Source organism: Hermetia illucens, chromosome 5 (assembly GCF_905115235.1).
Source record: "Hermetia illucens chromosome 5, iHerIll2.2.curated.20191125, whole genome shotgun sequence".
In the NCBI taxonomy this organism is placed as follows: Eukaryota; Metazoa; Arthropoda; class Insecta; order Diptera; family Stratiomyidae; genus Hermetia; species Hermetia illucens.
The window spans coordinates 112106549-112178637 of record NC_051853.1 but is presented as its reverse complement, the minus strand read 5'-3'; the positions used below and the strand labels follow the sequence as shown (position 1 = coordinate 112178637).

The 72089-nt window shown below is 43.9% G+C and overlaps 1 protein-coding gene across 1 annotated transcript; it reads left to right on the top strand.

Annotated features, from left to right (window-relative positions):
• The first annotated feature begins 47668 nt into the window (after positions 1–47668).
• Positions 47669–66928, top strand: LOC119658380. The gene is made up of 4 exons (XM_038065746.1): positions 47669–47910; positions 48108–48257; positions 66469–66636; positions 66736–66928. Exons 1-4 carry the CDS (start codon positions 47839–47841, stop codon positions 66889–66891), a joined length of 546 nt encoding a protein of 181 aa, XP_037921674.1. The 5' UTR covers positions 47669–47838; the 3' UTR covers positions 66892–66928.
• Positions 66929–72089: the final 5161 nt, after the last annotated feature.

The following is a 72089-nucleotide window of genomic DNA, read 5'->3' as shown; positions in this document are numbered from 1 at the left end:
AAAAAAAGCCAGACAGACAGACATTGAACCGATTTTAATAAGGTTTTGTTTTACAAACAAAACTTTAAAAACGTTGACAATTTTACAATGAAACTATACACTTAATTCACATCTTACAACTTGAGCATAGAATATTTGAGTGTATTTCGCAAAGGTTTTTTTCCCACACATTGTATTACACTTTGCGTTATTGGTACTGGACATAGATAGCACCGCTTATGCTTCCTCGCCCTATTGTCATTTTAAGGTTCTTGGAAATCTATTACGACAACTCCATGATCATCTAAATGCAAAGACGCCCGAACGGCGGTACTACAGCGGGCGCGTGTGCGATTCACACCCACTAAAAACCACCCCCGGTCTCTCCAGCCCCAGCCCCGCGGGGCCACCATTCAGGTATTACTTCGCGGGGTAGGTTTGCTCTTAGGCACTCATCCTTCTCCTATTTGCAGCTTTTCTCCTTCTTTGTTCCTTCTGCAACTCCTCCTGCATTTGGATGATTGCGGAGCCAACCGCAAGCCACTTCTCCTCGGACTCCAGCATCTCAGTAACCAAGCTCTCCGGGGTCCCGCTCCTGCCCAGTACCTGGTTTAAGCTCCTTCTCTCCATCGCAAATCGTGGGCAGTGAAACATCACATGTTCTGGATCCTCCGGTATGCCATCGCATCTGGGACAGTTCGAAGAATCATCCAACCCAAAGCGGTGCAGATACTGCCAGTAGCAACCACCGTGTCCCGTGAGGAACTGAGTAATGTGGTAGTTGGTCTCCCCATGTTTTCGCTCAAGCCACACCCTAATGTTGGGAATGAACCTGTACGTCCACCGACCTTTCGCAGACTCGTCCCATCTGCGTTGCCAGAGATCAAGTGACTCTGACCTTGCCGCATTTCTACGCTGTGCATGCCCCTCCATATGTCTTGCATTGTACAGGACACTCGCCTCTGCCCACACAGCCGACGAGTAGAGCAGGATAGAGCGCACCACTCCGGCTAGCACCAAAATCCGGCAATGTTTCGGCCCACCAATATTTGGCAACATTTTTGGCAAGTACCGTGGTAGCACTGGCTGCCTTTTGGCATGCATACTCTAGGTGTTCCCTAAAACTCAATTTGGTGTCAATTTTTACCCCCAGGTATTTGATAGCTGGCTTTGATACGACCGTATGTCCACCAACCTCCACTTTTACAATGTTATTTTTCCTACGTTTCGTTATTAAGACCGCTTCCGTTTTCGCGTCTGCCAAGGTCAGCCCGGCCTTTTCTAGCCAGGACTTTGCCGCTCTCACTGTTTCCGTCGCGTAAACCTCCTCGTCTTCTGGGTGTTTTGCTGCAACAACCACAGCTAGGTCATCAGCAAAGCCGACAATCGTAGTCCCCTCTGGGATTTTCGTGGACAGGGAACAGAGTGATAACAATCTGTTTCAGGAGGCGCGGACAGGTCACCTGGGGTGATTTCCGCAGGCTTTTTCATCACCACTCTGTAAGCCTCGCCCCAAGGGTTTATGTCGGCATGGTCGCAGAGCTGTTTGAAGCAGTTCTTTTTGCTCCTCCGAATGGCTTCCTTTAGGCGGCCACGCAATTGCTTGTGTGCCTCCTCTCGACCGTCGCCACCGGGTTTTCCCTGAGCCTCTGGCAAAGCCTCCTTGCCCGAAACCATGCGGCTCGCAAACTTGCGATTTCGTTGTTCCACCAGTAGTTGGGTTGCCTACTGGGGAGCAATCGCCTTCTGGGCATAGTAGCATCGCATGCTTCCGTCACCCATCGAGTGATCTGGGTGGCTTTCTCTCCAGCCGTACCATTCAGGGATATGTCGGATTTGAGCACCGCGGAAAACGTGTCCCCCTCGAAAGCTTTCACTGTCCAGCCAAGCATACCACCCGGCATTCTGCGAAAACTCTTTTTCGAGCTCGATCCGCCCTTGATCTCTATGCAGATTACCTGGTGGTCGCTGTGAGTATAGTCCTCACTGACATGCCAAACGATTCTACTGGCTAAAATGGCACTCACGTATGTCAGGTCCACTATAGACCCTAGGCCCCTTCCCCGGAAAGTGTACGAAGACCCAACATTCGCCAGTACCACGTCCAGCTCCGCGAATGCTTCGAGGAGAACACGTCCCCTCACATTAGTTATCCGGCTGCCCCATTCAAGAGCCCACGCATTGAAATCGCCTCCTATTATGATCGGCCAACGTCCTCTTGCATCCAAAACAAGAACAGCAAACATCCGCTCATACTCGACGAGTGTAGCGCTGGGTGGAGCATAGTAGCTGTAGATGTGGATGCCCTTCACCTTCGCTCTGATAAAGCCCTCCTCCGGGTGCTCCATTATTTCCTGGAAGGCTTGTTCTCCACAAGTCCACAGCGCTGCTTGGCCCGTTTGGTCTTTGACCCAAACGCTACCACCGCGGTTTCGGTATGGTTCACTTAGTATGGCCACATCAATGTTTTTCTGGCGGATGGTTTGCGCGAGTAGTTCCTGCGCCGCCTCGCAGTGGTTGAGGTTGATTTGTATCAACCTCATCTGCGATTTGTGTTAAGGGCTCTCCTGTATTCCGGGCACCTGCTGCTGCCCGCAATGTGCCGATGGTCCACACCCTCCTTTCCTTTGCACAGTTCCGCAGTCTTTGCTGATATGGCCACTCCGCATCTCCTGCATTGCTTTGACCTGTCATTTGGGTTAGTGCATGACTTCGCAATGTGACCAAAGCCAAGGGGTCTTCACTTTCCTGAGAATGTCGGCGTATGACCCTTCGCCCCGTTTGGAAATGAAAATCACCTCCGGTCTAATCTTCCTCCGATAATTTCTTTTCCGCGGTTCTACCTTCCTCCAAGCTTCCGCATCCGCCTTTGAAGGTTCGATCCCTTTTCTCGAGGTAGCCACTGCAGTATTTTCACTGGTAGCTTCAGACGTACTTTTCATGAACTCCGCCTTTTTGGGAGTTGAGTCCTTTTTTCTTTTCGGGGTTTGCTGGCCTGTTGAGTCATTCAGCTTCTAGCGCAGCCTCTTCCCCGGTTTGTGTGTTTTGAACCGGCGTTACTTGAGTTGCCTGGTTCACTTTTCCAATCGGCGACTTCCCTACTCGTTCATCCTGGGCCTTGCCGTACGTCAAACGGATGCCTCTTATCATGGCCCTTATATTTTGATGAATGTTCCTGCGCTCCTTTATAAACTCACACAGCTCCATGATCTTTTTACCGAGGGCAGTAAAGGCAGCTCCAGACTGATCATTGCCCAAAGCATCGCTCGGGTGAATCGGCGTCAGTGATTCTTCCTCATCGAAGACTCCCGCTATACGCTTCCCACTGGGGGTAGCGATCGTGGGGGCTTGTGCCCGTGTGTGAGGGGACCTGCGAAAAATCGAGCTCCTTCTTAACGGATCCATCACTGGAGCCAGTTCAAGTTCCTCCCGTACGCTTGTTACATTAGATGCCACAGTAGCCAAGGTTCCCACTACTGAGGCACTGCGGTCGTTGGATATCGAAGCCCTGCACCGTAACTTCATTCTTCTTTTGCTACTCCATGTTTGGTTTTATTTCTGGGTATCCTTCCCATAGCCAATTTTTATCCACGGGTGGGCGTTTACTTCCCACTTACCCGGCCTGCGCATAAACATGCCCATACACGCACATCTCCGGATGCGTGCATGTGTATGGCCATGACACATTCGCCGAACATTCCCTTATCCGCACGAAGGGATGCGCCTGATGGGAGATTTGGCAACTCCACACAGGCCACAGATGCTTCTTCTTTTTCTTCAGCCTTTGTCCCGTTCACAAGCGGGGTCGGCTCGTCGTGATCGGCTTCGCCATTTGGCTCTAACGAATGCCTGATCTGGGTGCAATCTCGAGGCTTTCAAATCCCCATCCAGCGTATCAAGCCACCGTTGCTTAGGTCTGTCTTTTGGTCGTTTACCATCGACTTCGATGTTCAGACCAATCTTTGCAAGTGAATTCTCGTTTGCACGAATTGCGTGACCATACCATCGAAGACGCCTCTCTCGCAACTTTTCCACGATCGGTGGAACCCCATAACGATCGCGGATATCCTCATTTCGGATGTGATCTAAACGTGTGACGCCACTAGTCCAACGTAGCATCTTCGTCTCCATTACCGCGAGACGCCGTTCATTGTCTTTTATGGTCGGCCAACACTCAGAACCATAGAGAGCGACTGGACGGACGACATTGCGCTAAATTTTAGATTTGAGACGTTCGTTGATACGTCGATCACAAAGGACACCAGTTGTGGAACGCCACTTCATCCAGGTTGCGTTAATGCGTGAAGCAATTTCATAACGCAGCTCTCCATTGGCTGATAGTCACAGATGCTAAAATCTAGATATGCGTATACATACCTACATATGACAGACATCATAATAATAATCCTAAATAAACTAACGTTACCCATCCAAATTGGTCTAAGGTATCTTCACAGAGAACAGAGGTTTCGGTTGCGGTAGTGACAAGTGCGGCAATGATAGCCCTGAAGAGGAAAGACTGGGTGAGCTTTTACTTTATATATCAAAAAAAAGAATGACAACTGATGAAAACAATAACACAAGTAGAAAATTTAAAAAATGGTCCGACCGGGGCCACAAGTAGCACCTGAAATAAAGAATTACTTAATGGGAGCGCGGGGCTCTCGAATTTTTCTATCAAAAGACGAGGGGCGATACAGTCCAAATCAAATGTAAAACAAGTCAGGAAAGAGGAAGCTGGACTCTTTAGGTATGAAAGGTTTTGTGTATTTCTTTTACAAGGCGATTTGAAGGTACATTTGTCCCATTAGAACCTAGCATGTAATGTATGCATATATTATGTGAAAATATCCACTTTTACGTGATGTTCACACTCAAGGTCTTAAATTTACATAGAAACGGCAACTTTGACCTCCATGAACTTAAAGGGGTTTCTGCAGCCAATAACTAACAATTATAGTAATATTATATACTATTATTAACTTCATTTGAACAGATATCGGTATGGAGGGTATTTCAGAGCCTAGGCACCATACAGAGGCAACCTCCTTATTTTTTCAGATTTTTCGGTTTGGTAGTTTCTGAGAATGGGTCCGTTAAAAAAATGATTACTTTCGATCCCCCGCACTCGCCACTTTTCCCACAACAGCTTCGGAAAGTATTAATCGAGACCTTTCATTTGATACTCCATATGACAATATTTGATGAAAAAAAAATTTATCGCTGTCAACTGCGGAAGCGAAGGGCATCTGGCTTCGTACCGTGGATGTCCTGGATACCGTAATGTTAAGGTTACAAGGCAGCAGGCGTCAAGATCGGCCCAAAGAACGAAGGTGTCAGCGACTGTGGACGGTATCGTCCCTTCGACACCAATTATCCCGGGGATGCTGTTTGCAGAACTAGTCCGACAAGCTAAGAGGCTCCAACAAGGTGCAAGTGGCAGAGTGAACACCATCCTCAATAAAATATTAACCATGTGTGAAAATATGCAGCTTACGGTAGACGTACACAATACAAAAACAAACAGTATAACAGAATGCTTACACAAACAGCATGCCCGCCGCTAGGTCTGTAGCGGAATACTTGTGGGTCGCTATTATCGTTTCAGGCCTACTAAAAGCCTAAATTTGAAACCTTTGAATGTATGGAAGTCTCTTGTATTCTCTTGTTCTCTACCTTGAGGTGGGAATATATACATCCTGCCAGTCATTCCATTCTCAATATACGATACTCGAACTGAGCAGACTGCATAATTATTATATTATAGCCGGCGATCTTGGATAGAGCAATACCAGATAGAGTATAAATGCGGATTATAGGGGTCAGATTGTCAAACCTGGCCCAGGAAAAATTCCTATCTGGATTTGTGCATTGCTGACGCGCGCCTGAACTTTAATTTTAGGAATCCGCAACGGAAACTACAAACTGATCCTTAAAATACCGACCGTAACGCTATTCTTATTGAGGTTCTGTTTGATGGACGAAGACTTCGCCTTCTGCCAATGGACAGCGGCGTCCACAGTCTGAACTATAAACAAACAGATTGGAAGAAATTCCAACAGAGGTTTATTCGAGGATATCGAGAGCAATATCCACCTTTTGATGGCAAAAACGATAGTACAATTGCGCCAGGTCCAAGGAATTTGAGTAACCAGGAAATACTTCAGTATCTTCTCAAGCTGGAGAACTTGACGCTGGATACATTTACTAATTAAAGTACTAATTGAGTCCTTTTATTTTCACACCCCCTTTTGCATGTATGGGGAGCCCCTCTCAAACTCAAGAGCGATTTATAATTCGACATCTTCTCACCAAATTTCGCGAAAATTGTTTCAGTCGTTTCCAAGTAAATCGATTGTGACCGGCTTACAGACAGACAAACATTGAATCGATTTTAATAAGGTTTCGTTTAACACAAAACCTTAAAAAATGGCTACCGGCCACCTTTTTGTCTTGCGACCAACGTTATAATTCGCTCAAAGTTACAAAATGTTATAAGTTCGCGTTTTTTTACTCCCAGTTGATGTGTCAATGTCTGCAGTATACTGAAAGGTGAATAACAAGATGAGAGCCTCATTTTTTTAGGGACATATGACACCATTGTGATATCTTTGGTGAATCCAATTAGACGGTACGATTTTCGTGGGGTAAAAATTCCGCCGGTCATTTCAGTTTTGTTTTTTGTTAGGTTAGTTTTTAGTTTTAGCATTGCTATCAGTACACTAGTGTACCATTTGTCAGTGGTAACGTTTCTCCCACTATTTTTTATTGGTGCTACCAGTTGATGAACAGTTTCGTTAGGATTATTAGGAACCTTGAACAAGCCTTCAGGTCGCGTTCCACAGTAGATTTCAAAGTTTGCCAAATTAAAGTTTTAACTACCAACCGTAACGAATAATGTCATGCCATATCTTTTGGATTTATTAAGTAAGTATTGCCCAAAGGGGTACCTCCCGTATCGTTTTGATGGCGCTATCTTCTAATTCGCTAAGGTTGAATTGTTCCCTTACCGCAGCACAGATATCCTCACGTGATGGAACCTCGTCTAGGTCTTCGCACTCGATTGCTATCAGTTGCTTTCGAGCTTTCACGTCTGCTTGCTCCCCTTGCACCTTTTCTACCCTGACTGCGAAACTATCCTTTGTTTTCTCGCTAGATATGTTTAGTTCCAGCAACAGATCACCACTTTTCGGAATGCCTGATGTGGCTCACATTGCTACCCAGGTCCGTGATTTCCGGATCAGCTTTAACTTTCCGAAGGATATCGGCGTAGGATATAACTCTTTTCTCTATTACTTCCGGACAAATCTTATTTTTCTCCTTCTCATCATCATCATCATCAACAGCGCAACAACCGGTATCCGGTCGAAACCTGCCTTAATAAGGAACTCCAGACATCCCGGTTTTGCGCCGAGGTTCACCAATTCGATATCCCTAAAAGCTGTCTGGCGTCCTGACCTACGCCATCGCTCCATCTTAGGCAGGCTCCATAGATATTACCCTTATAGACTTTCCGCGTGGGATCATTCTCATCCATACGGGCTAAGTGACCCGCCCACCGTGACCTATTGATCCGGATTTTATTCACAACCGGACGGTCATGGTATCGTTCATAGATTTCGTCATTGTGTAGGATACGGAATCGTCTATCCTCATTTAGGGGGCCAAAAATTCTTCGGAGGATTCTTCTCTCGAACGCGGCCAAGAGTTCGCAATTTTTCTTGCTAAGAACCCAAGTTTCCGAGGAATACATGAGGACTGGCAAGATCATAGTCTCACCCTATGGTGAGACGTTTCGAGCGGAACAGTCTTTCCAAGCTGAAATAGGCTCTGTTGGCTGACAATAACCGTGCGCGGATTTCATCATCGTAGCTGTTATCGGTTGTGATTTTCGACACTAGATAGGAGAAATTGTCAACGGTCTCAAAGTTGTATTCTCCTATCCTTATTCTTCCTGTTTGACCAGTGCGGTTTGATGTTGTTGGTTGATTCGTCGTCGGTGCTGACATTGCCACCATTTATTTTGTCTTGCCTTCATTGATGTGCAGCCCAACATCTCGCGCCCACCGCCGCCTGCTCGATGTGGATGAAGGCAGTTTGTACGTCTCGGGTGGTTCTTCCTACGATGTCGATATCGTCAGCATAGGCCAGTAGTTGGGTGGACTTAAAGAGGATCGAACCTCTTGCATTTACCTCAGCATCACGGAACACTTTCTCGAGGGCCAGGTTAAATAGGACGCATGATAGGGCATCCCCTTGTCGTAGACCGTTGTTGATGTCGAATGGTCTTGAGAGTGATCCTGCTGCTATTATCTGGCCTCGCACATTGGTCAGGGTCAGCCTAGTCAGTCTTATTAATTTCGTCGAGATATCGAATTCTCTCATGTCCGTGTACAGTTTTACCAAGGCTATGCTATCATAGGCGGCTTTAAAGTCGATTAATAGATGGTGCAACTGTTTTCCATATTCCAACAGTTTTTCCAACGCTTGCCGCAGAAAGAAAATCTGATCTGTTGCTGATTTGCTTGGAGTGGCACCTCTTTGGTATGGGCCAATGATGTTCTGGGCATATGGGGCTATACGGCCTAGCAAGGTAGTGGAGAATATCTTATGGATGGTATTCAACAACGTGATACCTCTATAATTGCTGCAATGTGTGACATCTCCCTTTTTATGTGTGAGACAGATAGCCTCGTTGCCAATCGTCAGGCATTGATTCGCTGTCCCATACCTTGAGCACAAGTAGATAAACCACTTGGTGTAACTGGTCGCCTCCATATTTAACCAATTCGGCTGTAATTCCGTCGGCTCCTGGCGACTTATGATTTTTTAGCCGATAAATTGCACGGATTGTTTCTCCTAAACTTGGTGGTGGCAGTATTTGTCCGTCGTCTTCAGTTGGCGGGACCTCCAACTCGTCGAAGTTCTGGTTGTTCAGTAGCTGATCAAAGTACTCAACCCATCGCTCTAATATGCCCAATCTGTCGGAAATCAGATTTCCCTCTTTGTCTCGGCAGGATGAGCATCGAGGTGTATAAGGCTTCATCCTGCTGACTTGTTGGTAAAACTTCTGTGCCTGGTGCGGTTGCTCCCTGTATTTTTCTAGTTCACAGACTTGTTGGTTCTCCCAAGCCTCCATTTTCCATCTGTGAAGTCACTTTTCCGCTCGACGGAGTTCGTGATAAGTCTCTGCGCGTGCCCGCGTTCTTTGAGAATGCAACATTACTCGGTATCCGGCATTCTTCCGTTCCGTTGCTAGCTTACATTCATCGCCAAACCAGCCGTTCCGACTCCTTTTGCGGCTGGGGCCAAGTATGCTTCTGGCCGTATCCATGATAACGTTCTTCAGGTGATTGTGAAGATCATTTGTTGATGCTTCATCTCCAGGTCCTCTGTTGACTATAGTTATTGCGGCATCCATTTCCCTCTTATAGGTGTCGCGGAAGACTGTGTTGTGAATGGCTTCAGTGTTCTCTCTCACCTGATTGTCAGAGGGGATTCTAGGTGGTATTCTTATTCGAGTTCGGAGCACCATGTCAACGAGATAGTGATCCGAGTCTATATTGGCCTCCCTATATGTTCTGACATTCATTAAGGCTGAGAAGTGGCGGCGTTCGATCAACACGTGGTCAATTTGGTTGAAAGTGATCCCGTCTGGAGAGGCCCACGTATGTTTGTAGACCGCTTTCCGCGCAAACCATGTACTTCCAACAACCATTTCGTGTGCCCCTGCTAATCGAATAATCAGCAGTCCGTTATCATTTGTTTTTTCGTGTAAGCTATGGGAGCCAACGTATCGCCTAAATACGGGCTCCTTCCCTATTTGGCTGTTAAAATCCCCAAGTATGATTTTGATATCATATCTGGGACGTTCTACTGCCTCGTAGAAGGTATCCTTCTCCGACTCTGCAGTCTCCTCTGTAGGGGCTTTCTCCTTATGCCGCTTTTTAACGCCCACCTTTGTTCATTGTTCGGGTTTACGAGCTGCAGACTCTTCCGCTTTCGTCAAAGTTGGTGCTGTAGTTGAAGAACATCCGGAACTTTCTCCAGCGTAGCTTTCTCTGTCGAAGAGGCCTACTCTTCTTGGCCGCTTGCTTAACACCAAGGGTTCACTAACTCCGTCCCTATTCCATTTGCTCCTTTCTCACCTGCTTTATTGTGAGGAGGTGTTTCCCGCGTGACTTTGGCACATGACGTTTGGGCGTTTCTCCCCTCCACCGTCCTAATATAGGACAACTTAATACCTTGTATTAGAGCCTTGACGTCTTGGTGGATATTCCGCCTCTCCTTAATGAACTTACAGAGTTCATTTATGCGTTCCCTCAGTGAAACAAATGCTGTTACATTTGGCTGCCTTCCACAATCATCTTTTAAAACATCGATAGTTGTGTCATTCCGGGGACTCTCCAAGTTCCTTTCCGAGTCCCGCTGTGAATCTTGGCTGCCTAGGGGTAATGTTGCCTTCAGTGGTCAACTCCCAACTTCTGAGATTTTGCGAAAAGGATCCGTGTGTAAATTTGATTTCCACTCCACTAAAATCTCTTGTAGCATTCGGTATAGTAGCCAAGTTTCCCACCACTGGGGCACTGCCGTCGCTGAATATCGGCGGCCGAAAGCCGGCTTTCCCACTTCCAAAAACAGCCGGTACTATTTGGTTTGAGTTCTGGATGTCCTTCCCATAGCCAATTTTTATTTCCACCTACTCGGCCTCCGAGTAAGTATGCCCATACACGCACACTTCCTGATGCATCCATGTGCGTGCCCATAACGCATCCACCGAGCGTTCCCTTATCTGCATGAAGGGACCGCCTGATGGGAGGTTTAACATAAATTTGGTTGGGCAACGTTGGTTTATTTAGGATTAGCACAATATGCCTTTGATGTGTATGTGCAATGTATATCTAGTTTTCAGAAATTAATAAAGGCATATTTTTTTCAATGTATGAATGGAAAACCGCGCAACCCTCACATAAGATGAACACAATACCTTTTACCAGAAGCGCCCAGCTTCCGGTATGCCAACTTGTTTAGTAATCGTGTCCACCGCAAAGGCTATTTTACAAAGAGATTCCAATATATTCGCCTTTAAAGTTTCAAAATTGTGTTTTTCTTTTCCAAAATTAACTTATTTATTTTCATCTAGTGTTAGACTCCAGAGCTATACAGTATTCCGCCGCCGACTTCAAAACATCGATTTGATACTGGCTATACGCCATCATAGCTTCTCCTGCGACTGCAATTACAAGCAGTATAGATGGCGATGAAGGTTCAAAAGCCAATGCAAAACTATGCTGAAACAACGAGGTAATACGTACATTTTTTATAAACTTTTTGTTATTCAATATAGTTGCCTTTGAGTGCGATACAATGATTACAGCGGTCATACAATTTTTACCATTTGTTCTTGGCTTCAAAATAGGCCTCAGTTTGGGCGCCACGTCATCGGGGTTAGACTTTTTTCCGTATATGCGCGTGGGTTAGGTACGAGATGCCTAACTGGCATGTGTATCGATGATGCCTAGATGCTTTTCTTGTGTATGTTCCCCCATTTCATGCATCAGATCGGCGACACCAACACCAGAAAAAATGCACGGAATTTTTCACGGGTAAGTATTTGAAAAACGTCCAACATACGCAATATTTTTCTTACAAAATACAAATTCAAGCAATGCCTCAAAATACGAATCTCTTGGTTTATAGTTTATCCTGAAACAAGGAATTCCGAGGGAAAAGTGGGATATGCCATTGCTTCACTTTATAACTCAATATGCAAATACTGTAATTATGTCAAGAAATTCATAACGGAAATTAATGAGGAAACTCTTTCCTAAAAAACCTTTTCTGCTGATTAATAGAGTACTTCCTTTGTCATCCCCGTCTGTTTATGCTGGAGCGTATAGTAATGTACTCACATTTTACCGTAGATGACAGGGTCGGGGTATAGAAGAATCATCCACTATTCAGCTATTCACGTTAATAATAATGGTAGTTATGGATGGGGCAACAATTCAATTTAGAACTAAACCTTAAAGCGTATTAGAGCACTCCACTTTGCAATTTACAATTATATTCCTCACGGAAAAAGTGTTAACGTTACTGTGTGGAAAAGAGATTACGAGGGAAATGTCTACCTTTTCTGGCTTTTTTGTATATCTCGGTCAGCTCTCCTTACAGCCCATCCTCCCCAATCTGGATTTGCCTAGATACTTTTTTGCAGCAAATTCTGAGTTTGTATTTTATCTATCTAAATACTGAAGAAACTGAAGTAGTCATATATTTCCAATAGATGTCGATCTATAGTTTTTGTAGTGTCAATCACGCTCAACTGTACATGGTGGCAGAATAATACAAAGCCACAGTATACTATTTCTACAAGCTTTGTCATTTTTTCCAAAAGAAATTTTCAGAAAGAACAGTCCAAATTCTGGTCTATAGCTAATTTCAATTTGCTTTCTAAATCACTTCATCGTAATGTTATCCCCCAACCCATTTCACTATCAACTATTTCGTCAATGTCATAAGGAGCACACCATTCATATATCTCAGAGAAATGCTTTTAAAATTGACCTTGGCCTGGGCATTTCATATTCTTCGTTGGTTCTTGAAACTAATCCATTAAATATATAAAGAGAATATGTATCTGATGAAAGGGGTCGACCTTCATATTTATGTTTATGAAAGGTCGCACTCTCGAAAAGATTTTACAATAATGAGAGTACTGAAGGCGTCAGAACAAAAGCAGCGCAAGCATTCATCCGTTCTAGTCATGGACTTTCAAGACAAAAATCCTTAGAAAATTTAAATACATATTTCAATGAAACTATGTAGAAGATTTAATAAAGCAACATCATCGAGGGGTGCTAATGCTCATCTGTACAATGGAAAACTAAATTCCTCGTAAGGTCGAAAATGGGAAAACTCAACTAATTATGATAATTTTTTTTTCTGTATCACATATTTCGCATGACAATACGCGACTAACATATAATGTACTAAATATAATGTAAGAATCAGAAACCCGGGCTGGAAAAAATGAAAAATATGAAGTTGTAAGTTTTAACCTTTTAACGGTATATTTGGTTTATTGCATCTTTCTAGAATAGAAACTAGCAATAAATCCTCCAATCTTACAATTAAGCTCAAGATGCGAGTGTGCTTCTATCGACTAAATAAACATAAATAATTGGCGAATTTTCCGTTTCGCTAGTATTTATTTTGGTATGCATATTCCGATATTTCGAAAATCATTCAGTCCAATACATCTGACCTACAGCACTGAAGACGGGAACAAGTTGTGGCCAGAATATCGGTATATATATACCAGAATAAGCACTAGTGATAAAGAGAAATCATCTAATTACCAAAATGTATGCCATGTTGAAAACAAAACCTTAAAAGCCGTTCACTGTCCATCTGTCTTTCAATCACACACACTTTTCTCAAAAATGCCTGTACCGAATGGCACCGAATCGAAAACAAACTATGATGATGCCTCTATATGATATCAAGGTTCCAAAGTACCCTTCATACTGATATCTGTTCGAATAAAGTTAATAATAGTATATTAATATATTTTTAAAATTTATTGCGAACCCGCCTTAAGCTCATTCTAGACCAGTGCATTAGTGTAGGCTTTAATATGAATCAGCCAATTAGAAAGTTTGGTAGAAATCCTAATATTATTAACAAAGTTACAGTAGATCATAGCTGCCTCTTTTGCGTCAAATCAAATTCCCCTAAGAGGTAAAATGTGAGTTCCACATCAAATTGAATATCGGGTACGTTCAGCGTATATACACTACGAGCTATGTATAAACGAAACCATCGTGTACCTAAATACTGTTACTTGAAAGATCAACGAAACTTTTTATCCCTAAAATGCCAAGCTTTCCGTTTCCGACTTGTTAAATTTACTGAAATTACCTTTTCTTTCCCACAAACTTGTGTAGAAAAACGACTTCTAATGAGGAAAAAATCCTAGATCGTCGTATTTATACTTCTCTCTCAACGAGTTGGGTGGTTATGTAGAGACTTGCCCAATAATTGAATCATCAATAATACATCCCCTCTTTTCCCTCATCTCGCCGGTGGAGCAACATCTCTATTATCTCTCCAGATAAATTCGAACAGCCAGGAATATTCGCTCCCTTCTCGTCTTCGCCCAGGTTGTGAAGTGAATCCTTATGGATTTTACCTCTCCCTAACTTCCACCACATCTAACTTCTTTAGTTCCTTTATGTGCATCACAAAATTTATGGTCCCCTGTCAAACAGTATGGGGAACCATACTTCGCTTTGCCACGTGCGATATGAACTATGTCCATCATTTTTTATCCGCCAGTTAAGTAAGTTTATTTGAAAAGATATCGGAATGGGACATATTTTGAAGCCTAGATTTCATGTAAGGGCACCTTCCTGATTTTTTTCGGTTTTTTTTGGGTCTGGTAGTTTCCGAAAATGATTTCCATCTCCCTTTAAGTGTGTACATTTTGACTCCTTATTCGCGCACTTTGCAATTCACGTCAAAACTAATATCAGAAAATACTAATCGATACCTTTCATTTGATACCTTACATGATTATATTCGATGAATAAAATTTTTACATCCCCCCTTCACATGTATGGGGAGCCGCCCTTTAAACTCCACGTAAATTTATGTCACTCACTGTATGCGTGGGATTTCATAGTTCCCATATGTCCACCAAATTTCGTTCGGATCGGTTTAGCCGTTTTGGAGAAAAGTGCATGTGACAGATAGTTAGACCGACAATGAATCGATTTGACATGCAGTTTGACATTATATTGGCTAACAATGGTCAAGTTCATACTTACTGGAAAAGAGGGTCTGGTTTGCTTGTGTGCCTAACTTTTGCTAGTCATTCACTAGCTCGCAATATGTCCTAGAACGTCAAGTTGGTCTACGAAAGCAATTGACGAGCATGCATTTATAGATGTGTGGTTGGACCAGAACACTATACCAAGCATATCCATGGAAGGAGTTTTCAGTATTGCAGAGTGAATTGCGAAGGAATCCGACTCACCGATGTCGGGACTTATACTTCCTCCAGTGGAAGGCTTAACTATTGGCAGAACAGTGAACCGTCGGATTTTCGGTCGACATGCCATCGGGTCATGCGAACCGCCCAGAGAGGAATGGGTATGCAAAAAGCTCGACGAAACCTCAAGCTAACTATATAATGAAGTAAGAAGAAATACTTGAAGTAACTCTGCGCAGAGGCGGTTATAAATCCATAGGGAAGCATCTGCCAGGTTGCAATGGGGAGATTCCAAGGTCAGACAAATCCGCAAATAACACCTTCCGATCCTCAACTGAAAAGTGTTCAGGGTTTGTTTCCCCAGAAGAATACGAGCGGTTACAGTCCCCAGGGACCTTAAGATGTGTTTGCAACGCCACTATTAACGACGCATGGTTTAGCGGAGATTTGCAGTAGGGGTTCGCGGGAAAACAAAAAAAGAAGTATTACTCTTTTTACACTGCTTTTCTGGATCTAGATCTTTCTGGACCTCTAGAGAAGGCGATTGACCCTTTGCAACACGGAACTTTTAGTCGCTTACCATCGACTTTGGTCGCTTACCAGCGACTTTGGTGTTCAGAACAGACTTGGCGCGTGAATTCTCGTTAGCACAAATTACGTGACCATACCATCGAAGATGCCTCTCTCACAATTTTCCCACGACCGGTGCAACCCCATATGGATCACGCATATCCTCATTTCGGATGTAATAACGGCGTGTCACGGCACTAGTCCAACGCAACATCTTCGTCTCCATTACCGCAATACGCCATTCATAGTCTTCTATAGTCGACCATAACAATAGAAGGCGAATAGGGCCGGCGACACTACGGTAAATTTTCGATTTGAGATGTACATTGATACTTCGGTCACAAAGAACACCACTTGGGAAACACCATTTAATAACGCGTGAAGCATCATCATCTAAACAACGATAGAAAAACATCATCTGCATAAAACAGTGTATAGAGGGTTGGACGTTTGATGTCAAGTGTGACAGTATCCATAACAAGAACAAAGAGGAGCGGTGAGAGCCCTCTTTAATGAACACTGACAGAGATATGAAACGGTTTCGATATGCCCGGCACACTTTTAACTTGCCTTTTCGGTTCGTGGTAAAGCAATTTAACCCACCGCACCACTTCTTCGGGTATTAGGTTTTGCCGCAGAGCATACCAAATCAGTTCGAATGGCACATGATCAAAAGCAAGCGATGCTCCTCACGCAGTTCTTGACCAACTCGAATTGATTGCCGAATATTTGAACAATGCCGCTAATACGGCTTTCACGAATTCATTCAAAAATCACCATGGTATAGTACAACAGCCGGATCGGGCGTAACTTGGACATTCTGTTGGACTACTTTTCTTTTTCCAGATTGGAACATTGTGCTTTCTTACCAGTCAGATGTTCTTCTACCTTCCTCAAGACACTGAACCACAGTGTTGGGTCTCAGCTCTTCACTTTCCAGGGGTCAGATACGATGTAATCAGGTCCTGTTGCCTTCTCCTATTTCAATAATTTTACTGCTACCTCGGCTTCAGTGGTGCTGACAGGTGAAATTCCACCAAATGCCAACAGTACTTGTGCATCCTTCTTCCACTGAAATCTGTCGATTGGAAAGCAAAGTACTATTATTGTTACAAACGAGATCTCTCTCTGAGTGTAAAATTTATCATAAATGCCTTGGTAAAGGACTGCATCACTTTCTTTGCTTTCCGATTGGCATTATTGCAAATTTTCAAATTAGCCAGTGTTTTATCTATATCAAGCAAATTGTAAAGGCTTTTTTTCATGGACCTTTATTTTGATATCACCATTCGAAAGTCAATTATCTCGGTTGGTGGACCGCTTAAAAGCCTTGGTCACCCCAAGGGGTGCATAGGAGTATATTTTACTATGTTTCACGATTTTTCAACTTGCTTGGTAATCACAAAAGTCAGATCATTTCTTCTCTTGTATCTCGATGACTTGATTCGCAGGACGGCAATCAACGGCCGATGTAAAGTGCCATGGTTTCATAGAGAATGGCTTTGCAATAAGTGGTGGTGGCAAAATGTCGGCATCTTATGGGAATATAGTCAATCTGCATTTTACTATTCCCACTAAATTATAGGGAGATGAGACAGTCATTTGAAGAAAAGGTATTCGCAAGTGCAAGGTCATGACTGTCCACAAAATCGACTATAAACTCGACACCCTCATTGCATGCTCCAAAACTTTTTCCCCCATAACATCTGCCTTTCCACCCACATGACCATTAAGGTCGCTGGCAATTATAACATAGTCATCAGTAGACATGTTACTGCTCCCTATAGCAAGAAGTTCCCAGAAGGAATCTTTATCGGCATTGAATTGATCGTCTGTGGTGCGTATGCGGTGAAAAAGTGGATTGTGCTGAATTTCATAAACCTTTAATGGCATGAAAGGAACCCTCTAAAATGGCAATGCCGTCATCATATTGAGCCCGAGGGCTATCAAAATTGAGAAGTATATAGCAGAGACCGAGACTTATGACTCAACGTGATTATTTTGTTTTTAATCACATTGGATACATTTTCTCGGTCGGCCTCGACGTCATCAAAGGAGATCAGGTAGACTTTAGCATAGTCGAGTAACCCTAATATATTTCCCTGATATCAGCATTTCATTTTTGTTTTACGGAGGATAATTCAAAGTAGGTTCGCTCAATTTGGGCTTGGGACTAGCATGCGATATAAATAACATGGCGGAGTTTATCAGTTAATGGTGAACTGGGCTATGAGATTGCTTCCCGCAGCATTCCACAACTGGCAGTCTTTGTGATCGCTGCATCAGCGAACACCTTAAATCCAAAATTCACCTATGTCCTTTGTCTTGCCACCCTCTGAAATTCCGAGTGCTAGCCGACTATAAAAAACAGTAAATAGCGCCCGGCGGTAATGAATACGAAGACTTTGCGTTGGATCACTGCACACATCCGTAGCAAAATTACAAAAGGTTTTTCTAATAGCATGGACAATTTAGTGGCCAAAACTTAGAGGGTAAGATTGGTCTCAGCCTCAAGATGGATTGGAAAGAACCAAAAGGTGGGCCGAACTAATGATGGCATGACACGCTAACTTGTGATCTGAAAGCCTCTCGATTCCATCCAGGTCACGCCTATGAGTCAGAACAGTTGCCCAATCCTCCAAAATAAGCCGATACAACTTCTGAAAGGGCTAAAGAAGACGAAGGATGCATGAGGAATCGTCTGGTATTTAGCTTGTCCGGTCGTCCACCAACAGAAACAACTGATCGTTTGCTCCTCCAAATGTATACCTCCTAATTCTCATTGTTGTCTTGTTTATTTCAAATATGTAAACCCATGGCATTTGACTTTTGCTATGCCAATTCCTACACTTTTCTTCTAGACATACAGAAATTTGAAGAACGCCTTAACTGAAGTGGGGGTAGAGGTATATACCTATTTTCATGTACAAGTACAAGTACAGGGACACGCTTCCGAGAATTTGCCAGCAGTCTTCAGACCACGAATGTGCCTAACCGAGAATGTCTCTGTCACAGTACTTCTAATAAGTATAATAATATGAAGATTCGATGCAAATACATTGGGGAAGCTTATCCGCGCATATCATAGAACTAAACCTCAGGTAGATACCGCTAGACGTTTAGGGCCTATAATATGTATGGATAAGCTTCCCAATAGATTCGTTTCTGCAGGTTTGGTTGCATAAAATTTCTACTAATATCTCCAGGGTAATGTAATGAAATGTAGCTATAGCCGTAACACACTTAGGAATAAAATGTTTACCCAGTTTTCCGGTTTCTGTCTTATACATATATATCACAATGTAGTAAAACCTGTGGTAGAATAGCCGTAATTAAACACACAGTGAATCAGTTTGCATAACATTATATAATATAATAATAAAGAGAAAAGAATATGCTACGAGTATTCAAGTTCGCTCCGAGACATCGAAGCGGACAGACGTGTCTAAGAGAAAAAAAAAAAAGTGAGTGGTAAAATTAAGGGGGTCATCCCGTGTGTCGAGATGGAGAAATCGATCTTTTTTTTGCATGAATTGTATCTATATATAGTGGAGAATATGTGGGGAAAGGGATTTTCCGATATTCCGAGTCGTTCAGAAATTACAATGTTAAACAGGTAATGAGTCTGCAGCCGCGGCTAGAGTACTCAAGAAAAAGCATCGAATCTTTTTTTACCTGTTAGTTTTTTACCTGAGCCTTATAAATTTGAACACAGGTATAAATATAAAAAGATGAAAAACAAATCAATTGTCTAAACTTATTTGCTGTTTGGAATAAAAAGGATAATCCAGTCTTCAGTGAGCACTGAAAGGCTTTCAAGCTATACTCAGTTATATTTTGTTGTAAGTATTGTGCTGTTTGTGTGTTCAGTGATTTTTTTAAATGGATCGTACGAAGGGAGATCGCTTTAACGTTCAACGTCATTGTCGCACTAAAAAACGAGTATTTCATGGGAATCGATAGTTATCAAAGAAGAAAAAGGACTTCGCATCAACATCAGCAAAGAAACTTTTAGCAAGCATGAACATGGATGTTCCAATTGCGACAAGTTTTGTATATTGTATATTGGAATTGCTGGAGTTTTCTCCGGTATTCCTGCAAATTTCTGCAAATAATAAAATATACGTAGTAGTAAAAAAGGAATACGTAGGACATGTCGAGAAAAGAATGGGAACGCGGCTTAGAAATGCAAAGAAGAATCATAAAGGCATTGGTGGAAAAGGGGCTGGAAAACTTACCGTTAAGGTTATTAATGACCTCACTACAGTTTTGGGCTAGCTATTCGTCGAAACGCAAATTCGATAGAAGGAATGAAGCAAGAAATTTGGGAAACTTTCTTCCATAAATGTTCTACAGACGAAAATCGTCAGCATCAAAATTGTGCAGCAGGCGAGGACAGTTGGTGCAAATGGCGCAAAGCGGAAGCTAAAGGAGAACTGGATAGTTTTCACCACGAGAAGGCACCTTTGACTGAAGAAGTTGAAGCAGTCATCAAACCAATCTACGAAGATTTGTCACGAGATGATCTCTTGAACAGATGTTTAGGAGCAGAGACCCAGAATAACAATGAGTCGTTAAATGCATTGATCTGGACTTTCGCTCCTAAACACCTTCATTCTGGGGCCAAGGTCGTAGAAATAGCCACTTTTCTGGCTGTAATTATTTTCAATGAAGGATTCAATGGCATTCTCAAAATCCTAGTGACAATGGGATGTCAAGTTGGTCACATATGTCAGGTTTATACCGACCGCCGTAATGAAGCGTGAATTTGGCGGTCCGAACGACGATCGACTGACCTCGCTAAAAAAACCACAATTGACACCAGAGAGCAATAAATGCGTTTTTCTCGAAACTGCATCTTGAAAATCGGCTGCCGCCATAGCTCAAAATCTATCCAACCGAATTCTTTGAAATTTTCGCGAATTCTTTAATACATATTTCTACGGTCCGCAAACTTGGATTTACAATCGGACGGGTAGTTTTTTTTTTTATTCATAAAACACCAAAATCCAAAAAATTAAGTTTAAAAGCCCACCAAAAATTTACCTTTCAATATTTTCTAATTATCTTAGTTTGCGGAACGTGGAATATTGTCCACATTAAAATGCGGTTTAGTTTTTTTGCCTCAGATGAACACAGCGCCCTCCAGCGTGGCAGCAGAAAAACACCTTTTTTTGGAGATGGGTGCATAAATTAACACCTATTTCGAAAATTAGCTACGAAATCAAGCTGAAAAATTTACCACATATACTAGAGATATCAGTAAACATATGATGAAAAAATCACGCTTCTATCTTTATCCAGTCCTTCAAAATAATTTTTCAAAGAAAGGCAAAAAAAACGGCCTTCACACGGGATGACCCCCTTAATAGTACAGTGGAAACAGAGAAAGACGAACAGTGAATCATTGAAATTGTAGTGAGAAGCAGATACTCAAGGAAGTATCGTTCCGTAATCATTAATACAGTGCATCTCAATATTATTGAGATACTGTATTCTCCGTCAAAAAAGTTACCAGTGTCATTTTATCGTTTCAGTAAAATACCGTCCGGATAGCTGAGTGGTTAGAGCGCAAGGCTGTCGTACGGAAGGTCGCGGTTCAAATCTCACTGGTGGCAGTGGAATTTGTATCGTGATTTGACGTCGGATACCAGTCGACTCAGCTGTGAATGAGTACCTGAGTCAAATCAGGGTAATAATCTCGGGCGAGCGCAATGCTGACCACATTGCCTCCTAGTGTACCGTTACGGTCTTGAATGAAGTGCTCTAACACACTTCATGGCCCTGATCCAACATGGATTGCTGCGCCAACGATTATTATTATTAAAATACCAAAGGAAGTGCAACAGCCACGCAGGACGGGCTTGGGGACAGAATGTCCGCCAAGAGGACAAAGCTAATTCTGCCGGACGAAATTTCGTCTGAAGAGGAGGAAACCACGGGCCCTACTACTATGATGGAGGGGAACTCGAGCCTCGAATTGCGGAGCTGGAGCATGAAAAGGCCGACATGGCCCAGCAGTTGGAGTGCTAGTTGGCGCTCATCAAGGAGCTACAGCAGCAGATGGCTGAGATGAGAGCAGCCAACATGGCCGGGAGGCAGCCGGTCCATCAGCAACAAGAGCAACAGCAGCAGCTAATCAAACAACAGCGGCAACAACAGCAGGAGCAGAGGAAGCAGCAGCGACAACAGCAGCAGCAAAGCGAAAAAGATGACGGCATGTGCCCGGAGGTCATCATCGAGGAGGAGGAAGGAGACCCCTTCAACTTCGTCGTCCGAAAAAAAAGACATCGAATAGGACTAAGGTCAGTGCTATCACTATAAGTGCCCCACCAACCACCTCAAAATCCTCTCCCCAAGCAGCCACCCCTAAGAAACCTAGAATTCCTCCGATAACTGGGTACAGACTAAATGTACCGCAGTTTTTACGTTTAATTAAAGAGAAAAGGTTGACAACAACCCTGAAGATCACTAGGGCTGACAAGACCCTCATCTTCGCCGAGACGGTTGAAGACCATGCCGCGATTATCGCTCTCATAAGAGAGAAAGGGCTTCACGCCACCACCAGCACCCCACCGACCCTAAAAACCAAGTTGCTGGTCATTCGCGACCTCCACAGGGAGACAGATCCAGCAGACATATTGCTGGAGCTCAACGAGAACTACCCGCAATTAAAATTGAAAACCGTGGCCAACTTAGTCACGCGAGCAGACAAGCTTCTGCACAGCCAGAACCCGGCGCTCCCGATGAGATCACAATCGGGACTATTCATAGCCACCTTCGAGCCCTCCCAAGAGCTCAGTGAAGTACTGAAAATTAAATACATACTTCACCAGAAGATTTCGCTTGAGAAAGTCAAGCCAATTGAAGAAGTGCAGTGCTACAACTGCCAGAATTTCGGCCACATCGCCTCTAACTGTTCGATTGTGCACAGGTGCGTGAAGTGCGCAAAAAAACACGTCCGCGGGGAATGCCCCACACCATCGGCGGAGGCACCGCATTGCTGCAATTGCGGCCAGACCGGACATCCTGCCAACTACCGCGGATGCCCGGCATACAAAGATATGGTTGCCAGAAGGGAAGCTGGCAGGGCGAGAAAAAATGCGGAAACGGCGAGGACCAAGCAAACGGTGACACAGATGCGACAAAGCTTTTCCCAGCCAGGTGTATCGCACGCCCAAGCAGCTAGGAATACTCTTCCTAGAGCTGCACCTCAAGCTCCACAAGGCAACAAACTGGCCTTCAAGAACTTGGTCGAAAGCCTCCCTCCCGCCCAGACGAATGAGCAGCGGCAGATTGCCGCAATCCAATTACTGATGAATTTATGGAGTTAAATATAGTCACATTTAACTCCGCGTCCCTGGTCTCACACGCCCAGCGTGCCACTGCCCAAGCGTTGGTTGATAATCTGAAAGCAGACACATTTTGCGTTTCGGAGACCCACTACCTGGAAAGTAGCTAGAATAATTGCGATCCGGAAAAAAGGTAGCTGTACTGAGCCTAGGAACTTGAGACCCGTTTCATTATTATCCATTTTAGGCAAACTCTTCTCAAAGAGATTATACCGAACCATCAGTTCGAGTTCCGCAGCAAGCACGGAACTCAACATGCACTCAGCTACCTTCACGACACCGTCGTAGCAAGACTTAACGTCAATAATAAACCGACCGTAGCATGTGCATTAGACTTAGAAAAGGCCTTTAACTCCGTATGGGTAAACGGACTAATCTACAAACTGATAGATCTTGAGTTCCCAATTTCGATCATTAGAATTGCACTAAGCTTCTTCGAAGATAGGTATTTCTACGTCTCTGATCTCTTGTCGGTAACATCGGGAATACCGGAAGGATCCATTTCTGGACCCACCTTTTATAATACCTTCACGGCTGACGTCCCAACTCCCGTGACCGGTACCGAACTTATTAAATATGCCGATGATACTCTCATCTTCGCTTCAAGCTTCCATCCCAACAGGGCAGCCAAAGCGGTCGAGAGATACTTGAAAGATCTCGGCAAATATTACCTGACATGGGGCATTAAGATTAATGAGGCCAAAATGCAATTCTGCACCTTCCGGAGGAAAGCTAGATACCTAGGTTCTAGAGGAATCCAAAGAAATGCTAAACGTTTGAAAATGAAGATCGCAAACACTATAGTGAGCAATTCCCAGACCATCAAGTACTTAGGAGTTAAACTTCACGAACTCCTTAAGTTCAAGCCACAGCTAGCTAGAATTAATCAATTATATATTAGCGTAAGTCACTATGATGAATAAAAAACTTAAACTTAAACTACGATTTATTCAACGCGAACAAATTGTGTGGACACAGTAACTTCCTGATCGTTTCTATATTATATTTTGGTTTTAACTTTTGCCTTTTCCTATTATTAATGAATTGATGTTGACTGAGTGAATATAATGGCAGCAGCAACACAGTCGTGACAGAAAAGAATAAGCTAAGTGAATATAAGAGATGACAAGAGACAATCCCTTCTAGCCCAGATTTTAATCTGTACATTAAAAGCGCGTATACCTAATATGCATAATCGGTTTAATTATGTAATGTATGTAATTTTACTCCCTGACATATGATAACATTCAAAACTTACATTCGAATTTATTCTACGGAACAGATAGAAAAAGGATACGACACCAGCTTTCGCTTCGCTATGATTGTTTGCTGGTTCACCCGAGCCAGAAACGCAACGGAAAGCAAATTCAGGATTATATTCCCAAAAGAGCCTTTCTAAGCTAAACTTGTAACTTCAAAAGTTGGAAGAAATGGAAGGCACACTTGCTCACTAACTGCTACATCGACCGGACACCTGAAACTAAAACACTCTCGAACAAATAAAAAATTTTATTAGGTCCCGGAGAAAGTTTGCAAAAACCACTTATCGTATGAGTCATGAAACCGTATCTGTACACATCTGCCATAAGCGAAGGCTCTTCTTCATTCCTCCTTCAACTTGGATCATAAAATATCCAGGTCCCCAGCTCCCTTTAGCCCCAACTACGAAACACCAGAATTCCTTGAACTCAAATAAATTTGCAGCACTTCCAGTATGGTAGACACTCTTAACAATTTCAAGTTTTTATCATTTTATATACCATCCAAATCCAATGGATTAAGGCTGGACGAGGAAGGAAAACTAAAAAATGCGGAGGAATTTCCCTCCAGCTTATTAGGGATGCAGCCGTGCGGAAGAATCACAAATAATACTTTTCGCTAAATTTAAGATATAGGAAAAAATTTTATGAATTGGGTATAATCCTGAATTAGGTTTAATCTCTCCATATCTCCGGATTACTGTTACTGGAAACCTTTTTTCTCAGCTGGATATTTATGCGCCTCAAGGAATGTGTGTACATTCCCAAGTTCGGAAACTCTACGTAAGCTCCTAATTCCTATTATGAAATTTGTTTGGACATTAGACGGTTTTCTCAGTGCAAGAGTATGCATTCAATCAGGTTTGGAGCTGCCAGCGACTTAATCCTGTTCCGTGAGAGTTAATTGGAATAAACTGGGATGTTGTGTATTTGGTTTCTGCCGTCTTTATGCGGTGAATATATAGAAAGTGATAGAATCCGCTTGGAAGACTACTCAGTGGATGAGCCGTAATTACAACTCTTTTGGTAGAGCGTTTCACTATGTATTTTGTTTCTAAATCCATTTTTAAAAAAAAAAACAAGCCCCAAGCAAGGATCAGGTGGAAACATTTTTCAGTTCTCTTGTGAAAAGAATAGAGTAAATACTATTCTTAACTATGCCATTGTCCAACTTTATCGTGATTCTATTATTGCATTCTTTGCATAAAACGATAGGATTTTGAAACATTTAATTTGGTTGGCTGAAGATAGGAGCGAAAAAAATAAGGTATGTTAAAATTAATGCCCTGCTACTGTCATCGAACTTGGTAAAAGTATGTAGTCTGCGAAGTCCTTTAGATGCCGCGCCTTTTTTTTGAGGGGGTGGGAGGGAGTAGGGTAGGTGAATGGGTTTACGTACAGAGTGTTGGACTCCCGCAACAGTATGCTATCGGACTATCAACTAAACAACTCTCTGTCATCAGAGAACTAGCCTGGAACCGTTTGACACATTACTTCGAGCCCTTCCGTTCTCCCGGCTTTGGGAGCTTTCAAATTAGGGAATCCCTTTCACCAACGGGAGGTGAGGAGAGAAAGGGAGTTTTTAGTTCAGGGAACCCCTTACCATCCGGTTGGTCCGCCGGCCGAGCTCAATCTTCTTCGCAATAAGAAGAGTCCGAACATAATGCGCAATACGATTCAGCTGCCAGCGCTCTTCAGCATCTCTCTGACAACGTTGCCTGGAAAGAGCTCCCCTGCGTCTGCATAAAGTTCCTGACGAAAGCAAAGGAAAAAGGGTGTGTTCAGCGTCGTCCGCCATTCCATTGCAGAACACACAAACAGGAGATCGTGCTTTCCCAATTCGGGTCTAAATTGTCGATGAGCCGCCCTGTCCATCTGCCCCTTGGCTCATTCTCCAAGCTAGTTGCCACTCGGTAAGGGTGCGTTGACGTTCTTCATGGGCAACCACCTCTCTTAAGTTCTCGCCCTTACGGCGGTATATAGTTTTGCGCTCCTTCACAAGGAGGGCAACGGGGATCACTCCCGCAATCACCATCATTGCCGGTTCGGAGACAGTGCGATAAGCAGACGCCACTCGCAAAGCTCCCCGCCTCTGCACTTGAGCAAGGTGCTTACGATGCACCTCCTTGTTAAGGGCATCCGCCCATACCTTCGCGCCATAAAGCAGAACCGACTGCGTTGCTCCCATAAGGAGACGTCTCCTAGTTGATATAGGGCCCCCACCATTTGCCATTACCCGACTCAAGGCCGACACTCCAGCTGCAACCCTGTTCGCTGTTGCTTTGATTTGCTCGAAGGAGCTCATTATCGATCGAGCATCAAACCAATATATTTAACAGCAAGTTTTGACTCTATGGACAACTCGCCGATCGATATGAGACGAAGGGTCGGGATTCTCCTTCCGGTTAAGATGACTACTTCAGTTTTTTCCAGCGCAATGCTGAAACTGTGAGCAGTCATCCATCCGCTTACTCATCGCATCAATATGCTGCTTTGCCTGCCTGTTCAACAGTGCGTCCGGCAACAAGTGCCGCAACGTCGTCTGCATAACCGACCAGGCGCGACTCTTCGGGCATATCGAGTCTCAGCAGATTATCGTAGGAAAGGTTCCAGATGTCCGGCCCTAGAATGCATCCCTGTATCCCACTCCCGACGTTATTTCCATCCTCCTCTGGCCCTCTACCGTCTCAAAGAGTAGGAAGCGGTCTTTCAGATAATCCCTCAATATCTGCAAAAGATAACTTGGCACGTGAATTGAGTTTTCTAATGTGCCTAGCATATCTGTCCATCTTACGGAATTGAAGGCATTTCTGACATCAAGCTTTATGAGGAGCACTATCTGTCGAGATCGGCGGCTGTATGCCTCGGCTCCATGAACCGCATCTACGATCTCCATAACAGCATCCACTGTGGATTTCCCTGTTCTGAACCCGAACTTCCTTGGGGATAAGCCCATGGCAGCGCGGATGGCTTCAGCGAGTCTACTTCTGATGAGTTTCTCGAGCACTTTTCCGTCCGTGTCAAGCATATACAGCGGTCGGTATGCAAACGGGAGCTCCGGGTCTCCTTTACCCTTGCTGATCAGCGCGAGTCTGGTCACTTTCCAACGACAACGAAAAATGCCCTCCTTCAAGGAAGCGTTGCCGGAACACCAGTTTGTAAACTTCCGTCGGGATGCCATCACCGCCTGGCGCGTTCCTGTTTTTCATAGTGAGAACCGCTTCTTCGAGCTCTCTCACTATGAAAAGGGGGCAATCCTCGGCGCTTTCCAGGCTATTTACATCAACCCGTACAGGACGTCTGGGGAACAATGCCCGCACAATGCGGTCCATCTGGTCGGTACTTAATATGCAGGGCCTCCGCATTTTCCTATTGACAAGCTTATAGCCAAGTCCCCATGGGTCCTCATTCACCTCGTTAACAAGGTTCTGCCAGCCGCGAGCTTTGCTTTTATTTATCTCGCTGTGAAGTCTTCTTTTAGCTGATCTATAGTGTGCCTTTATGGCGCATGCCTCATCGTTGGCGTGCAAACCTTGTGCCAAATGGCGGAACTTATGACACACCCTCCGTAGGTCGGCAATTTCTGCCATCCACCAGTACATAGAAGGCTTTTCGCGGCTGGGGCATGGCAGCCTCACACGCTGCCGTTATCGGGCTCATCACTGAATTTGCGACAGTGTCAGCTGCGACGCTACCGCCCCCGGAGCGCCATCCAGCGCGGCTCTGCCTTGAACTTTCCTCGCGACTTTCCACAGGTAGAGGGAACGTTGCGTTGGTGCTCGCCGGCAAGTAGCGTCAACCACTTCGAACGCGATGTACTGGTGATCACTTACCGAGAATTCTTCTAGGACTCGCCACCTGTCCATCGGTGATGCCAGAGATTCCGACCCAAAAGTGATGTCAGGAATGCCTCCTTCACAACCTGGGCGCCGAAACGTTGGCGTGGATCCTGTGTTTAAAACTACGAGTCCGGTTCTCGCCGCCATTTCCAGAATCCGTTTCCCTCTAGACTCTAACTGAGACGTGCCCCGTTCAAGGGCCCTGGCATTAAAATCACCGCCTACAGGATTCGTCCCTCCGTGCTCGAAACGGCGTCCTAAAGATCATCAAGCCGACGCCAAAAATCCGGCATCGTCTTGTTGGGCGTCAGGTAAACGCTAAAAAATGTTATCCCTGAACACCGGATGCAGACAAAGTCGTTCCCTCCCCCTTCGGCAAGAACACGAAGTCGAACCCAGATGGCAGCGATGCTCGATAAGTCGAGAAGCCATGAAGCCGGTCCCTGTTTCGGTATTACTCGCTAATTGGCACTAGATCAGCATTTAATTCCGCAGCGAACTGCGCTAGCAACTGGGAGCGGTTGTACTCCAACGCAAGTTAATTTATAAAATGCGGATCATGCTATTCGCACCCTAGCCCTTTCCAATTCCGCCCAGAAGATTGAACACCGTCCCGAGTCCGGAGTGCGTGTGAGGCTCTCACCAAACGCGCCACGATCGCTACAGAGAACGCAAGTTTCGCTTTCATTGCAGGTCCTCGCTTTGTGGCCTATTTGGCCTTGCAAGCTGCTGACGTGTGTCCATAATACAGACACCTGTACCTCTTGGTGGGGACCATCCGCATTCGTACCCTGCATACTACCCATCCAATTTTGGTTCGCCCGCTGCTAAGGAATATCCTCGCATATTGCTTGGTGACTTCCATTGCGGCGAGTTTTTAGCCTTGAGCATTACAGAGGTGATGCGTACCCGGGCATTGGTTACCTCTTAACATTCACACTTTATCGCCTTCTCCACTTCGACCTTTTCTATGAGGCAGTCAAAATCCCCGATTTCTAGATAACACATGGGCTCTAGGCTGGAAATAAGAATCTTCTCCCCCAATAACCCCTTGACCGCTTCGCAGAACGTGCTTTTGCTAGTCAGAGCTCTGCCACTCCTCGTTTTCCTTATGGAAGACACCTCTGCCCCGTTGTCTTGAGGTTTCATCATGTAGCGCAAATGTCTTGCCTTCCGTCGGCTTAATGAGCAGAGCCGACGGTCTAGCGCTTCTTCGTTTCCTCGTCTTTTCTACTCCTGGCTTTTGGTTCCCTCGTTGTCTTTGCACAGAGGAGTCCCTGCTGCGTTAGTAAGTTATTGCCTTTTTTCCTTATTCTCCTTCAGGTACGTCGTCCTCTTTCCGCTTTTTCACCAGTTCGCTTTGCAGTGGGCTATCTGTGGTCCGTTTGACACAAGTAGCGTTCTTAGCGGGGAGTGCGGCTGTATCTGCTGCGTTGTCTTTAGAGCTCATTATATATGCAAAAGGGGTGTGGCAAACTAAATTTTTTGGGATATAGTCACATGGGGTTTTCGTTGCTGACCTAACTTTTGATATTATTTGAAAAATACAGGAGTCAGGATTCAAAATGTACACACCATAAAGTTAAACCGGTTTCTTGACCCTATCCAACCAGAAATTCTACAAAGCTAGTTGGGAAACCAGAAGCTGGACGCTTCAGGTGTGCAAGGTTTTGTGTATTTCATATATAGAAACATTTGAGTGGAAATTTGTCCCATTAACACCGGACTAATATGCACATATTATTCCAGAATATTCTACTGTCATTCAAATTCTTAGAATTTGCACTGAGACGACAATTGTCACTTATTATACTATAACTTTGTTAGTAATAGTGCAATTTCTACCAAACTTGGTAGGACCGTGTCTTATATTACAGTCGTTTTTGATGATTTATGATAAACTTAAGTGGAGGTTCTGCTGTCAATTACTAAATATTAAAGTAAGACGCTATCATAAACTTTATTTGAAAAGATATCTGTATGCAGAGCATTTTGGAGCCTAGGCACCTTATAATGCAACTCTGTGATTTTTTTCGGATTTTTCAGTTGGACAGGTTCTAAGAATGAGTCAGCGAAAGAAATGTCCAATTTCCAGTCCCCGTTCCGTCTTTGTATTATAGGCAATTTTCTAGCTTGTCCTCATTTTACTCGGAACCAACTTACTCCCTTCATCAGTAGAAAGCTACCTTAGCTGCTAAGGTAGCTAAGGTAGCTTTGTACTGATGAAGGAAGTAAGTTGCTCCCGAAATATATATATTATAGTATATGTAGTTTGGAGTAAGCTACTGGTCTATCAATTTCGGATGAATGTTTTCCGCTGAAGTGGAGAGCCTGTCTACCACATGAATCTGAATCATCAGTATATACGGTGAAAAAAAATGGCACCCCTTCTTTTGCATGTGTGCCGACCCCGCCCCCTTAGGTTCCAGATAGAACGATGTAACACTGCATGCTTGGCCGTTCACAGTTTCCACCTTCTCACCAAATTTAGTGTTGATCGATGCACCCATTTCAAAGAAAAGTGAGTGTGACGGACAGGCTGACAGTAAACCCATTTTAATAAAATTTTGTTTAACAGACAACCTTAAGCCTAACCTTAACAAATAATTAAAAACGATATTTTTAGTAATAATTAAAACAAACTTTTAGGTATATTCAAAGGCCAATACGTTAAAGGATATTTAAGGAAAATTACAAACTGATAGCCTAATTACTTTCTAAGTTACATTCCAGGCTCGAAAAAAAATATATTTTGAAAACAACGCCAGGAAATTTTTCGCTCTTGTAATGTTACCCAAGCTTAATCTGCGATGTCTACTTTGAACAAAATACTTATTAGGGCTGCATTCTTCTTCGAAAAAGTACAAAAGTTATTTGGGTTAGAAATTAAAAGTCGTAAGCCACGAAGAATTTTACTGCTATTGGTACTTCTGACGTTCATCACTTCACTGACTTTCTAACAACTTTTTAGACTTTCTTCTGCCCTTAAGGGCAAAATATATTTACTGGTCTGCATGTTATTAGTAGTATACTAGCCAAATACTGCGTTCGTCTTACGCAATCTAGAGAGATTCTGCTTAAAAGCAATATATTTAGGGCTAATAAAAAACTGTGGAAAGTTGACTAGGTGATTACTAAACCGCCAAGAAAGAAAATGTTTCGGTTAACGGCTAGATAACTCAAATCGCCGTCTCCTCGTCAAGGAATTTCGCGATGTACTTTCGGAGGACCTCTTAGTCAGATGTCCTGTCTTACCTTTCATCTTCTGCGGGGACTTCAATTTGCATTCCATTGAATGGCCAGATGGTCCGGTGTTCCAAACCACCCTAATAATTTGACTCCTTCGCATTTAGCTCTTTAGCTCTGATCGCGTTCATGAATTCTTGTTCCGCCTCCCTTTAATTAATCGCAATCACAGTAATACATTCTCAATTTGATATTGACCAACATTTCTGACAATCGGTTCATGCTATTTCCTTGCGATTCGCCTTATCTTAAAATTGATGCTCTCCAACTGCCTATGGAAGTTGGCTTTTCTGTTAATCGATCCAAGATACTGCCGCCTCGCATGGTGCCCAAATTCGACTTTCACAAAGCTGATTTCTGAGCTCTAAAGGATTTGACTGGAGTAGTGCGTTAGAAAATCTATCATCCAACCGGGCTGACTATTTGGAAAACCCTCTTCCCGGTTTCATTCCCCTCTCTCATCCTAGTTTGCGCAAATACCAACGCTCCGGAATAACTTTACCTTCGTCTGCGAAAGTTCTGATCAATAATGCACGTTCCCAATAGCGACAGCAATTCAAACTCTTCTAGTCACACGTCCGCAATTTACGCTCTTCGCCCACTTCTCAAGTTGTTAATATAAAGTTGGATGATCATACATCTTATTTTTCTAAATCAGCTTGTGAACTTCTTCGGGATTATTTCTCCTCCGTTTTTACTCCTAACTATTCGTCTTACCTCTCTTCCGACACAGTTGATTCCACTTTGACTAGTATATCCTCCATTCCCCTTCTCTCAATTATTGAATTTCTTCTCGGAAACGTCGACGTTAGTGGCAGTTGTAGTCCCGATAGCATTCCGAATCTCTTTCTAAAAAAAATAGAAAGAGAAGGTCTCCCTTCCCCTTACTACCAAGAGATTGTCCGAGGGTATTTTTCCGGGTATGTGGAAGGAAACTCATATTATACCCTTGCATGAAAAGTGATAATACCCGGGCTGGAAACTACTAACCTGTATCCTTCCTTTCCTCGTTCTCCAAAATTTTTTAGGAACACGTAAAACACTGCTTATGTCTCGTTTCGATCACCTCATTATGCAAGAACAGCATGGATTTCAACACGTCCACTCGACTGTCACCAATTTGTTGGATTTCGCCAACTTTGTTTCGAAGTCACTAAATACAAAAATTGACGCCCATACAATCTATACTGACCAAAGCTTTCGATTCCATTGACCACTCCTTGCTTCTTACCAAACTCCGATTGTATGGATTTTCGGCAAGTATTCTGTTCTAGTTAAGATCTTACTTAGATGGTAGAGAAAACCGTGTCTTCTTCAAGGGTTGTAACTCGTCTCCATTTTTGCCTCATTGGGAGTACCCCAAGTGTCCATCCTGGATCCATTTCTGTTTTCATTTTTCGTCAATGATTTTCCTTCCCTATTTACCTGTCCTATCCTCTTATATGCCGACACTATAAAATTGTTTTCTGTTGTTTGTTTGCCTACTGATCAGTGCAACCTTCTGGTAAACCTTGACACATTATCTCGGTGGTGCGTTAGCGAAAAGTTCCCACTTAATTTGAAGAAATGCTAATATTTATGCTCATCAATAAAAACTTCTCTTCCGACACCCGTTTATTATCTTGATGGTCAAATTCGATTTAATTTTCATTAGGTCAATGTACTCAATCGCGCTTCCAAAATGTCTAACTTTACCCTTCATTCCTCTCATTAATTCATGGATATCCATTCCTCAGCCATCCTCAATAAATCCTTCATTCGTAGTGCTCTAGAATATCCTTCGGTGTGGTTGTCAAAGGGTAGTATAGGTCCCAGGGCGAAAAGTGGATTGGTACCCACGATGGAGCATAAAACCTGGGAAATGCCTGCTGAACCAACACCAACAGCTCTACTACCAAACCCTATCTCCACCTCCACGTGGTGACCGCTGGGAGCTCTTTCTTCACAAAAAGCTGCAGACGGATAAGGATGAAGGCGAATCTTCCGTACCTAAAAACGGGACAAATTGTACCAACTGGTCCTCCAGGTTGGGGGTTGGGTAGGGCTGACAACCCTACAGGGAAAACAACTTCCTACGAAACCATAACAGGAGCCTCGGACTGGACGGATCATACAACGACGAACCCGGCAACGACAAAGGAATAACGATGTGCAGCTAGCCGATACGCTGTTCCAATATAGGGCTGATGTAACAGCGCTACAGGAGATGCGTTGGACAGGCACCGGTTTCCTGAAGAAGGGTCGCTACACCATACACTATAGTGATCATCCAGTAAACCATGTGCACGGAGTAGGTTTCATAGTTAGCCAAAAAATGAAACCTATTGTTATCGGCTTTGAAAACATAAGCTTGCTTGCGAGGCAAATTTAGAAATATAAGCCTCCTTAATGTTCACGCCCCTACAGAGTAGACTACAGAGTCGGAGAAGGACACCTTCTACGAGGCAGTGGAACGAACCCGCGAAGCCTGTCCCAGATATGATATCAAAATCATACTTGGGGATTTTAACAGCCAAGTAGGGAAAGAGCCCGTATTCAGGTGATATGTTGGTTCCCATAGCTTCCACCAAAATACAAATGATAACGGACTGCGGATTATTCAATTAGCAGTGTCACACGAAATGGTTGTTGGAAGTACCAGATGGGACCACTTTCAACCAAATTGACCGCGTGTTGATCGAACACCGCCACCTCTCAGCTTTGATGAATGTCATAACAAATAGGGGAGGCCAACATAAATTCAAATCACTATCTCGTCGGCATAGTGCTCCGAGCTCGAATAACAACACCACCTAGAATCCCCTTTGACAATCAGATGAGAGTTAACACTGAAGCCATCCACAACACAACACAGCCCTCCATGACACCTATAAAAAGCAAATGAATGCCGCAATAAACACAGTCAACAGAGGACCTGGAGATGAAGCATCAACAAATGATCTTCTCAACCACCTGAAGAACGTTATCATTCATACGGCCACAAAGGAGTCGGAACGGCTAGTTTGACGATGAATGTAAGCTAGCAACGGAACGGAGGAATGCCGCATACCGAGTAATGTTGCATTCTCAAAGAACGCGGCACTCGCAGAGACTTATCACGAACTCCGTCGAGGGGAGAAGCGACTTCACAGACGGAAAAGGGAAGCCTCTGAGAACCAACAAGTATCACGTTGCTGAATACCATCTATAAGATATTCTCCACTATCTTGCTAGGCCGGATAGACCCATACGCCCAGAACATAATTGGCCCATATCAAAGAGGCTTCACTCCAGGCAAATCAGCAACAGATCAGATTTTCTCTCTGCGACAAGCGATGGAAAAACTTTTGGAATATGAACATTAGCTGCACCATTTATTCATCGACTTTAAAGCCACCTATGATACATAGCCAGGGTAAAACTGTACACGGCGATGAGAGAATTTGGTATCTTGACAAAACTGATAAGACTGACTAGATTGACCAATGTGCGAGGCCAGATAAAAGCAGCAAGATCACTCTCAAGACCATTCCACATCAACAACGGTCTACGACAAGGGGATGCCCTATCATGCGTCCTCTTTAACCTGGCCCTCGAGAAGGTGATCCGTGATGCTGAGGTAAATGCACGAGGTGCGATCCTCTTTAAGTCCACCGAACTACTGGCCTATGCTGACGATATCGACATCATGGGAAGAACCACCCGAGGCGTACAAACTGCCCCCATCCAGATCGAGCAGGCGGCCATTGGGATGAGATCTTGGGCTGCACATCAATGAAGGCAAGGCAAAGCATATGGTGGCGACGTCAGCACCGAAAACCAACCAACCAACAACACCAAACCGCACTATCTAGGGTCGAAAATCACAACCGATAACAGCTACGATGATGAAATCCGCGCACGGTTGTTGTCAGCCAACAGAGCCTATTTCAGCTTACAAAGACTCGAAACGTCTCACCATAGGGTCAAAGCTCTTACCGTACAAGATTATGAGCTTGCCAGTCGTCTTGTATTCCTCGGAGACTTGGGTTCTTAGCAAGAAAAATTGCGAACTCTTGGCCGCGTTCGAGAGAAGAATCCTCCGAAGAATTTTTGGCCCCCTGCATGAGGATGAACGATTCCGTAGCCTACATAACGACGAAATCTATGAGCGATACCATGACCGTCCGGTTGTGGACACTTAATCCATATAGATGAGGATGACCCAGCCCGAAAAGTGTATAAGACGAGGCAGACCCTGCCTAAGATGGAGCGATGGCATAGGTCAGGAAGCGAGACAGCTTTTAGGGATATCGAATTGGTGGACCTCGGCGCAAAAACGGGCTGTCTGGAGTTCCTTATTAAGGCAGGCCTAGACCGGATACCGGTTGTTGCCCCGTTGATGATGATGATGATGATTGTGATCCACTTTCCATATTTGTGATTGTGATGCTATTGAATCTGTACAAAGGAGATTTACTCGATTACTTACCTTTAAAAAGAGCGTTCCGTAATCGACATATCCTGTACGTCTGGCTTTCTTTAACCTGTCTTCTTCAACCTTAATATTTATGAGGTTTCTTTAGTGGAGCTCTCATGCTATTTCAACTCCCCCTTATCCAGAATGTTACGGGATTATAACCGTTTGCAGCTTGGCTCTGGCTGCATCCCTAGTCACTCACAAAAATAAAGTTATTGATACTTTGTAATTCTTTATTGTCCTCGATTTTCTATTTGCACTTGGTAATTAGAATATTCTCCGTTCATTTCCAATTAAATAAATGAATAAATAAGAAAGAACAAGAAGCTCACAAATTTCTGATCGTCATATCATATCATGTCGCCGGCAAGCTACTCCAAAACTATCTTCGTTATTAAATTACCTTCCACAGGGTTCCAACTGATACCTGTATCAGTGACCTTAAAATTGTCGAAAATTTCTAAATTTCAGTTTCCTTCTTCTACGTACATAAGTTCAACACTTGTAACTTGCTTAAATTTCAATATTAACACAAAATTCAAAATCTATATCTTAAAGAAGTTAGCCCAGTCACTGACGGTTTCTATCTCCGAATTCTTTTGGTCAAAACGGGTTCACATGAAATTTGAAGTAGAAGTAGAGAATAGCATAAAAAACAAAAATTGTATAGTGCCGATGTGCGCTTGCCCCTGGGGCGAATGTTACCCTTTCTCAAGGGTGGAAAATGGAGAAACCGTAAAAACAGTCAGTTCTAAGCAAGAAAATGTACTTTAATAGCAAATATTTTTTCTAAGAATTCATCCCATTGAAACAAAAGGCGAAATAGAGGATACACGATCCTAATCCCAAATTTTCACGTAAATTAATGTTGACCGGAAAATTTCGGAACTCATACCGCATTTTCTCCACCAGTGACTGGACTTCGTACGTATGTAAATAGTCATCCTCGGACTTTAAACTGAAAAGCTGTGCCTGAACAACCTCCAAGGCATACACCCAATCCAACAGTGTCACTCTCACTTTATAGCTAAATGGGATGCGAATAAGATGCACTTGGGTACACAGAAAACACTCTCATCACTTCAGTAACCAAGTTTATTTCTGGTACGTGATAAACAATGAATACACTAAGCAGATTCGATGATTCACCGACTCCTCATTAGCTGGTAACAATATTGATTGATCTTCCCTGAATAGATTGCCAAATGTTAGTCCTCCTCAGAAAAAAACTCTTTTCTTACCTTCCCGCATTGTCCTTGAGTGCAATTCCGAGGAAACACATAGAGGGATGCAGACTCAACAAGAATGTTATCCAGCCCTTGGCTAGTTTCCGACGTCGGCTTACTTCGAACACAGTCCAAATTACTTGACGCGACAATCAAGCAAATGCAAATTAGTAACTTGAGGCCAGACATCTTAGTATTTGCTAGCAATGTTTGCACGTCTCGGCGATAACTTTAGAATGCGCAATGCGAGCTGTTTCGCTAAGCAATCGACTGGCTTTTTGGAGATAATGTCGTGACGCAATATTAACCGCGCATTGAAAAACTTTTCGTTTCATTGATAGGTGAATGTTGTCAATATGGGCACTTTATTTTAATTAGATTAAATGACTTCGACGCTTTTCACCGCTCGCTGTAAAAGAAAGCTTATTGAAATGAATTCCGTATGTCAGGCCGGACGTAAAAATGTCAAAAGATCAATTGGGCAAGTGCAGATACTTGCGGTTTTGCCCATTTGTTGTGAGAAATTAAGAGGGTTTGCAACTACTTACATATAAAATCTCCATACGATCACACCTTGATGGAAGAAATCAGTCTTTAAATCTGTTGTTTTTAAGGTTTTGCTCAAAATGAATTCAACATCTGATAGAATCGATTGGAAAATAAAAGTGGAATCCTCGTAAAATGCAGCAGTCCTCCTTCTACGATCGTATCCAATGAGAATTTATGAAAACACAATGCCCATCCCAATATCCACTCAGAAAAGTTAATTATAATACAGGAAGCGGCAGCATAACTTCCTTTTTTAAAATGCGCGCCACTCAGTTCGTTGATGTCATAGCGGAGCGCTAGTTGTCTCGTTCAAGAAGGGATACTGTAAAATTTTGTCCCGACATGGTTCAGTCGCCATCATGCGTTGGAATAGTGAGGAGCGTGCCTTTGCCGTTGAGGTTTACTTTTCAAGCGGATTTTCGATTATTGCAACACAGCGTGCATTTCGGAATCGCTTTAATTTAGCCCCGTTGACTCCCGTCCCAGACCGCAAATCAATTGTTACATGGGTCGCTACATTCAGACAAACTGCAAGTGCGACAAAAGGAAGAACTGGAGTCCCTCGGCCCGTTAGATCACCTGAGAACATTGAAGCAGTGAGAGCGTCAATGTTGCGATCGCCACGGCGTTCTGCGCGCAAACACGCATCTGCCCTTAGACTATCCTGTGTGCAATTTCCTCAGCTGGAATTATTGGTCCCTGGTTTTTTGAGGAAAATGAGGTTACAGTGACAGTGAATTCGGACCGGTATGTAAACATGCTACAGAATTTTTTTTCCCACGGCTAGAAAATTTGGATTTGGAGGACACTTGGTTCCAACAAGACGGTGCAACAGCACACACTTCAAGAGCATCGATGGCGCTTTTGAGGGAACACTTTCCAGAGCACGATTTGGAATGGCCGGCACGCTCTCCCGATCTGTTCCCTTGTGATTTTTTTCTATGGGGTTTTTCGAAATCCCGTGTTTATGTGAACCGTCCAAGAACCCTACAAAATTTGAAGACCAGCATCCAAGAAGAAATTGCCAACATAACACCTGCTATGCTAACAAGAGTCATGACAATCGCCAGAAATCGGTTTGCGCAATGTATGGAGAATGGGGGACGTCACCTAACAGATTTGATCTTCAAAACAATGTAAATAAAAACTTTAGACATGCACCTACATTATAAAACATAAATAAATATTTTGCGATGCATACAATAGTTTTTATTGAGTTTTGAAAAAAGGATGTTATGCTGCCGCACCCTGTATAATATTAGGTTGTTGCAAATGAGATGGCCGTTTTAGTACTAATATTTGAAACGACTGTAAAGCTTACAGAAAGTTATTTATTTAATCAAAATAGGTGCCAGTCGATTCAAAATACTTCTCCCATTGAGATTCAAGAGCATGTATGCCAGTTTCGTAGAAGCCCGACTGTTCGGTGTTGATAAATTTGTCGAAGGCAATTTTTACAGCCTCTTCGTTCCTTCGTTGCCAAAAAATGATCCAAATGCTTAAATAAAGGGGTAGTCGGATGGCGAAAGGTCCGATGAATATGGTGGATGAGGCAGAATCTCATACTGCAATTCGTTCAACTTTTGAACCGTTGTTCTGGATAAATGAGGTCGTGCCTCTGTTGACCAATCTCGGCCGTTGAATACTCAATTTTTGGTGCATTTCTCGAGTTGGGCACAGTATTTCTGTGCATTTATCGTTTCTCCAGGTGCCAAAGAATAGTGGATAAATCCAGCTGTAGACCACCAAACAGTCACCATTACCTTCTTCGAATGGAGGCTCGGTTTCGGCATATGCTTTGGTGGCTCATTAGCATTTAGCCATTGTGTGTCTAAGGGCATGCGGAACCCATTTGTCGAACTTTTTCACCTTTCCAAGTTGTTGCAAGTGCCGGAAAACTGTCGAATGGTGTACTCCCAGTTTCTCTGCAATGTCTCTCACAGACTGACGTGTGTCGGATTAGACTAGCAAATGCAGCTCGTCGTTGTCAATCGATGGTCTGGATGTCCACGTGGCTTACTTTGAAGGTTTACGTCGCCTGACCGGAATTTTTCGAACCACCGCCGTGTGGTTCCTTCGCTTGCCGTATCAGCTTCAAATGCGCTGTTAATGTTCTTGGCCACCACCGCCATGTGGTTCCTTCGCTTACCGTATCAGCTTCAAATGCGCTGTTAATGTTCTTGGCCACCACCGCTGCTTTATGACCGAGTTTGAACTCATACAGAAAAAGTATACGTTTTTGGCTCTTTCCCATCCTTTTTTCCTTCCTTTTCACTGTTATCACAACGATGGTCAAAACTGAAATGACTCCTTGATTAAATGTAGGAGTATTTATACTCCATTATCCGATACCAACAGCGCCAACTGGTGGTGGTTTGATGCAGCAAAATCGCAACTAACTTTACTTGATTATCAAATCGGCCATTTCATGTGCAACAACCTAATACTATTAATAGAAACTCCTCCTAATACATTTAATAAAAACTCCTCTTAGTTGACTTTACGATTATAAAAACCATATAAATATGGATCATAATATCGAAAAGCATGAGGAAAATTGCATTATTATTAACGAAGTTGTAATAGGTAAAAATTGTCTTTCGGTGTCAATCACCGAGCTAACTACGGAGCATTGTAAAATTGAGACTCTGCTGCAAGCCCATGTGGACAAAATGGAAAAACATATTGACTCCAGAGACAAAAAGGTAGAGAATCGTTCCCCAACATCAGAATCGTCAACCACAAGGGTCGGGAGTCCTAGGCGGCATCTGGTGTGAAAGAATCAAGGAATCAGATCTAGCAAATTTATGCCTATTGACCTGTCACAGGTTTAGAACAGACTCTCGCAGCGTGCGGACATCGATTCAAGTTAATAACCCGCTTCCTGGGACTTAGTCAGTCTGAAACAGAAGACCTCGGCAATAAAACACAAGTCGTGAGCTCTGGGTGTTGTCACAAGTTAATCACGCTAATCAAAGGAGCAACTCGAATGCTCACCCCAGACTCGGTAGTCAAAAGAAGTTTAGTGACCGGGGGTTCTAACCGCATTCTACACTCACAAGATATGCCAAGATCCCCCAGGTACTAGTCAAAAATTCCAAAGCTAAAGTTTACTGCGTCTACCAAAAAGATCATTGCATTTGATCGAATTCGAAGCCTGATTAACATTGCGACTGCCACACCTATTTGTTTCCACATTTTTCCCTTCTCCATTCTTCAACACAACAAAGGGATTAAAAATTTGAAAGAAGAATTGATTCCAGCACCAAGAGCGCATAAATATTTTATGGGCGCCATTAAGAAATTGTGTGTGTGTGTGTGTATGTTTGAGGTGGGGGAGAGGCAGAGCCTCTGAGCACTCAGACCTTAGTGGTCGATTGTACTCGATTCCCCCCTCTAACGGAATATCCCGGATTCGTTTATGTATCGCAGGATTTCCGTTAGTGGATGTTAGCTATCCGCTGTAGTTGGAACACATCAGCACCAAAAATCTGATGTCTGATGCGTCCGTAAGCGGGGCACTCACATAGGAAACGTTCCGTGGATTCCGCTTCCTCATTACAGGAAGGACACGTATCATCTTGGATAATTCTTATTCTGAACATACGCCCAGCTAGTGAATAATGGCCAGTCAGAATGCCTACAATACTTTGGCAAGTCTTCCTGCTTTCCGACAGGATAAACTTTGCAGTATGTCTGTTTGGTTTTCACAGGAAGAGTTTGGTCTGTCTAGCAGCATTAAGGCTTCGCCACCTGTCATTATAGGGAGCTTGTTCCCAATTTTTGATAGCAGCGTCAGCCAATGCTACCGACACCCCAATTGTTGTTTCCGATCCGGGCATGGGGAAGAAGTATAGAAGAAACAGTCCGTGCAATTCGTCGACTTAAAAGTCATAGAGCCGAATTGGTTAAATATGGAGGCGACAAATTACACAGAGATATCACAAAGTGCAACAATTATAGAAATATCACGTTACTGAGTACCATCTATCAAAAATTCCCCCCCCCCCATCTTACTAGGCCGGATAGCCTTATACACCCAGAAGATCATTGGCCCATACCAAAAGAGGCTTCACTCCAGGCAAATCAGCAACCGATCAGATTTTCTATGTGCGGCAATCGACGGAAAAACTGTTGGAATGCGGACATCAGTTGCACCATCTTTTCATCGATTTTAAGGCCACCTATGATAGCATAGCCAGGGCAAAACTGTACACGGCCATGAGAGAATTCGGTATCCCGACGAAATTGACAACATTGACTAGGCTGACGCTGAATGATGGCCTATTAAGCGTCCTCTTTTATCTGGCCCTCGAGAAAATGATCTGTGATATTTAGGTAAATGCGAGGGGTGCCATCCTCTTTAAGTCCACCCAACTACTAGCCTATGCTGGCGATATCGACATCATGGGAGAACCACCCGAGACGTACAAATTGCCTTTATCCAGATCGGGCAGACGGCGCGAGATCTTGAGCTTCACATTAATGGACGCGAGACAAAGTTTATGGTGGCAATGTCAGCACCGAAAACCAACCAACCAACAACATCAAACCGCACTGGCCAAACGGGAAGAATAAAGATAGGCAACTACAACTTTGCGATGTTTGATAATTTCTTCTATCTAAGCTCGAAACCGATAACAGCTACGATGATGAAATTCGCGCACGGTTGTTGGCAGCCAACAGCGCCTATTTCAACTTACAAAAACTGTTCCGCTCGAAACTTCTTACCATAGGGTCAAAGCTCTTACTGTACAAGACAATGAAATTGCCAGTCCTCATATATTCTTCGGAAACTTGGGTTCTTAGCAAGAAAAATTGCGAACTCTTGGCCGCGTTCGAGAGAAGAAGGAAGGGGTGGTCAAAGGGTAGTATAGGTCCCAGGGCGAATCGTGGATTGGTACCCACGATGGAGCATAAAACCTGGGAAATGCCTGCTGAACCAACACCAACAGCTCTACTACCAAACCCTATCTCCACCTCTACGTGGTGACCGCTGGAAGCTCTTTCTTAACGAAAAGCTGCAGACGGAGAAGGATGAAGGCGAGTCTCCTGCGCCTAAAAACGGGACAAATTGTACCAACTGGTCCTCCAGGTTGGGGGTTGGGTAGGGCTGACAACCCTATACGGAAAACAACTTGTTACGAAGCCACAACAGGAGCCTCGGACAGGACGGACTTTAAAACGACGGAACCGACAACGACAACGGATCAACGATTTGCGCATTTTCTCATCGAAGGTGCGCTCCCTGTACAGAGACGAAGCTCATGAGCAGCTAGCCGATACCCTGTCCCAATATAGGGCTGATATAACAGCGTTACAAGAGATGCGATGGACAGGGACCGGTTTCTTGGAGAAGAGCCACTACACCATATATTATAGCGGTCATCCAGTAAACCATGTGCTCGGAGTAGGTTTCTTAATCAGCCAAAAAATGAAACCTGCTGATATCGGCTTTTAAAACATAAGCGAACGGCTATGCACTCTGCGCTTGCGAGGCAAGTTTAGAAATATAAGCCTCATAAACGTTCACGCCCCTACAGAGGAGACTGCAGAGTCGGTCTTCGAGGCAGCAGAACGAACCCTCGAAGCCTGTCCCAGATATGATATCAAAATCATACTTGGGGATTTTAACAGCCAAGTAGGGAAGGAGCCCGTACTCAGGCGATACGTTGGCTCCCATAGCTTACACGAAAAAACAAATGATAACGGACCGCGGGCTATTCAATTAGCAGCGTCACAAGAAATGGTTATTGGAAGTACCTGGTTTGCGCGGAAAGCGGTCCACAAACATACGTGGGCCTCCCCATACGGGGCCACTTTCAACCAAATTGACTACGTGTTGATCGAACGCCGCCACCTCTCAGCCTTGATGAATGTCAGAACATATAGGGGGGCCAATATAGACTCGGATCTCTATCTCGTTGGCATGGTGCTCCGAGCTCGAATAACAATACCACCTAGAATCCCCTCTGACAATTAGGTGAGAGTAAACACTGAAGCCATCCACAACACAGTCCTCCACGACACCTATAAGGTAATAATAGCCGCAGACAACAGAGGACCTGCAGATGAAGCATCAACAAATGATCTCCACAATCACCTGAAGAACGTTATCGTGGTTACGGCCACAAACATACTTGGCCCCAGCCGCAAAAGGGGTCGGAACGGCTGGTTTAATGATGAAAGTAAGCTAGCAACGGAACGGAAGAATGTCGCATACCGAGTAATGTTGCATTCTCAAAGAACGCGGGCATGCGCGGAGACTTATCACGAACTCCGTAGAGCGGAAAAGCGACTTCACAGACGGAAAAAGGAAGCCTGGGAGAACCAACAAGCCTGTCAACTAGAAAAGTACAGGGAGCAATCGCACCAGGCGCGAAAGTTTTAGCAACAAGTCAGCAGGATGAAGCCTTATACACCTCGATGCTCATCCTGTCGAGACAAAGAGGGAAATCTGATTTCCGACAGAATGGGCATATTAGAGCGATGAGTTGAGTACTTTGATGAACTACTGAACAACCAGAACATTGGCGAGTTGGACGTCCCGCCAACTGAAGACAACGGACAAATACCGCCACCACCAAGTTTATGAGAAACAATCCGTGCAATTCTTCGGCTAAAAAATCATAAACCGCCAGGAGCCGATGGAATTACAGCCGAATTGGTTAAATATGGAGGCGAGTACACCAAGTGGTTCATCAACTTGTGCTCAAAGTATGGGACAGCGAATCAATGCCTGACGATTGGCAACGAGCCATTGTCTGTCTCATACATAAAACGGGAGATATCACACAGTGCAGCACAGTCCAGCAATTACATTGCTGAGTACCATCTATAAGATATTCTCCACTATCTTGCTAGGCCGTATAGCCTCATACGCCCAAAACATCATTGGCCCATACCAAAGAGGCTTCACTCCAGGCAAATCAGCAACAGATCAGATTTTCTCTCTGCGGGAAGCGATGGGAAAACTGTTGGAATATGGACAACAGTTGCACCATCTGTTCATCGACTTTACAGCCGCCTATGATAGCATAGCCAGGGTAAAACTCTACATGGCCATGAGAGAATTCGGTATCCCGACGAAATTAATAAGACTGACTAGGCTGACCCTGACCAATGTGCGAGCCCAGATAAAAGCAGCAGGATCACTCTCAAGACCATTCGACATCAACAACAGTCTACGACAAGGGGATGCCCTATCATGCGTCCTCTTTAACCTGGCTCTCGAGATAGTGACCCGTGATGCTGAGGTAAATGCAAGAGGTGCGATCCTCTTCAAATCCAGCCAACTACCTATGCTGACGATATCGACATCATGGAAAGAAACACCCGAGACGTGCAAACTGTCTTCATCCAGATCGAGAAGGCGGCGCGAGATCTTGGGCTGCACATCAATGAAGGCAAGACAAAATATATGCTGTCAACGTCAGCGCCGTAGACGAATCAACCAACAACATCAAACCGCACTGGTCAAACACGAAGAAGAATAAGGATAGGAGAATACAACTTTGAGACCATTGACAATTTCTCCTATCTAGGGTCGAAAATCACAACCGATAACAGCTACGATGATGAAATCCGCGCACGGTTGTTGTCAGCCAACAGAGCCTATTTCAGCTTGCAAAGACTGTTCCGCTCGAAACGTCTCACCATAGGGTCAAAGCTCTTACTGTACAAGACTATGATCTTGCCAATCCTCATGTATTCCTCGAAAACTTGGGTTCTTAGCAGAGAGAAGAATTTTTGGCCGCCTACATGAAGATGGACGATTTCGTACCGTACATAACGACGAAATCTATGAGCGATACCATGACCGTGTGGTTATGAACTAAATCCGGTTCAATAGGTTACGGTGGGCGGGTCACTTAATCGGTATGGATGAGGATGATCCCTCCCGGAAAGTCTATAAGGGCAATATCTATGTTAGAAAAAGAAGACGAGGCAGACCCTGCCCAAGATGGAGCGATGGCGTAGGCCAGGACGCCAGACAGCTCTTAGGGATATCGAATTGGTGGACCTCGGCGCAAAACCGGGATGTCTGGAGTTCCATATTAAGGCAGGCCTAGACCGGATACCGGTTGTTGCGCCGTTGATCATGATGATCAGAAATTTTCGTCGGTATATACTGGGTGTGGCAGCATAACTTCCTTTTTTCAAAACTCAATAAAAACTATTGTGTGCATCGGAAAATATTTATTTATTTTTTATAATGTAGGTACATGCCTAAAGTTTTTATTTACATTGTTTTGAAGATCAAATCTGTTAGGTGACGTCCCCCATTCTCCATACATTGCGTAAACCGATTTCTGGCGTTTGTCATGACTCTTGTTAGCATAGCAGGTGTTATGTTGGCAATTTCTTCTTGGATGTTGATCTTCAAATCTTGTAGGGTTCTTGGACGGTTCACATAAACACGGGATTTCAAAAAACCCCATAGAGAAAAATCACAAGGGGACAGATCGGGAGAGCGTGCCGGCCATTCCAAATCGCCTCTAATTGAGATAAGGCGCTCTAGAAAGTGTTCCCTCAAAACAGCGATCGATGCTCTTGAAGTGTGTGCTGTTGCACCGACTTGTTGGAACTAAGTGTCCCCCAAATCCAATTCTCTAGGGTTGGTGTCACCCCAGTAGCGCATGTTTTGTTTTATTAACCGACCCACACAAATGAAAATGGGCTTCATCGCTAAAAAAACAATAGCACCCTTGGGAACGACATCAAGAAGAAGCTCACACGCGTTCATCCGAGAATTGAAGTCACGTTCTGAAAGTTCCTGCACTATCGCCATCTTATAGGGGTGAAAATGAAGATCATCACGAAGAATTCTTCTCACAGAACGATCGGATAGTCCAAGGGCAGATGCGTGTTTCCGCGCAGAACGCCGTGGCGATCGCAACATTGAAATGGACGCTGTGTTGCAATAACCGAACATCCGCTTGAAAAGTAAACCTCAACGGAAAAGGCACGCTCCTCACTATTCTAACGCATGATGGCGAATAAACCGTGTCGGGACAAAACTTTATAGTATCCCCTCTTGAACGAGACCACTAGCGCTCCACTATGACATCAACTAACTGAGTGGCGCGCATTTTAAAAAAGGAAGTTATGTTGCCGCACCCTGTGGTACTGTCCTATTGAACTCTTCCTCATTGTGGACCGAAATATACGTCTTTATCTAAAACCAGCTACTAAATAATTAAGGCGCGCCTTGCGGTGGCCGTAAGCATTAGTCCGAATCCGGATTTCGCTTAATTTCGGCAGGCTCTCCCGCGTACTAAAGCGCAAATGAGAGAAGTGTCCCCAAGACTCCCAATTTTATCGCTGGAACAGTCGGCCAAGTTAGCCGACAAGTCCGAACTTACCCGATACATGGATAACGTTTCGTTAGGAATTAAATTTCGAAATTTGCAGGTCGATACCCGAACATTTTTTTTCTTTTATTTTGAACAACCCCTTTAAGTCCACTTCAAGATTCAAACTTACATTAGCGATATCAACGTTAGGCATTTTAACCGAGTTGAGATTGGAAGTATTGAAAGCGCGAATGACCAAAATGGCTTGGTACCAGGTTTTCATCATGAAATGTCTAAAAGTTGTTCCTGGCAAGTTAGTGACATCATTTTTTCTCCAAATTATACTGGAGTCGGTTTACAATTCGTAAACTGATGGTCCGCTGTAGCTGCCGGGTTCAATTGGCAAACGATTTCAGAAAGGTTAGGGATGTTATTGAGATCCGAAAACATACCAGTCTGAATAACATAGCATAACATAATCTTCGAAACTGCAATATGCTTTTTAGCACATGTAACAGTTCATAATTCGAATGTTTCCCATTAAAACGAAAGAGCCACCGACTTTAAAGTGTCTACAATTGCTGGAAAGATCCATAATTAAAGTACTTGGATATTACATCACCCACGTTTAATAAAAGTAATGGATATTTAATTGAAATATTAATTCAGGCCAAAGGGTTTATGGCTGGCTAGAGCAACAAAAAATCGGCATAATGTTATTTTAATTAAAACATTAATTCCGCGATTAAAATCTATGGAAATCATAAAATGGTTTTACCGGTAAACAGTAATAATGACGGCGCCCGTAAAAATTCTCTTTATTATAGATTTGGGTACAAAATAATATAAGATAAATGAATTTAGAATTCGGTATTAATTTTATATTTATACCAACATTCCGCAGTGGGAATGTCGACACCATACAAGGCGGACAAATTTAAACTTCCGTCCAATCTCCATAAACGTTTGTGTTCACCATTCCGCAAAGTTTATTGAATTAATTTAATTAGTAATATATACTCGTAAACGCTTTTGCTTCCATCGTTCGTTCACAAGTGAAAAAATAATTGGCAAAATATAGCAAATAATATGAAACGCGTTACCTTATTAATTTGGATACCTTTGCTTACCTTATACCAATTCGCTTTTTCAGCGAGGCCGGTAAAACATGGATTTTCACAATAAAATGGAAAATTACTATGCACCCAAGTGTATTCAAAGAGCACAAAGCTGGTTCAATAGTATTTTTGCATTTTGAATGCGTATGCATGCTCACATTCAACCACACAATGAAGTATCGAATTTTCATTGATAAAACTAATTCCCAGTGGTATGTTTTCTTCTCTATATTCTGGCAGAAAGAGTATAGCATGAAAATGTATAAGGTGTGGTGTGACTTCAGTCCAAAGTTTTTCAACGGGTCTTATTGCGGCGTAAAACCCCATCGTGACCAAAGAGGCCGCTTCACCCTCAAAGCCTTCATTCACAGAGAACTGAAAACGCTAAATGTAAGTAACAACTGCAAGAATGTGGAACCACTAGGATAAGATCACAATCTTGATGTGGATATTTTTACGGGCTTGCCTTCCTGTTCAAATCTCGCGCATTATGGATTCGACCTGAAACATTCAGAAAAAGATTTCAGCGATAAGATGATAATGCGCGTGTTCTATATGGAATTTAGGCTTCAAAATACATCCCATTCCCATGCCTACACAAAAGTTAATAATGACATGTTACCATATTTTAGAAATGTACTGGAAAAACCCCCTTATGTTCATCCTAGAAGTACAGAATTGCGCATCCGTAAAAGTGATAATATCGGGAATTCTGGGAAGTTTGAATGAAATCCAACTATTATCAACAAAGTTATGGAAAGTAAAATTTGCCGTTCCATGTGAATTTATTGCACATACAATGTCCTTTTTACGGTTTTGTTTGAAACAAAACCTTGTTAGAATCGATTCGATGCCTGTCTGTCCGTCTGTCCGTCTATCTGTCACAGCCGATTTATTCGGAAACGGCTTCACCGATTGTCTCGAAAATTGGTGAGAACATGTGGTCTGTTGTTCTCTTTACATACAGTGGCCCCATTTTGTATTAAGTTTAAGGAGGGGCTCCCCATACATGTCAATGGAGGGTGCAACATTTTTTTTTTAGCAGAAATTGGCCATGTGGAAGGTCAAATGAAAGGGCTCAATTAGTACTTTTCCAAACTGGTTCCATATTTCATATCGGGTGAAGCGTAGGAGAGTGGTGGCTCAAAATATGACTCCCAAAAGATGTAACAGGTCTCGCTCTCAGAACCTATCCAACCGAAAAAATTTTAAAAAACACAGCGATGTATCTAACTGAAATCTAGGCCTCAAAATATATCCCGTTTCGATATCTGCAGAAATAAAATTAGTAATAGTATATTAGCATATTTTAGAAAATTAGCCGCCTTAAGTTCATGCTAGAACTATGGCACTTGCACAAGGGATAACATAAGGCATAACTTTGGGAAATCCAACTATTATTAAGAAAGTTATAGAAGGTGAAACTTTTACATTTTATATGAATTTCGTGCATTCTAAAACGTGCATGACGTCATCATAACGTATCAATTCGTCAATTTTACTACAAGGTAATGATCGCTAAGATTCCCAAGCAGATTTTGAGTACGATAATTAAAGGCCTAATTTCAAACTTTCAGTCGTCACAAAGGTGATATTTAAACGCCGGAACGCGACAAAGAACACCGCGAAAGCTTAGCCAGTGACCTCCCCCATGCGACCAAGTTTGAACTACTTGTAGTGGTTCAATTAATAATCGGAGCTTTTCTCGACTATACTTTTGTCATTGCAGTCACACAAAGGTCTCCGGATTTGGCCAACCAACAAAACCGAAGCTCTGAATTTGGCTGATCATCGCACTCTCCGTATCTGTATTAGCGACAAGAACATCAAAGTTGTCGATCAATTTGTCCACTTTAGTTCCGTTGTTTCTACTGATAGTGGCACTGAAATGCATGTTACCAGAAGCATTCATATGGATATGTAACATCAAGTGTAGGTAGTTTCAGAATCGGCTAGTCTATACAGGATTCAACTAGACTTAGTCCAAATGGTATCAAATCGCCCTCTCTACAATATTATCAAGTTGTTACTGTTTTGTTCGGCTCGCTTCCCTACGTTATCTATATTCAAGGCAACCTTAATCAGAGTCGATCCCATGACGATATTATCAAAGACGCATTGCCTGTTTCTTTGGGGTAGCTCATCAAAACATCTATTTTATTTAAATTCAATTAGAAATCCTGCAGCACGACGCCACAATCCACATTTGGACAAGTTTCATTGGTTAATTTCCTCTTCACCTCCCTTGGCACTAACAGACATAGTGGTTATTCAGAAAGGTGGACCAGCATCTGACGGACAAGAAAATACCACAGTTTCAATATGGAAAAAGGAAATTAACCCAGCAAAATGTTCACATTACCATCAGATTCGGTTACTTACCATGAAGATTTTTGAAAGCATTCTTCACAACCGTATTCGCGAAATCGTTGAAATAACCGTTGATCAAGCCGGATTCGTCAAGAACTTTGGAACTACTGACGCAATACACGCTGTGCGGTTGCTCATGGAGAAACACCATGAGAAGCATCACCCTCTTTACATTACATTTCTGAATCTAGAGAAAGCGTTTGATTGTGTACCATACGAACTCATTTGGTATCCTCTACGACATCATTTAGCGTAGTGCGCTGGGTTCAACTGCTCTATCACGATCCGAAAAGTAAAGTTCGAGGTATGGCCGGTGTATCGAACCCACTTCATATGTCTGTTGGTGTTTACTAAAGCAGCGCCCTCTCACCACAACTCTTTGTTCTTATTATGGACACCATCACACGAAACAGAAAATGTTTTCCTAGCATCTAATGGCAAAAATGATCTGAAGCATTTAGTCCAAAATTGGAATGATCGCCTCATGCAACACGGTCTCAGATTGAATCTGAATAAAACTGAATTTTGCCCAGAACTGAGCGATTTAAATATCTCGAGTCGATGCTATCAGCCAACGGAGAACTGCGTTATGAAATTGCTTCACGCATTAACGCAACCTGGATAAAGTGGCGTTTCACAACTGGTGTTCTATGTGGTCAACGTTTCAACGAACGAACACTTACGTATCATTATACAAAGCTACACGTGTCCTTAAGCCGATACGTAGGTCCGCTCCGAAACCTGAAAAACGAAACAAAGGGAATATGGCATGAATATAGCGCGCATGTATCCGTAAAATTGCGGATGCGGGTACTTGGGTCGAGAGAGAAGATCCACGACGGATCCTCAATCGATGCTTCTCCTGCCACAGATGTTCATGAATTGCGACTTTTGGAATTCCGATTCTTCGAGTCTTCAGGCCATAAAAGCAGACGATGTCCCTTTGTTATATTAAGGGTTTCGAGGGTGAGTTGAGAACGAGGAAGAAAGAGTCCTCAAATGGAAAAAAAATGGTTCACCTTCATGTTATAATAATCAATTAACAATAATAAACAAATCGTTAAACCAGAAGCCGGGAACTTCAGGTATGAAAGGTTTTGTTTGCTTCTTCTGTGTATTTGGATCCGGAACTATCCCATTTGAACGTAGCCCGTTGCATTTAGCATGTTAGACTACTCACTTTAGTGTGATATTGATATTTAGTTACAGTAAATTTACAGGAGAGAGTCAACTTTGAGCTACTGTAACTTTGTTAGTAATAGTATGATTTTGATTGAACTTGAAGATAATATGCTTCACTTTATATTTTATACTACTACCAGCTTTTATAACTCTGGGATAAACTTAAGGGGGGTTTTACTCAATTCCCCACAAAATATGGTAGTATACTATTATTAACTTAATTTGAACGGATGTCGATATGGAGAGTATTTTGAGGCCTGGGCACTATACAGAGGCAGCTTCATGAATTTTCTCAAATTTTTCGGTTGGATAGTTTCTGAGAATGGATCCGTTAAAGAAATCATCACTTTTCACCCCTCCCTTTCCAACAAATCTCAAAACTAAGACCGACTTCGAAAATTACTAATCGAGACCTTTCATTTGATACCCCACATGACTACATTCGGTGAAAAAAAATTGTACACCCCCCTTTTAGATGTATGGAGGGTATTCCGGACCCTAAGCAACAAATAATAGTAGCTTTGCGATTTTTTTCATAATTTTCGGTTGGGTAGGCTCTAGTTCACCAATAGAAATTACCACTTTCCAGTACCACCCTCTCCTCTCTATTGCAATAAATATCAGAACTCAGATGTAATAATCGAGACCTTTCCTTTAATGCCCCACGTGATCATATTTGGTGAAAAAAAAATTCACACCTCCTTAAGTTCCATATAGAGCAATGTAACTCACTGGATTACGTGGGCGTTCACAGTTTCTAGTTTGGTGAAAAATCTAATTTCATGTCAACCGGAACAGTCATTTCTGAAAAAAATAGATGTGATCGATAGACAGATGGACAGGCAGACAAACAGACTGTAAACCGATTTTAATTAGCAAATTCGAATACCGACTTAGGTGAAAAACTTTCTATGCAAATTTTTCTATTTGTACATAGCTAAGAATACAAAATATACCTTTATTTATTGCCAAACTTCAAAATATACACTAGCGGCCAGAAAAAAAACACACAATAGGAATTATTTCCCGTTTGGGAACTGTTAGTCCCTTTTAAGGTTTTGTTGAAAACAAAACTTTATTAAAGTCGGTTTATTATCGGTCCGTCTTTTTTCGGTGTTGGAGGGTGGAAAGTTTCCAATCCTACCGCTGGCTGTTACACCGCATGCCAGACTATTACTTACTTAAACCGCCTCCTTCTCCTTTGCTTTCCCCGCGGGACGGTATAACTTCGCGGGGCGGAATCAGTTACGAACTGCGACTCAAGTGGCTATTTGCTACTTTCCTCCCAAACCCCTTTTCCTCAGCTAATTGTGGATCGCCTTCATTAATTTTTCTATCGACCTCCAAGCTGTTTCAGAGGCTAACGTTCATGATATTCTCAGTCTGTCTATCCGTTCGACAACGGATGGACAGATCTATCCGTTCGACAACGGATAGACAGGTCTATCCGTTCGACAACGGATAGTGGGACGAAACGGTCCCACCTATTGATACGAAATTCGGTAGAAATATTGGAAATGTGAACCCTCAAACGTGCAATTACATTGTCGCACATCGAACTTAAGGGGAGTCCCCATACTCCTGAAAGGGAGTTCCAAAATCTCTTTGCACCGAATTAATCAAGTGTCGAGATGGTTCAGTGGTTAGAGCGCTAGGCTAACGTGGCGGAAGCGGTTCCAATTCCACTGGCGGCCGAGAGGTTTGTATCGTGATTAGACGTCGGATACCAGTCGACTAAGTTGTGAATGAGTACCGGAGTCAAATCAGGGTAATAATCACCAGCAAGTGCAGCAGATCTCTAACACGCTTGAAGGCCCTGATCCAAGTGGATTGGCGCACCAACAATTATTTTGGGCATGTGGGGTATCAAATGAAGGCCCCTGAAGAGTCCCTCTGAAGCAACTTCTAGTTTTGACATTGATTGCAAATAGGAGGAGTTCCAGAGTCGAATACTTCAAGGACCTGCTCTCAGAAACTACTCAACCGAAAAATCTGTAAAAAATTGCGGCGATTCGTGCACATAGTATCTAGACTTCAAAATATTCTCTGTTACAATATCTGCATAAATAAAGTTAATAATAGTATATTAACAGTTGGGCTGAAAAATTCGTAGGCTAACATAGAAAATTTTTTTTTTCATTAAATATGATTTTTATTCAATAAAATTGTCTTCGAATGTGATACAACAATTATAGTGCTCATACCATTTTCATAGTACGATTTTCGGCGATTACCTTTTCATCGGCGATAAATTTCCTTCCTGCAAGCATTATCTTGGAGCCTAAGAACAGGAAAAACTAGCTCGGGGCTAAATCTGGAAAATACAGTGGATGTCGAAGCAATTTGAAGCCCAATTCATCCAATCTTGCCATCGTTTTCATTGATTTATAACATAGAGCATTGTCTTAATGAAACAGCACCTTCTTTTTCTTTAAATGGGACCCTTTTTTGCGATTTTTTCCTTCAAACCCTCCAGTAACGCTATGTAGTAGTCGCTGTTGATGGTTTTCCCCTTCTCAGGATGGGCGATGAATATATATGAATATACCATGCAGATCACAAAATATTATTATTATTTCCCGTACCAAAATATTGTGTCCGGATAGTTGAGTGGTTAGAGCACAAGGCTGTCGTACGGAAGGTCGCGGTTCAAATCTCGCTGGCGGCAGTGGGATTTGTATCGTGATTTGACATCGGATACCAGTCGACTCAGCTGTGAATGAGTACCTGAGTCAAATCAGGGTAATAATCTCGGGCGAGCGCAATGCTGACCACATTGCCTCCTACAGTGTACTGTAGTGTACCGTTACGGTCTTGAATGAAGTGCTCTAACACACTTCAAGGCCCTGATCCAATATGGATTGTTGTGCAACGATTATTATTTCCGAGTTATCACAATCTCGGCAGATGCCGGATTTTACCTAATACTAGCACTAAGTGCCAAGCATTTAGGCTCGGACGATCCTACCTACTTAAAAACTAAAGGGGCACTGGTGGTGGTGGCCGGTGGTAGGTCAGTGGGAGAATCCGTCGAGTACTCCCCGCAACATCGAGCACGTATGCAGAATGGTGTACTTCTGCATGGTTTGAACCAGACTGTGCGAAAGTCCCAGGACATCAAGGGAAGCCGTCAGGGATTTAGGTACAATACCTGTAGCTGACAATATTATGGGAACTACGACCACCCGCTCGAGACGCCAAATTTCTTTGATTTCACGAGCCAATGGCTCATAGTTCACCTTCTTCTCCACGTATTTCCGTTCAATGTTGCTATTATGGGGGATAGCAACATCAATAATATACGCGGAGCGACCCGTCTTGTCAACTAGCAGTACGTCAGGCTTGTTGTGTGCGGTATGGCGATCAGTCAGAACTTGCCGGTCCCAATACATGCTGTAAGCAGAACTATCAAGTACTGCTTGCGGCTCATATCGGTAAACCGGACATGTTCCCGTGATCAGCCCATGCTTATACGCAAGGTTTTGATGGATAACCTTACATACAGCATTACGCCTGGTGATGTATTGCACCGGTGCCATAACAGTACAGCCAGAAATGAGATGGTCCAACGTCTCTAACGCCGAACCACACATTCTGCACTGGTCGTTCTCCACCCGTTCTTTCATGATGAGCCTTTTATAAGCTCGGGTGGCGACCACGCCATCCTGAATGGCACACATGAACCCCTCCGTCTCAGCAAAGAGCTCCCCAGCACACAGCCACCTGTTCGACAGATGCAAATCGACAAATGGCTGCCAAAGACAATTCACGTGTTTACCGTGCATTGCCTTCGACTTCCGTTCCTCGATCCGCTCTTGGTCCGACTTCACCCCACTCAGAGGATTGAAAGATCGATCCTTCAAGTTAAGTGGAGTCAGTCCACAGTCTGCCTTACAGACAGCCGCATGCAAGGGGCTCGCCTGCTCTTTACTGTAAAAATAAGCGCGCAGCGAGTCGACTTGGCGATGATGTTGTGCCGCCACGTCAACCACGCCCCTACCTCCGATGTCACGAGGCAGGTTCATCCGCTCCACGGCAGACTTTGGGTGATGCATTCGGAATTTGGACATAGTTGTCCGTATCCGCCGCTGGACGTTTTCCAGATCGGTCTTCGTCCACGGCAATATTCCGAATGCATAAGCCAGTGAAGGGATAGCGAATACATTCAACGCGCTTATTTTATTCTTCCCCGAGAGATGCGATTTCAGCACCAGCTTTACACGTCGCAGGAATTCGGACAGCAGAGCTTCCTTCAGATCACCAACTCGAGCATGGGTTCCTTGCAGAATTCCTAGGTACTTGTAGAAGTCTGTCTCGGTCATAGCTTCGATGTGGAGGTCACCAATGCTATGTCCGGCATGCGGCTCGTGATGACCTTTGCGAATGGCTTGGATTCGACATTTGTCTAACTCCATCCGAATATCACGGCTAAACATGTCTATTATTCGCAACAGACTTCTAAGATGGTTGTCAGTACCAGCATACAGCTTGATGTCATCTAGGTACATCAAGTGTGTCAGTTCGCACTTAGCACGTAGGCCATATTTTAATGCAAAACCATGCCCTCTGGCATCATTCAGTAGCCATGAAAGGGGGTTCAGTGCCATACAAAACCAAAGAGGACTCAATGAATCCCCCTGGAAGATGCCCCTCCGAATACGGATGGGCTCTGAGGTATTAGCACCCTCAGATGTACGGACTGACAAGGTGGTATGCCACCCTTCCAGGACTGTCGCCAAAAACTTTATTAGTTTCGGATCAATGCGATACAGATGTAGGATGTCGATTAGCCAGGTATGCGGAACGGTATCAAAAGCCTTGGCATAATCGATATAGCAACTGAAGAGGTTTCTTTGGCTTCTAGTTGCTTGTCCTACAACTACCGAGTCGATAATGAGTTGCTCTTTGCAACCCCTTGACCCAACTCGGCAGCCCTTCTGCTCCTCGGACAGAATGTTGTTGGTCTCGAGGTGCGCATTGATCCTTCCACTAATAATGGACGTGATGAATTTGTAGAGGGTTGGTAAGCAAGTGATCGGTCTTGTGTCTGCGGGGTCCTGCACCGTGTCCTTCTTAGGGATAAGGTAGGTAATTCCCGCAGTGAGGAAAGATGGAAATTCCTCCGGCCGACTCATGATATCATTTATACTGCGTGCCAACCGACTGTGTACGCTGGTAAATTTCTTATACCAGAAATTCTGCACCCGATCCAGACCTGGGCCCCTCCAGTTCTTCGAGATGTTTATGGCTCGTCGAACTTCCTCTTCGGTAACATCCGCGAAATTCATGCCAGGTGTATTGGCATGGCGGGTGCCTTCGGCGGTGATCCACTCAGCATGCTCAGCATGCTGGGCAGGTAACCCCCAAAGTCTACCCCAATACTCTTTCGCTTCCGTCACCAAGAACTGTATTGTCTGGGCGCTCTGTTGGGATTCGTTGAGAGATCTGAAAAAGCTCCGCTGGTTCCTCGCGTATGTTGCATTCTGGACACGTCTGGAATAACTTTCGCCATACCGTCGTAACCGTCGTAACTGACTCTGGTGCAACAAGGGGCGGTAAGATGTTGTACCCGCCCCCACCGTTATTTCGTAGTAGGAGCGGATGATGAAGAGGTTCATTTCTTCAGTCCATTTCATCCGCTTCCTACGCGAACCTGCTGAAGTGGTCGCCACAGATTGTGGCGAAACAGCTGCAGCAGGCGGAGCTGTGCTCCTGGTCGTCGTGGCGCCTAGACGTCGAACCGCCCCACGACTAGCGGTTTCGACGCCGTGCTGTCCATTACGAGAGCCCGACCCAGTCACCAAGTCAGACGACTCCCGCCGGTTATCCGTACCGGACCTTAAATTTCTCCTTCTTCTCATTTTTTGGTGGTGCATTTTATCCCTAGCTGCCAGGTGTGTAGATAGCTTCCTTAGTGAGTAATCTGCAAGACTGCAAAGTTCCTGCACTTTTCTCACCTACCCCCTGAGACGCTGCGGTGGCGTACAGCCATTCAGACTGAAGCTATCCATCCCTCCTCCTTTCACAACCGGGCTTGGGACCGGCTTCGGCGGAGTTTATTATTATTATTATTATTATTATACCAAAATATTTATGCACGATATGTCCAACACTTTCCTTTGATACCTTTAGAGCCCCAGCTATCTCGATCGACTTCACTGTGGGATCATCCAAAATTATTTTTGATGTTTTCGTCGGTAATAACTTCTTTGGGGCGTTCACTGTGTGCGTCATCCTCGGTGCGCATTTCGCCTCCTTCAAGCTTAGCAAACCAGTTCTCAACGGTTGGTTTTCCTAGCGCAAAGTCCGAATAATGTTTATCAACCCCAGCCTTGGCAGTATTTTTTTCGCTAAGCAATACTTTATTAACACACGAAATTTCTTTTCTCTGCATTTTCATCAAACTAAGCAAAAGATTTTCCCTTAAAGTGCTCTATCCCACAAACCAATAGTCCGTCAGCTGTCACATGGTTTCCGAAGATTAGGGTTAACTAAAAATCATGTGGATTTAATACTAGCAAGGCCATCTATGTATTAACCAATATTAAGTTCATCCTGGATCCGTAAAATTGCATATTCGAGTAATATATAATAGGAAGCAGTATGTTGGAAAGTTTGGTAAAAATCTTGCTATTATAACACAGTTATAGTAGGTCCTCTTTTAAATCAAATTACTACTCCTTACAAGATTAAATGTCAATACCAAGTCGAATTCAATAGTGGGTATATTAACCTATACACTACGTGCTCGAAATAAATGGAACTCTGCAGTATTCTTATATAACAAAGCACCAACAAAACCTTTTACACTTGAAGCGCCGAGCTCCTGGTTGAAAAGGCTGTTTGAAAAAGATCCCGATGCGACAATCGATTAAGTAATCGCGGTTTTTTTAGGGAAGTTATTCTAGACCCTCCCGATCTGCTTTGCGCTGCCGATACTTTTACAGCAACCTTACAATTATCAAGTGAGAACAAGGCATCCTACGTGCAATACTCACATTTTCGTTGGGAAACGCGATTACGGCAGCTTTTTATTCGGCACTGAATTGTTTGATTTTAGTCGCTAGTGTATGTATATTGAAGACGTAAATATTGTGCTCATCGTAAATAAAAATTGCTAATTCCATGATACTGATGCATGAATGCACATATATGTACGCAAACTTCATATACATATGTCTGTTTCGAGTTATTGGTACTGTCACATAGATAACTTAAAAGAGCTTAAAAAGGAAAACTAGAATATCTCCATGGCACCGCCGTTCTTATAAGTTCACTTTATATAATATGACAATGACGTCATATACGCCTTGATTGCGGTCTCCGGTCTAGACTTAGTAAGGAGCTCGAGACATACCGGTTTTGTGCCAAGGTCCGCGATCTCGATATCTTTATTAGCTGTCTGGCGTTCTGAAACTGTATAAAACAAAACCTTGTTCTTTCGTCTTTTTCTTCCGAAAATCTTCCCAAGACGCTGGTACGGATGTTCCAATATGTCGGATTGGACCCCTAACCCCGATCCTCTTCCTCACGGAACCACCGGAAAGTATTACGTCGTGGAAAGGACACGGCTCTAACTTCTTCCTTTGGCCATCGATTGCATTCACAACGCGCCTTCCTTACCTCCTCTACGTCTTTCAACCTTCACTGAGTTTGGCCCACCATGCAATTAACTCCTGCCATGCAAGCATTTTCCCAATTAGAATTCCCGATGCTACTGTTCCTAATGTCTTCTCTAGACTTTTTCTTTCCTCTTCGTGGGGAACTCCGTGAGATCATGGTTTATCTCACCATGTGTTCTCTGCACCCACGCCTCGATACTGGGGATCATTCTTTGGGTCCATTAACCGTTTCCACCCGTCCCTACTGTTTTTGCCTGCTTAACGATTCCACCTTTCGGCATTTTTCACACGCCGACCGGAGGAAGAATCAGGTCCATCATAAAAGCATTACTCCAACTACCGCGAAAGTCTATTCATCTGAAATGGTTCTAAAACCTCAGTACACTCTTAAGGCCATCCCTCTATAAACCGTGCTGACCTATTAATTATTGTATGTGGTATCCAATGCAGGCGCCCAAACAGTATAGAACAGTATAGAGCTCACCTTTCTACCTATAAGCAGCCTACGGGTGCATACCAACATTTGACATCATCCTTGCTAGGACCATGCTAACATTGGACGCCTTGGTGCAAACATTTTGTAGGTACGGCTTGAAATCCCGCCTCGCATCTATCATCAATCCAAGATATTTGATTGCTGGGTTTGAACGATTTGTTTCCCCATTCTGATACGAGCAGTGGTTTCTTTACACCACACCGCCTCTGTTTTCTTCTTCGCGAGTCCAAGACCTGCATCTTTCAACCACTTCTTTATGGCAAAGATTGCTTCGAATGAATACAATTCCACATCCTCCAGATGTATGGAACAACAATCACCGCTATGTCATCGGCATAATCTACTATTGTGATGTTGAAGATATCATTAACCATGATGTTCCACAATAATGGTCCCAAAACAGAGCCCTGTGGATCAACGGCTGAGACAGGGTACCTTTTTCGTCCATTGTTTGTGTCATACCAGAGCTTTCTACCCGTTAAATAGGTGTCGACTAGCGCAGTTTAGTAAGTCGGCAAACCAATCGCCGCCAAAGACCTCCTTATAAGGTTCCAACTGGCTGAATTGAACGCATTTTCCATGTCAGGAGTAATCACTGCATAATACTTATTAGTGCTATCCTCTCGGAACACCGGATTTTCAGCTAAGGCAGTAACTAGTTTGATGGCGTCGACGGTTTATCTTATCTCCACAACCGGGAGCAATCTGTTATAGATTATTCGCTCTAGTATTTTCCCCATGATGTCCAGGAGACTTATATGTCTTTAGGAAGATGGGTCACCAGGAGGCGTACCAGGGTTACACAACGACACTAACTTTTGGCGTTTCCATATCAAAGGAAAAACTACATGTGAAAAACAAGCTTCAAACGACTCTACCAATATGCCTGATGTCAATTTTACAGGCAACATAAGAGCGTTGTTCGGTATACCGTCGTGGCCTGGCTCTTTGTTGCCAGTCTGATAAGCCTCCCAGACTCTCTACAACCAAACCAAACAATTATAAACTATTCGCTCCAGAATTTTCCCCATAGTGTCTAATATGCTTATATGTCTGTAGAAAGGTGGTTAACTAAGCGGCTTACCAGTTTTAGATAACTACTAGCTTTCGGAGTTTCCATACCAAAGGAAAGATTCCATCTAACAAATATGTTTCAAAGAACTCGACAAATAGGTCTGGTCGCAGCTTTACAGCCAGCTTAAAGGCTTTATTTGATGTACCGAGCGTCGTAGCCTGGAGCTTTGTTGTCTCTCAGCCTACCGCAGATCTCCAGTACTTTTTTTGTCGTTACTGGTACTACCACAGGCACGTCTAAAAGTATCTGCAAACCAACCTGATGATTTCATCATTCTTGGACAAGCAGGTCTCCAACCCCTTGAGTTGCTCTTCAGGTTAAAGACGTTCCAGGACATATCGCGAGTTAGTGAAGTACTGACGAAAGTCATATTCACAACCAAACCCCCCGTCCTGTATGTACAAACCTGACCATTGTTAGCCAATATGATATCTAACTGCACGAAAGCCTCCAAGAGACAACGCCTCTTGCATTCGTCAGTGAAGTTCCCATTCTGTGGCCCATGCATTTACGGCGGAGCGAACAATATGCGTATCGCATGTACGCAATTGCGAATCGCTTTGTTCATCACATCGAAAAACAATTTTTGACAAAGAAAATTGTTTTTCGGTGTCAGTTGGAATTCGAGGCTAGATTAGCCAGTTAGTTTACATAGTAATTTAAATTAAGTTAAAAAAAAACTTATATAAAATTTATTAATGTTTAAAAGGCAAAATTTTGTTTATCCCATACATTAAAGTCGCCGACAATTACTTTTGATCTCTTTCCTTTTGCGTCCAAGACCAATCTGCCCAACACGTTTTTGAATTCAGACAACTTCAACCTTGGAGGAGCATTGGATTATACACATATATTCCGTCTACCTCATATGAACCAATTTGTGGGTTGCCTCATACAATCCTATATGGCTTGGTCCCCGCATGCCCATAAAGGCGTCCCACCTGTAGGATCGGCTACCCACAGGTTTGCTGTTAGGTTTGCAATGAGTTTCGCTTAGTATATCCACTTGGGACAGGGATTGAGGTTGATTGAAGTCAACCTCATTTTCCCACTGCATTTAGCGCCTTTTGGACTCGTGATACTTGCGCTTGCTACATTCCCTAAGACCACAGACTACCCATCCTATACGGACCTTCCCTACATCAAGCAGCTTGCGTACTGCTTCTGTTAGTAGCCGGATAGTCGCCGTCTATGTATCTCCATACGCATTTCTAAGGCTTACAATGGATGTCTCCAGCAAGTAATACAGCTTGAACTGCTACGCTAAGGCAGTGCAGATTTCGGCCTTGGAGCCGACCTCACCTAGATCCTTAGACTGTATAGCGATCTCATGCTTCTAAGCACGCACGGGAGCACCTTGCCCAAGTGAATTTTTAACTTGGCTGCGAAAACCTTCGGCTTTGCACCTTTCAGACCTTTTCAATTCGAGCATGAGATCTCCCTTTTGGTTCCCCCTCTTTTTAGTCCTACCTTACTCTAACCGTCATGTACCCTTTGATCAGATATCGGCTCCCTTGGCGTACTAATATTCTAGGCAGTGTTTTCCCGCCTACCGAGGTTTTTTGGCCCCTCCCTTAAATCCGCTGGTCCGCCCTTTTGTTTTTGGGAACCTCTTGATCTCCCGCATGCTCGTGTTCCTTTCCCGAACCCTCTTTTTGCTTTGCCCATCCACAAGTATACGGTTGACTGAGTTACAAAAGAGTAATTTTGGCGCTCTTCTTCAATTTTTTCGCACCTTCCCGCGATGTGTTATATTTTATTTTGATAGCTCTTACCTTGTGCATGTTGTGTTCATCTTTGATAAATTCCAACAACTAAACAATTTTTGCTCCAAGCAAAATGAAGGATAACTCTTCCAGTTGGGACTTGTGTCAGCCTCTATTCTTCTTTCCACACATTTTAAGACATTAAGAGAGTTCCTTTGGCCTAGGTCTTTTCCGCCTTGGATATTGGAGGAGATCTCCAAATCGTTAAACTTCCGGAATCGGATCTCACAGTATGGTGACCTAATTGGGACAATCGGGATCCAAGCTGATCGTTTCCGAGACACCCTCCGGGCGATTGACCGACAGACAAACAAAAACCGGATATAGCAGAATGAATTTCAGAACCCCTGCGATAAGAAGTCTATATTTTTCCCTCCCCGTATTACCACTATCTTTGCTAGAGATGTACTTGATTTTGTTGCCTTTCCTCGTAAATAGCCTAACTGTCCTTCAAGCTGAACTTAGCAAAGATCATAACCAACCTCTTGATCAACAACCTGAATGTTAACAGTCAGTTCAAGTTTAATAATTTAATGTTATGAACGATTTCGCCTCCATATTGTTACACGTCCCCGCAGAGTTTTCCAAGTACAACCACCAAAGAGTCCTTAATCCGAATCCTGTTTGCGAAACTAAAGGTACATCTATTACGGCGAAATCATAGCTAGATCTACGATCATTTCTATCGTAGCGAAATTCATTCTGAAGCTCTGATGAGATAGAGAATGACTGTTCGGGCCAGGTCTCAATTTTCACATTATCCTTAAAAAGGGATATGCGATGGTTAAAAATATAGACTTAAAAACTGAGCTGATACTCAGAAACTACCCAACAGAAAAATCCAAAAATGACGCTGAATTTAGAGTACCTCAAATTGGCTTGCTAAGTTTGGACGCTTTTCTTTTTCCATTTAAAACCAACTGCCTGATGAAGATAGCACGAGAACCATCGCGAGTATAACGGCCTCTGTCACTTTTAATTAAATAATGAAAATAATTAAATATATTTAAATATTACTGACAAAAATGTACGAGATAAAATTTAAACTCGAAGACTGTTGCATACTCAAAAGTATCTATTTGTCACATAAAGGAATCGCATTACCCTTTACGCCCTAAAGCCTATTGCAAACTGATTTATGGGGAGAGAAGTTTAAAATAGTGTAATTCAAAGTTATTATGATAGATTCCTTTTACTCGTATATATTAACAATACTATCAAGGGAAGTTTCTCTGCGTCCTAGAAGAACTTTTGTATCCCTTTACTGGTTATAGTATACTTACACAGCACATACAGTATGACCGACAGGATTTCTAATACATACTCGTATGTTCTCTACTTCCAAGTATTTCAACTTGGGGTCTTCTATTAAGTATGTTCCGAGGTGTCTCTACCTACTTTGCATAAGTGCCGAAAACTGTCCCAAAGCATGTACATGACAATCTCCCTAGATATCCCTGACAACTTAGCCTGCAATGAACGGTGCTTGGCTGCCAATCAGGATAGTAATGTTTCGCACCTATAGACCCTTTCGAGGCTGAAGGAGGCACATCTACCTATGGAGAGGATTCGATCCCTGAAGGACCACCTGGAATGCCCTTGGGCATGTCATCATTATCCCACTGATACCCCCACAAACCAATCTTGGAAGTCTGTGTAACACCCTGACTGTCATCCTGAGTTCATTTAGATGCTAACAATGCAATCAACCCTAAACTACACGTTATTTCGTCTTGTTGTCACGTCACCGCAGTTCGCTTGCGTATAGTAACCGCAAAATTTTCAAACCTTATTCAGTCTTACTTAAATACAATATAAATATTAATACAACAGTCTTCTTTTTCCTCAGCCTTTGTCCCGTTCACAAGCGGGGTCGGCTCATCATGATCCCTTTCGCCATTTGGCTCTATCTAGGTGCAATCTCGAGGCTTTTAAATCCCCATCCAGCGTATCAAGCCACTGTTGCTTAGGCCTGCCTTTTGGTCGTTTACCAACTTTTCGATGTTCAGACCATACCATCGAAGACGCATCTCTCGCAATTTTTCCACGATCGGTGCAATCCCATAGCGATCGCGGATATCCTCATTTCGGATGTGATCCAAACGTGTCACGCCACTAGTCCAACGTAACATCTTCGTCTCCATTACCGCAAGACGCCGTTCATTGTCTTTTATAGTTGGCGAACACTCAGAACCATAGAGAGCGACAGGACGGACGACATTACGGTAAATTTGATTGAGACGTTCGTTGATACGTCGATCACAAAGAACACCAGTTGTGGAACGCCACTTCACCCAGGTTGGGTTAATGCGTGAAGCAATTTCATAAAGCAATTCTCCATTGGCCCGAGGTATTTAAATCGCTCAGATATGCGGCTAACAGTGGTTGTGCCTGTTTCATGCAGATCGGTCGTCAAAAATTCAGTTTTGTTTAAATTCAATCTGAGACCGTGTTGCATCATCATTTTTGCTACCAGATGCTAGGAAAACATCATCTACATAAAGCAGTGTGTAGGGCGCTGAACGTTGGATATCCCGGGTGACGGTGTCCATAACAAGAACAAAGAGGAGTGGTGAGAGGGCGCTTCTTTGATGAACACCAACAGAGGCACGAAACGGTTTTGATACACCCGCCATACTTCGAACTTTACTTTTCGGATCTTGGTAGAGCAATTGAACCCAGCGCACGAGTTCTTCTGATACTGAGTGTGGTCGTAAAGCATACCAGATGAGTTCGTGTAGTACGCTTTCTCTAGATCCAGAAAGGCAATGTAAAGAGGGCGATGCTTCTCACGGTGTTTCTCCGTGAGTAACCGCGCAGCGTGTTTTGCGTCAGTAGTTCCGCAGTTCTTGATAAATTCAGTTTGATTCACGGTTATTTCGCGATCTCGCGAATACGGTTGTCAAGAATGCATCCAAAACTCTTCATGGTATGGGAAAGTGACCGGATCGGACGATAATCTGAACATTCTACTGGACTACCTTTCTTTTTCCATATTGGAACAGTGGTACTTTCTTGCCAGTCAAATGGTGTTCTACCTTCCTGAATAACCCGATTAAAGCATCCACTAAGCCACAGTGTTTGGTCCCAGCTCTTTCCTTTCCAGAGCTCAGATGCGATTTCATCAGGTCCCGTGGCTTTCCCCAATTTCATTCGTTTTATTGCCTCCTCGACTTCAGTTGCGCCGACAGGTGGAACTGGTGCAAATGTCGGCAATGATTGTGGAAGTGGAGGATGAGCAAATTCTTCAGTTGAAATCTGCTCGAAGTATTCTCGCCATCTATCCGTTGCGGTTCGACGGTTGGTAAGCAAAGTAGCGTTCTTGTCATTAACACAACAGAAGTGTTCGATATCCTGTGTGCGTTCATTACGGCTTTTAGCAAGCCAATGCAGATCCCTCTCGCCATCCCGAGTGTCCAGTTTATCGTAAAAATGTTTGTAACGGTTCGCCCGGGTAACAGCGACCGCTTTCTTTGCTTCACGGTTGGCATTCTTAAATTAATAAAATGAGACAATCATTTGATGAATCATGTGTTCATAAGTACAAGGTCATGGATGTCCGCAAAATCGATTATACGCTGGCCACCCTCATTGCGCGCTCCTAACCCCTTTACCCCATGGCACCTGTTACCGTCTGCCTTTTCACCCAGTAATTCCTGGAAAGAAAGTGGGGCTATTGTCGAAAAAAATTGGGAAAAAGATGTATGTCTCCTGTTCACTATTTTGTGGCATAGTAGACAATCCACACGCCTCAAAATTGGAACACGAACATTGGCACCGTGAAAAAATGGGTCCTACTGAATTTCATCTACGCCATGAACTCCAATTATCAATATGCAGAATAAGAAGAAATCGAATCAAATCATAACTCCAGTTTTAATCCTATGTTACCAATAACAGAGTTATATTTTGAGGTTTTAATCTACTAAACTCCAAAGATTGTGACTATTAGTTCACCAAAAAAGTCGTGACCACATTGTCATCCATAATATTCGTAAAATTCGAAATTCATCTCCTATTTTATATTTGTTAGTGCAAATACTCTTTAAATGCGCTTCCAGCATCAATTTTACCATTCAAATTCGCACAGGTATCCGTTCAGCTACACCAGAAAACCAACATTTATCGCCCATTTCTACTGGGTTATCAGGTAGATGTTTGCAAAATGATGAACGGCAAGGGATTCAATTTATTGCATCGATTATCCTATCTGGTTATGTCGAAAATATCCAACTGCAATCACACATGTCCCTTCAAGGTAAATAGAACTGAAATAATAATTAGCAAACCATCTAGTTTGCTTGCGCTAGACACACGATTTGTTGCCTTGGAAACTAAATTGTTTGCCTATTTGCAGGGTTGGTTTGAAGTGAAGGATGCTATTGTCGAGACGAAATGGATACCGTCCGTGCTACCTGATGGATTGTATCGATTCGACACGCAAGGAGTCAACGAGGAAGGATACGTGGGCGCAATGAAGTTTTACGTAATTGTCACAAATCCAGATTTCTGAGAATTCGGGAATACCCACCTGTTGTTACATAATTTCTTTTTTTGGCCGATACATAAATATATTTTAATTAAAAGAGCACTACCACCGAAATAGTACAACTTTGTTGTTACCACCGAGTGAATCTTTGGTCCATAGAAGAATGAGCGGTTAAAGCAAAACGGCTAGGTCAGTAAATAATTCCAAATGGAAAATTTGATAAAAAGCTGTTGCTTCCATTGAAAAAAGGTAAGTACGTAGTTAGCCTCTGATCATAGTTAACATTATTCATTGACAAAAAGCAGACATTTAGTTACACATACGACAGGAGAGGAGCAGGATTAAAACCATAAGTTTTGAATTAAATCAAATCTGAATAAATCAGGAACCCTAATAAATATGGAATATACCAACACCAAAATGCTTATTTAGGAAAATATATTGATGTAGCAAATTATATAGCCAAATGACGCAAAACACAACTTTCTATTAATCTTTACGGTCGAATGTCACACGCCAATGGTTAATCGCTAAAATTTTCTAAAAATCTGCAATCCTTCCATTGTTACTATAGCAGCAATTAACACCATCACTTTTCTAAGAAACCCGCCCACCATAACCTATTGAGCCGGATTTTATCCAGAACCTGACGGTCATGGTATCGCTCATAGATTTCGTCATGGTGTAGGCTACGGAATTGTCTATCCTCATGTAGGGGGCCAAAAATTCTTCGGAGGATTCTTCTCTCTAACGCGGCCAAGAGTTCGCAATTTTTCTTGCTAAGAAACCAAGTTTCCGAGGAATACATGAGGACTGGCAAGATACTAGTGTTGTACGATTTTTCGCAGATCCCCTCCCACACGGGCACAGGCCCCCACGATCGCTACCCCCGTGGGAAGCGTATAGCGGGAGTCTTCGATGAGGAAGAATCACTGACGCCGATTCACCCGAGCGATGTTTTGGGCAATGATCAGTCTGGAGCTGCCTTTACTGCCCTCGGTAAAAAGATCATGGAGCTTTGTGAGTTTATAAAGGAGCGCAGGAACATTCACCAAAATATAAGGGCCATGATAAAAGGCATCCGTTTGACGTACGGCAAGGCCCAGCATGAACGAGTAGGGAAGTCGCCGATTGGAAAAGTGAACCAGGCAACTCAAGTAACGCCGGTTCAAAACACAAAAGGGGAGAAACCGGGGAAGAGGCTGCGCGAGAAGCTGAATGACTCAACAGGCCAGCAAAACCTCGAAAAGAAAAAAGGACTCAACTCCCAAAAAGGCGGAGTTCATGAAAAGTACGTCTGAAGCTACCAGGGCAAATACTGCAGTGGCTACCTCGAGAAAAGGGATCGAACCTTCAAAGGCGGATGCGGAAGCTTGGAGGAAGGTAGAACCGCAGAAAAAAAGTTATCAGAGGAAGATTAGACCGGAGGTGATTTTCATTTCAAAACGGGACGAAGGGTCATACGCCGACATTCTCAGGAAAGTGAAGGCAGACCCCGAACTCACCAATTTGGGAGACAACGTCAGCCGCATTAGACGGTCCCAGAAGGGAGATCTTATGTTGGAACTTAAGAAATCCAAGGATGTAACCGCGGACAAATTCTTGAGCCAAATCGGGAAGACTTTAGGACAGGAAGCCGACATAAGAGCTAGCAGGCCGGAGATCACTATAATCTGCAAAGATATAGATGAAATCACGACGAAGGAGGAGGTTCGCGAAGCGTTGGAGAAACAGTTCGATGTTGCCGGACTACAAGAGTCAGCGGCGAAAACGCTAAGGATAGCCTATGGGGAAACACAAACCGCCATCATCAGCCTACCAGTGGAGAACGCACTCAAACTGTTAGCAGCAGGGAGAGTGAGAATAGGCTGGGTAATGTGTCGCCTTAGGGAACAGGTGGCGTTAAAACGGCGCTTTAGATGCCTTGGCTTTGGTCACATTGCGTCATGCACTAACCCAAATGATAGGTCAAAGCAATGCAAGAGATGCGGAGTGGAAGGACATATCAGCAAGGACTGCGGAGCTGACCCAAATTGTCTACTGTGCAAAGGAAAGGAGGGTGTGGACCATCGGCACATTGCAGGCAGCAGCAGGTGCCCGGAATACAGGAGAGCCCTTAGCACAAATCGCAGATGAGGTTAATACAAATCAACCTCAACCGCTGCGAGGCGGCGCACGATCTACTCGCGCAAACCATCCACGAGAAAAACGTCGATGTGGCCATACTAAGTGAACCATACCGAAACCGCGGTGGTAGCGTTTGGGTCAAAGACCAAACGGGCCAAGCAGCGCTCTGGACTTGTGGAGAACAAGCCTTCCAGGAAATAATGGAGCACCCGGAGGAGGGCTTCATCAGAGCGAAGGTGAAGGGCATCCACATCTACAGCTGCTATGCTCCACCCAGCGCTACACTCGTCGAGTATGAGCGGATGCTTGCTGCTCTTGTTTTGGATGCAAGAGGACGTTGGCCGATCATAATAGGAGGCGATTTCAATGCGTGGGCTCTTGAATGGGGCAGCCGGATAACTAATGTCAGGGGACGTGTTCTCCTCGACGCATTCGCGGAGCTGGACGTGGTACTGGCGAATGTTGGGTCTTCGTACACTTTCCGGGGAAGGGGCCTGGGGTCTATAGTGGACCTGACATACGTGAGTGCCACTTTAGCCAGTAGAATCGCTTGGCATGTCAGTGAGGACTATACTCACAGCGACCACCAGGCAATCTGCATAGAGATCAAAGGCGGATCGAACTCGAAAAAGAGTTTTCACAAAATGCCGGGTGGTATGCTTGACTGGACAATGAAAGCGTTCGAGGGGGACACGTTTTCCGCGGTGCTCAAATCCGACATATGCCTGAATGGTACGGCTGGAGAGAAAGCCACCCAGATCACTCGATGGGTGACGGAAGCATGCGATGCTACTATGCCCAGAAGGCGATTGCTCCCCAGTAGGCAACCCAACTACTGGTGGAACAATGAAATCGCAAGTTTGCAAGCCGCATGTTTTCGGGCAAGGAGGCTTTGCCAGAGGCTCAGGGGAAAACCCGGTAGCGACGGTCGAGAGGAGGCACACAAGCAATTGCGTGGCCGCCTAAAGGAAGCCAGGAGGAGGAGCAAAAAGAACTGCTTCAAACAGCTGTGCGACCATGCCGACATAAACCCTTGGGGCGAGGCTTACAGAGTGGTGATGAAAACGCTGCAGAAATCACCCCAGGTGACCTGTCCGCGCCTCCTAAAACAGATTGTTACCACTCTGTTCCCTCACCACGAAAATAGGGGAAGGCAAGTTTTTGTCCAGCCAAATGACGGCATAATACCGCCTGTAACTGTGGAGGAGCTGCGGGAAATATGTGGTAGGTTCGGTGATAACAAGGCCCCAGGTTTGGATGGGATCCCCAACCGAGCTTTGAAATTGGCAGTGAAGACTAGGCCCAACCTTTTCGCCAACACCTTCGAGGCGTGCCTAAAAGAAGGAATATTCCCTGCCCAGTGGAAAAAGCATAAGTCGGTGTTGCTTCCGAAGCCTGGCAAACAACCTGGAAACCCAGCGTCGTATCGTCCTATCTGCCTGTTGGATACAATGGGGAAGATGATGGAGAGAGTCATCTACAACAGACTCCTGCCCATCGTCGAAGCCAGCAATGGTTTGTCGGAACGCCAGTTTGGTTTCCGACGCGCCCACTTTACGGTGGACGCAATTGGCATGGTGGTAAACCTGGCAAAAGGTGCACTGATTTCTGGCGGCTGCCGTGCCGTGGTGGCGTTGGATGTCAAAAACGCATTCAACTCGGCCAACTGGAATAGAATTAAAGGGGCGTTGGCTGACATAGGTGTCCCCGGATACTTAGCGAATTTAGTGGAAAACTACCTCTCAGAGAGGACTCTCTGGTACGGGACGGATGAGGGCCCCAAAGAGTACATTGTCACAGCCGGGGTACCACAGGGATCGGTACTTGGTCCCCTGTTGTGGAATGTCATGTATAATGGGGTGCTTGCTCTTCCCGTCCCAGAGGGGACTACGATTGTCGGCTTTGCTGATGACCTAGCTGTGGTTGTTGCAGCAAAACACCCAGAAGATGTGGAGGTTTACGCAACGGAAACAGTGAGAGCGGTAAAGTCCTGGCTAGAAAAGGCCGGGCTGACCTTGGCGGACGCGAAAACGGAAGCGGTCTTGATAACGAAACGCAGGAAAAATAATACTGTAAAAGTGGAGGTCGGTGGACATACGGTCGTATCAAAGCCGGCTATCAAATACCTGGGGGTAATAATTGATACCAAATTGAGTTTTAAGGAGCACCTAGAGTATGCATGCCAAAAGGCAGCCAGTGCCACCACGGCACTTGCAAAAATGTTGCCAAATATTGGTGGGCCGAAACATTGCCGGAGGTTGGTGCTAGCCGGAGTGGTGCGCTCCATCCTGCTCTACTCGTCGCCTGTGTGGGCAGAGGCGCTTGCAAACTCTCAGAGACGGAAGCAGATGAACTCGGTTTACCGGCGGATGGCTTTGAGGGTTTGCAGTGCTTTTAGAACCACATTAGATGAGGCAGTATTGGTGGTGGCAGGCATGATCCCGGTTGACATTCTGGCCAAAGAAATGAGTGTCCTGTACAATGCAAGACATATGGAGGGGCAGCGTAGGCAGCGTAGAAATGCGGCAAGGTCAGAGTCGCATGATCTCTGGCAACGCAGATGGGACGAGTCTGCGAAAGGTCGGTGGACGCACAGGCTCATACCCAACATTAGGGTGTGGCTTGAGCGGAAACATGGGGATACCAACTGCCACATTACCCAGTTCCTCACGGGACACGGTGGTTGCTACAGGCAGTATCTGCACCGCTTTGGGTTGGATGATTTTCCGAACTGTTCCAGATGCGATGTCATACCGGAGGATCCAGAGCATGTGATGTTTCACTGCCCACGATTTGCGATGGAGAGAAGGAGCTTAAACCAGGTGCTGGGCAGGAGCGGGACCCCGGAGAGCTTGGTTACTGAGATGCTGGAGTCCGAGGAGAAGTGGCTTGCGGTTAGCTCCGCAATCATCCAAATGCAGGAGGAGTTGCTGAAAGAACAAAGAAGGAGGAAAGCTGCAAATAGGAGAAGGATGAGTGCCTAAGAGCAAACCTACCCCACGCAGTAATACCTCAATGGTGGTCCGGCGGGCTGGAGAGACCGGGGGTGGCTTTTAGTGGGTGAATTCCACACGCGCCCACTGTTGTTCCGCCGT

Excerpts from the sequence above, each read along its gene's own strand:
- LOC119658380 (XM_038065746.1), top strand. The coding sequence starts at position 47,839 with ATGAAACGCGTTACCTTATTAATTTGGATACCTTTGCTTACCTTATAC. Across the intron at positions 47,911-48,107 it reads TCGCTTTTTCAGCGAGGCCG|AAAGAGTATAGCATGAAAAT; the intron begins GTAAAACATGGA and ends ATATTCTGGCAG. Across the intron at positions 66,637-66,735 it reads ATCACACATGTCCCTTCAAG|GGTTGGTTTGAAGTGAAGGA; the intron begins GTAAATAGAACT and ends GCCTATTTGCAG.